This window comes from Medicago truncatula, chromosome 1, assembly GCF_003473485.1.
Source record: "Medicago truncatula cultivar Jemalong A17 chromosome 1, MtrunA17r5.0-ANR, whole genome shotgun sequence".
Taxonomy (NCBI): domain Eukaryota; kingdom Viridiplantae; phylum Streptophyta; class Magnoliopsida; order Fabales; family Fabaceae; genus Medicago; species Medicago truncatula.
In genome coordinates, this window is record NC_053042.1 from 27,252,538 (window position 1) to 27,324,626 (window position 72,089).

At 32.9% G+C, this 72,089-nt stretch overlaps 2 protein-coding genes and 2 non-coding genes across 4 annotated transcripts; 1 reads left to right on the plus strand and 3 right to left on the minus strand.

Moving 5' to 3' along the window:
* Window positions 1-12,011: 12,011 nt before the first annotated feature.
* Window positions 12,012-12,130, minus strand: LOC112417883 (5S ribosomal RNA). The gene has a single exon (XR_005643930.1). It is a non-coding gene; the product is annotated as a 5S ribosomal RNA (ribosomal RNA).
* An 11,558-nt stretch (window positions 12,131-23,688) lies between these two features.
* LOC25483556 (uncharacterized) lies at window positions 23,689-24,952 on the minus strand. Its single transcript, XM_024775378.2, has 2 exons — window positions 24,737-24,952; window positions 23,689-24,528 (listed from the first exon to the last, which is right to left on the minus strand). Exon 2 carries the CDS (start codon window positions 24,506-24,508, stop codon window positions 23,867-23,869), a length of 642 nt encoding a protein of 213 aa, XP_024631146.1. The 5' UTR covers window positions 24,509-24,528; window positions 24,737-24,952; the 3' UTR covers window positions 23,689-23,866.
* Window positions 24,953-53,810: 28,858 nt separating this feature from the next.
* Window positions 53,811-55,501, minus strand: LOC112418578 (uncharacterized). Its single transcript, XM_024774982.2, has 2 exons — window positions 54,681-55,501; window positions 53,811-54,591 (listed from the first exon to the last, which is right to left on the minus strand). Exons 1-2 carry the CDS (start codon window positions 55,499-55,501, stop codon window positions 53,811-53,813), a joined length of 1,602 nt encoding a protein of 533 aa, XP_024630750.1.
* Window positions 55,502-62,338: 6,837 nt separating this feature from the next.
* LOC112418749 (small nucleolar RNA R71) lies at window positions 62,339-62,445 on the plus strand. The gene has a single exon (XR_003008839.1). It is a non-coding gene; the product is annotated as a small nucleolar RNA R71 (small nucleolar RNA).
* Window positions 62,446-72,089: the final 9,644 nt, after the last annotated feature.

Consider the following 72,089-nt stretch of genomic DNA (forward strand, 5'->3'; position numbering starts at 1 on the left):
GCCCAGATGTTGATGTTGTATGTGCTTGTGGTCTTAGTGGTATGTGTCTTGCTCCATTATTTTCTTCAGAAATTGTGATGGATCCGATAGGTAAATTCATGGACGATAGCAAGTCCAGAGTCTCATGAAATTTAACCTCAATAGGCGGTGATGGCGCCGGAGGTGGGACTAAACCCATCATCATCTCGTGAAAATTGTGTGGTGGGGGAACTAACTCCATCATCATCCCCCCAACATTTGGTGAAAAGGGAAATTCATACGTTAGTTGAATCAGCTCGATCAGCTTCTCTCTTATTGATTTCATCTGTATGCTATGATTCAATGCCAAACAATGGTGATAGTGAATATCTTCCTTAGAGTTGAATTGATTATAACAATAGGGGCATATGAAAGTTCCAATACCACCATTGTTTGCCATTTTGTAAACGGGTGTGTAAGATGAAAAAAATATCTAATCTTAATAGATTGATATCTTTCAGATAAACACAAAAGGAGAGAATATATGAAGAAAATTGCTAGGTAAAATGTTATATTTATAGTGTAGTTCCAAGTTCAAGATGGGATGGATCTCAAATTATCTTTATTTAATTATGAATTTACGAGGAAACTTCTTTCTTTGTAATATTAGGAAATAAGTGGAGGTATATCCACATGATTTGAATTCTTTTAAATAAAATACTTTTTCCTGTCTATATACATTGAACTCTTTTGAAAAGTATTTTTATTTTTTATAAGATCGTTTTTAAATTACAAGATACATTATCTATCTTTTCGCAAAAATACCCCTATTAAAAATCGAGAATTCAAACACTAATCTCATAATAAATGAAAGATAATTTTCGAAAGTGAATGTATATTATTCAAAAATTTAACATACAACTATTTTTGTTTATTTCTCTGCAATGACCAATGTAAATAAATTTGTAATGTTCTTTAAAAGATATAGATGTAAATACTTTGTAAGTGCTCTTTGAACCTTAAAATGATCCTTGTATTGGACATGGGCACCATTCCCTCTTCCTAAATTTACATACATAAAAAAATGTCTTACATTGAGAGAACAACGTAGTATATTTTATGGACTGAAAACAATATCAACTCTTTTTGATATCCCCTTTCATATTTCCTAAAAATAAAATAAGTATTTAAATAATCAAATATGTAAAGGTGGTTCGACAAATCATATTACATACATTTTGTATGACTCTTTTCTCAAGACGATGGTACTTCGAGTGCTAGAATTCTATAAGAGATTTGCAACCAATTTTTTTATATGAAAAACTATTATTTATACATAGTGAAAATAACTGTAAAAAGCTAACTGCCACGAACTGCACTTCTTCTAACGAAAACTGCATGTCCCCCACGTCTTCAATAAGAAAACTGATGATTTTTTAATTCAAATTATTTCCCTTCGACAACAACTGCTTGGCTTTGACTAAGCTTTGACTAATCTTCTTTCGGCGTTGACTAGGCTTTGCTGAAGATAATAATTTTTACTCTTTGAAAGGACAAAAGTCAAATCTCATTGACTCTATTAAATGGGCCTGTCGAAATTACAGGCTAACACACCTTTTGTGCGTCCGAATTTAACCATACACCACAAGGAAAGACGTTCAAGATTGCGCTGACGCAATTCTTCATTCGATAAAGTCGATTGATGTCTCTTTCATTTCTTCTATTGAAGGACACACAATCATGGTCCTTAATTGAGATCATCAACCTTGTGCAACTAAACCACAACCATCTTTGTCAATGAGTCTTTCTGTAAAATTCTTTAAGCATTCTCAAGCCTCGTTCGAACCTTCTATCCTAAATGATAAGTCAACGAACATCGTCGATCAAATCCATCATCGATGCGCGTAAGAAAAACATCACAAAAATTTATGTCTCTATTATATTTAGAATAAATTTAATGTAAAAGATCTAAATCATATATAAAATACTTTACATACGGTTTTATATTAGAAAGAAAAAAATCATAACAAAAATTTGTATACCCTTTGTATATTGTATAAATGGATGAATTGATTGATTTTGTGATAAAAATGAAAATACTCTTAAAAAAGGAATAAAGTTTGTCAAATGTTTTAAAATATTATAAATAACATAATGTGTTAAGCAACACCCCATTAGAAGAAAAAATAAAGTAAAATGTCATATGTATTTAGTTCAAATTTCATATATAATACATTTTACTTTTTTTTTTTATTCCTTAAATCCTCATTTCCATATATATATATATATATATATATATCATTCTAGACTGGATAATTGTAATTAATAACTTTAAAATTAATATTTTTTTATCTTATATTATATCAAACATTGACCATATAACATCAAAATTTAATATTTAGTAAAAAATTAAACCAAATAAAACAAGAACATTAAAATGAATATATGAAATTAAACAAAAAAAAAAACATATGCAAGATCAGACTGGACACGATCAACAACAAAATTTGATTATGCTTTGCAGCTTTTTCTTATGAAAGTAAAACAAACACATAATCTTAAGACGCACATGAAATACTCATATTAAAAGGTAAATCCAAAATACAATTAAATTTAAATCCTTTTTTAAACACTTTAGAGGTTTAACTTTAGGTTCAACTCCATTGGATCGTTGGCATCTGAAACTGTTGTTGGAGAAGACTCGAGTGGTGCAAGTGACAAAGTTGTTGATGTTTGCCCAGATGTTGATGTTGTATGTGCTTGTGGTCTTAGTGGTATGTGTCTTGCTCCATTATTTTCTTCAGAAATTGTGATGGATCCGATAGGTAAATTCATGGACGATAGCAAGTCCAGAGTCTCATGAAATTTAACCTCAATAGGCGGTGATGGCGCCGGAGGTGGGACTAAACCCATCATCATCTCGTGAAAATTGTGTGGTGGGGGAACTAACTCCATCATCATCCCCCCAACATTTGGTGAAAAGGGAAATTCATACGTTAGTTGAATCAGCTCGATCAGCTTCTCTCTTATTGATTTCATCTGTATGCTATGATTCAATGCCAAACAATGGTGATAGTGAATATCTTCCTTAGAGTTGAATTGATTATAACAATAGGGGCATATGAAAGTTCTAATACCACCATTGTTTGCCATTTTGTAAACGGGTGTGTAAGATGAAAAAAATATCTAATCTTAATAGATTGATATCTTTCAGATAAACACAAAAGGAGAGAATATATGAAGAAAATTGCTAGGTAAAATGTTATATTTATAGTGTAGTTCCAAGTTCAAGATGGGATGGATCTCAAATTATCTTTATTTAATTATGAATTTACGAGGAAACTTCTTTCTTTGTAATATTAGGAAATAAGTGGAGGTATATCCACATGATTTGAATTCTTTTAAATAAAATACTTTTTCCTGTCTATATACATTGAACTCTTTTGAAAAGTATTTTTATTTTTTATAAGATCGTTTTTAAATTACAAGATACATTATCTATCTTTTCGCAAAAATACCCCTATTAAAAATCGAGAATTCAAACACTAATCTCTTAATAAATGAAAGATAATTTTCGAAAGTGAATGTATATTATTCAAAAATTTAACATAGAACTATTTTTGTTTATTTCTCTGCAATGACCAATGTAAATAAATTTGTAATGTTCTTTAAAAGATATAGATGTAAATACTTTGTAAGTGCTCTTTGAACCTTAAAATGATCCTTGTATTGGACATGGGCACCATTCCCTCTTCCTAAATTTACATACATAAAAAAATGTCTTACATTGAGAGAACAACGTAGTATATTTTATGGACTGAAAACAATATCAACTCTTTTTGATATCCCCTTTCATATTTCCTAAAAATAAAATAAGTATTTAAATAATCAAATATGTAAAGGTGGTTCGACAAATCATATTACATACATTTTGTATGACTCTTTTCTCAAGACGATGGTACTTCGAGTGCTAGAATTCTATAAGAGATTTGCAACCAATTTTTTTATATGAAAAACTATTATTTATACATAGTGAAAATAACTGTAAAAAGCTAACTGCCACGAACTGCACTTCTTCTAACGAAAACTGCATGTCCCCCACGTCTTCAATAAGAAAACTGATGATTTTTTAAGTCAAATTATTTCCCTTCGACAACAACTGCTTGGCTTTGACTAAGCTTTGACTAATCTTCTTTCGGGGTTGACTAGGCTTTGCTGAAGATAATAATTTTTACTCTTTGAAAGGACAAAAGTCAAATCTCATTGACTCTATTAAATGGGCCTGTCGAAATTACAGGCTAACACACCTTTTGTGCGTCCAAATTTAACCATACACCACAAGGAAAGACGTTCAAGATTGCGCTGACGCGATTCTTCATTCGATAAAGTCGATTGATGTCTCTTTCATTTCTTCTATTGAAGGACACACAATCATGGTCCTTAATTGAGATCATCAACCTTGTGCAACTAAACCACAACCATCTTTGTCAATGAGTCTTTCTGTAAAATTCTTTAAGCATTCTCAAGCCTCGTTCGAACCTTCTATCCTTAATGACAAGTCAAAGAACATCGTCGATCAAATCCATCATCGATGCGCGTAAGAAAAACATCACAAAAATTTATGTCTCTATTATATTTAGAATAAATTTAATATAAAAGATCTAAATCATAAATAAAATAGTTTACATACGGTTTTATATTAGAAAGAAAAAAATCATAACAAAAATTTGTATCCCCTTTGTATATTGTATAAATGGATGAATTGATTGATTTTGTGATAAAAATGAAAATACTCTTAAAAAAGGAATAAAGTTTGTCAAATGTTTTAAAATATTATAAATAACATAATGTGTTAAGCAACACCCCATTAGAAGAAAAAATAAAGTAAAATGTCATATGTATTTAGTTCAAATTTCATATATAATACATTTTACTTTTTTTTTTATTTCTTAAATCCTGATTTCCATATATATATATATCATTCTAGACTGGATAATTGTAATTAATAACTTTAAAATTAATATTTTTTTTATCTTATATTATATCAAACATTGACCATATAACATCAAAATTTAATATTTAGTAAAAAATTAAACCAAATAAAACAAGAACATTAAAATGAATATATGAAATTAAACAAAAAAAAAAACATATGCAAGATCAGACTGGACACGATCAACAACAAAATTTGATTATGCTTTGCAGCTTTTTCTTATGAAAGTAAAACAAACACATAATCTTAAGACGCACATGAAATACTCATATTAAAAGGTAAATCCAAAATACAATTAAATTTAAATCCTTTTTTAAACACTTTAGAGGTTTAACTTTAGGTTCAACTCCATTGGATCGTTGGCATCTGAAACTGTTGTTGGAGAAGACTCGAGTGGTGCAAGTGACAAAGTTGTTGATGTTTGCCCAGATGTTGATGTTGTATGTGCTTGTGGTCTTAGTGGTATGTGTCTTGCTCCATTATTTTCTTCAGAAATTGTGATGGATCCGATAGGTAAATTCATGGACGATAGCAAGTCCAGAGTCTCATGAAATTTAACCTCAATAGGCGGTGATGGCGCCGGAGGTGGGACTAAACCCATCATCATCTCGTGAAAATTGTGTGGTGGGGGAACTAACTCCATCATCATCCCCCCAACATTTGGTGAAAAGGGAAATTCATACGTTAGTTGAATCAGCTCGATCAGCTTCTCTCTTATTGATTTCATCTGTATGCTATGATTCAATGCCAAACAATGGTGATAGTGAATATCTTCCTTAGAGTTGAATTGATTATAACAATAGGGGCATATGAAAGTTCCAATACCACCATTGTTTGCCATTTTGTAAACGGGTGTGTAAGATGAAAAAAATATCTAATCTTAATAGATTGATATCTTTCAGATAAACACAAAAGGAGAGAATATATGAAGAAAATTGCTAGGTAAAATGTTATATTTATAGTGTAGTTTCAAGTTCAAGATGGGATGGATCTCAAATTATCTTTATTTAATTATGAATTTACGAGGAAACTTCTTTCTTTGTAATATTAGGAAATAAGTGGAGGTATATCCACATGATTTGAATTCTTTTAAATAAAATACTTTTTCCTGTCTATATACATTGAACTCTTTTGAAAAGTATTTTTATTTTTTATAAGATCGTTTTTAAATTACAAGATACATTATCTATCTTTTCGCAAAAATACCCCTATTAAAAATGGAGAATTCAAACACTAATCTCATAATAAATGAAAGATAATTTTCGAAAGTGAATGTATATTATTCAAAAATTTAACATAGAACTATTTTTGTTTATTTCTCTGCAATGACCAATGTAAATAAATTTGTAATGTTCTTTAAAAGATATAGATGTAAATACTTTGTAAGTGCTCTTTGAACCTTAAAATGATCCTTGTATTGGACATGGGCACCATTCCCTCTTCCTAAATTTACATACATAAAAAAATGTCTTACAGTGAGAGAACAACGTAGTATATTTTATGGACTGAAAACAATATCAACTCTTTTTGATATCCCCTTTCATACTTCCTAAAAATAAAATAAGTATTTAAATAATCAAATATGTAAAGGTGGTTCGACAAATCATATTAAATATATTTTGTATGACTCTTTTCTCAAGACGATGGTACTTCGAGTGCTAGAATTCTATGAGAGATTTGCAACCAATTTTTTATATGAAAAACTATTATTTATACATAGTGAAAATAACTGTAAAAAGCTAACTGCCACGAATTGCACTTCTTCTAACGAAAACTGCATGTCCCCCACGTCTTCAATAAGAAAACTGATGATTTTTTTAATTCAAATTATTTCCCTTCGACAACAACTGCTTGGCTTTGACTAAGCTTTGACAAATCTTCTTTCGGGGTTGACTAGGCTTTGCTGAAGATAATAATTTTTACTCTTTGAAAGGACAAAAGTCAAATCTCATTGACTGTATTAAATGGGCCTGTCGAAATTACAGGCTAACACACCTTTTGTGCGTCCGAATTTAACCATACACCACAAGGAAAGACGTTCAAGATTGCGCTGACGCGATTCTTCATTCGATAAAGTCGATTGATGTCTCTTTCATTTCTTCTATTGAAGGACACACAATCATGGTCCTTAATTGAGATCATCAACCTTGTGCAACTAAACCACAACCATCTTTGTCAATGAGTCTTTCTGTAAAATTCTTTAAGCATTCTCAAGCCTCGTTCGAACCTTCTATCCTTAATGACAAGTCAATGAACATTGTCGATCAAATCCATCATCGATGCGCGAAAGAAAAACATCACAAAAATTTATGTCTCTATTATATTTTGAATAAATTTAATATAAAAGATCTAAATCATAAATAAAATAGTTTACATACGGTTTTATATTTGAAAGAAAAAAATCATAACAAAAATTTGTATCCCCTTTGTATATTGTATAAATGGATGAATTGATTGATTTTGTGATAAAAATGAAAATACTCTTAAAAAAGGAATAAAGTTTGTCAAATGTTTTAAAATATTATAAATAACATAATGTGTTAAGGAACACCCCATTAGAAGAAAAAATAAAGTAAAATGTCATATGTATTTAGTTCAAATTTCATATATAATACATTTTACTTTTTTTTTATTTCTTAAATCCTAATTTCCATATATATATCATTCTAGACTGGATAATTGTAATTAATAACTTTAAAATTAATATTTTTTTCTATCTTATATTATATCAAACATTGACGATATAACATCAAAATCGAATATTGAGTAAAAAATTAAACCAAATAAAATAAGAACATTAGAATGAATATATGAAATTAAACAACAAAAATACATATGGAAGATCAGATTGGACACGATCAACAACAAAATTTGATTATGCTTTGCAGCTTTTTCATATGAAAGTAAAACAAACAAATAATCTTAAGACGCACATGAAATACTCATATTAAAAGGTAAATCCAAAATACAATTAAATTTAAATCCTTTTTTAAACACTTTAGAGGTTTAACTTTAGGTTCAACTCCATTGGATCGTTGGCATCTGAAACTGTTGTTGGAGAAGACTCGAGTGGTGCAAGTGACAAAGTTGTTGATGTTTGCCCAGATGTTGATGTTGTATGTGCTTGTGGTCTTAGTGGTATGTGTCTTGCTCCATTATTTTCTTCAGAAATTGTGATGGATCCGATAGGTAAATTCAGGGACGATAGCAAGTCCAGAGTCTCACGAAATTTAACCTCAATAGGCGGTGATGGCGCCGGAGGTGGGACTAAACCCATCATCATCTCGTGAAAATTGTGTGGTGGGGAACTAACTCCATCATCATCCCCCCAACATTTGGTGAAAAGGGAAATTCATACGTTAGTTGAATCAGCTCGATCAGCTTCTCTCTTATTGATTCCATCTGTAAGCTATGATTCAATGCCAAACAATGGTGATAGTGAATATCTTCCTTAGAGTTGAATTGATTATAACAATAGGGGCATATGAAAGTTCCAATATCACCATTGTTTGCCATTTTGTAAACGGGTGTGTAAGATGAAAAAATATCTAATCTTAATAGATTGATATCTTTCAGATAAACACAAAAGGAGAGAATATATGAAGAAAATTGCTAGGTAAAATGTTATATTTATATTGTAGTTCCAAGTTCAAGATGGGATGGATCTCAAATTATCTTTATTTAATTATGAATTTACGAGGAAACTTCTTTCTTTGTAATATTAGGAAATAAGTGGAGGTATATCCACATGATTTGAATTCTTTTAAATAAAATACTTTTTCCTTGTCTATATACATTGAACTCTTTTGAAAAGTATTTTTATTTTTTATAAGATCGTTTTTAAATTACAAGATACATTATCTATCTTTTCGCAAAAATACCCCTATTAAAAATGGAGAATTCAAACACTAATCTCATAATAAATGAAAGATAATTTTCGAAAGTGAATGTATATTATTCAAAAATTTAACATAGAACTATTTTTGTTTATTTCTCTGCAATGAACAATGTAAATAAATTTGTAATGTTCTTTAAAAGATATAGATGTAAATACTTTGTAAGTGCTCTTTGAACCTTAAAATGATCCTTGTATTGGACATGGGCACCATTCCCTCTACCTAAATTTACATACATAAAAAAATGTCTTACATTGAGAGAACAACGTAGTATATTTTATGGACTGAAAACAATACCAACTCTTTTTGATATCCCCTTTCATATTTCCTAAAAATAAAATAAGTATTTAAATAATCAAATATGTAAAGGTGGTTTGACAAATCATATTACATACATTTTGTATGACTCTTTTCTCTAGACGATGGTACTTCGAGTGCTAGAATTCTATAAGAGATTTGCAACCAATTTTTTATATGAAAAACTATTATTTATACATAGTGAAAATAACTGTAAAAAGCTAACTGCCACGAACTGCACTTCTTCTAACGAAAATTGCATGTCCCCCACGTCTTCAATAAGAAAACTAATGATTTTTTAATTCAAATTATTTCCCTTCGACAACAATTGCTTGGCTTTGACTAAGCTTTGATTAATCTTCTTTCGGCGTTGACTAGGCTTTGCTGAAGATAATATTTTTTACTCTTTGAAAGGACAAAAGTCAAATCTCATTGACTGTATTAAATGGGCCTGTCGAAATTACAGGCTAACACACCTTTTGTGCGTCCGAATTTAACCATACACCACAAGGAAAGACGTTCAAGATTGCTCTGACGCGATTCTTCATTCGATAAAGTCGATTGATGTCTCTTTCATTTCTTCTATTGAAGGACACACAATCATGGTCCTTAATTGAGATCATCAACCTTGTGCAACTAAACCACAACCATCTTTGTCAATGAGTCTTTCTGTAAAATTCTTTAAGCATTCTCAAGCCTCGTTCGAACCTTCTATCCTTAATGACAAGTCAACGAACATCGTCGATCAAATCCATCATCGATGCGCGTAAGGAAAACATCACAAAAATTTATGTCTCTATTACATTTAGAATTTTTTTTTGATAGGCAAAATAGAGAGGTTAGGCATTAGGGAGAAGCTGAAACATCCCAACTAGGTTGGCACGCAACAACACCTCCCATCCTTTGTCGCCTCCCTAATACGTAATAATATTATTAAAGAAAGGAAAAATCTGTACAAAAGAGGGGGGACTAGGCCAATACCCTCAAAAAAGGAAACGGAAAACAAAGCAGAAAAAAAAAAAGACTAGAAATGGCTAAGAGAATCTAAAATTAGGAAGCCCATTTCTGTCTCTAGTAAAATCATCTGACAATGAAGCTGGCATGGTTCAGAACCAAGTAGTATCAGGCATGTCATGCCCCAATGTAGCCAAAGCGTCTACACAACAGTTGCCTCCCATATAAATATGAGAACATATAATCTTCATTTAGATGATGGAAGAGGACCCTGAGAACGGGTTTGATAACCAACCTTATTCTTATTCAATTTTTTCTTCTGTGACTTAGAAATCACTTGGGAAAAAGGTACATCAGTCTCAGCCGCTCTATTCAACCAATCTTGCATAAAATTCATTTCCTTCCGTAATGTGGGATCTATAGTTGCACCAGGGGTTGCTGCTATAGAACTAACATCTAAAGGTTGGACGGGCGTTAAAATTGGCTCATGATAAATAGTTTCAGTGCGAACTATATCATCTGTAACATTAAAAAGCTGCATACTGTAAGAATTAGCATTAGTGGGGATTACCGTGTCTACCTCGGAAGGAGTTGTGGTGCCTGCAATCTGGTCCGAATTTTCATCCACTAAGATATTCATATTTGTGCCAATGTCATGTTGTGGAGTGGTGTTTTCTTCAACATGAATCTGGTGTTGCGGCTCTGCAATATCTTTCTCAAGAATATTGTTGATGCAAATGTCATGACTCGAGCCCGCCAAGGTGACCGTAATATCTTGCAGAATGGTAATATCCGTATCTGCCTGTTGCACTGTCTGAACTTGAGGATCTATTAGTTTAGGAGCTAGGACTGTGGCAGGAGCTGGGACTGCCTCCTTTTGTGGACTTGTGAACGCCATAGAAGATCCTATGCCTAAAGGATTATCAGCGATTGGAATCCATTGTTGCTTCTTGGTCGGAGCCGGCTTCTTACCCTGAGCCACCATTTCTTTATGCGCATTACTTTCCTGGCGGGGATAAAGCCATCGACACACGGAAACATCATGACCAATGTTTTGGCAGTGTGTACAAAAATCCGGGAGCCACTCGTATACGACCTCAATATTAAATGCGTATCCTTCCCTCTCAACAGTGATTTTTCATGAAATAATTTCCGTGAAAAATCCATATCCACTAAAATGCGAGCATAGTGTCCAAAAATGCGTTTGGTGGTCGCATTATCAATAAGCAGTGGTGTGCCCACGGCACTAGCAATTTCCCTGAGAGTCCTGTCCATCCAATACTCCTGTGGGAGTTCCATCAATCGAATCCACACCTGGGTTTGTGTATTACGTTGTTTATGCATGTTGAAATCCTTGGTCCATTCAAACAATCGTAAAACCCCTGGCTTAAGGTTCACCGTTCCCAACGCCCATACTATGCGCATGTCATGTGCTGATGCAAAAGTGAATTCATAATACCCCCTTCCAAGTGGCCTCATTCTCCACTCGGCTTGAATTTTCCATTGGTGTTGGAGCTTCAATTGAATGTCCCTGGTAGTGTAGGGTTTGTCGCCCTTATTCAAGACCAACCTGCCCCTAAGGTTTCGCTTGCAGACTCCCAAACCTTTCTCGTACATATCTTGAGTAATTTTGATGCTAACATAATCCCCTCGAATCAATGGTTGCGGTAGGTTTTCATTAGAGGAGACCGTTGATGATGCCGTTAGTGCCTGAACAAACGAAATTTTGCTTGTTGTTTTCTGTGGAGGAGGCACCTTTGCAGCAGATGCTAAAGGAGGAGCAACCGGAGCGGCCAGCTCGGCCTGCCAATCAAACGGCATGGCCACAACTGAAGATGGAAACCGCAACCCCTAGTTACTGTAATTACCAAAATCACGTAATATTGTGCTTTCTCCCACCAAAACAATTTAAAGAGGTGCAACACACGGACTTCCCAGGAGGTCACCCATCCTAGTACTACTCTCGCCCAAGCACGCTTAACTGCGGAGTTCTGATGGGATCCGGTGCATTAGTGCTGGTATGATCGCACCTTATTATATTTAGAATAAATTTAATATAAAAGATCTAAATCATAAATAAAATAGTTTACATACGGTTTTATATTAGAAAGAAAAAAATCATAACAAAAATTTGTATCCCCTTTATATATTGTATAAATGGATGAATTGATTGATTTTGTGATAAAAATGAAAATACTCTTAAAAAAGGAATAAAGTTTGTCAAATGTTTTAAAATATTATAAATAACATAATGTGTTAAGCAACACCCCATTAGAAGAAAAAATAAAGTAAAATGTCATATGTATTTAGTTCAAATTTCGATTATAATACATTTTACTTTTTTTTTATTTCTTAAATCCTAATTTCCATATATATATCATTCTAGACTGGATAATTGTAATTAATAACTTTAAAATTAATATTTTTTTTATCTTATATTATATCAAACATTGACGATATAACATGAAAATCGAATATTGAGTAAAAAATTAAACCAAATAAAATAAGAACATTAGAATGAATATATGAAATTAAACAACAAAAATACATATGCAAGATTAGACTGGACACGATCAACAACAAAATTTGATTATGCTTTGCAGCTTTTTCTTATGAAAGTAAAACAAACACATAATCTTAAGACGCACATGAAATACTCATATTAAAAGCTAAATCCAAAATACAATTAAATTTAAATCCTTTTTTAAACACTTTAGAGGTTTAACTTTAGGTTCAACTCCATTGGATCGTTGGCATCTGAAACTGTTGTTGGAGAAGACTCGAGTGGTGCAAGTGACAAAATTGTTGATGTTTGCCCAGATGTTGATGTTGTATGTGCTTGTGGTCTTAGTGGTATGTGTCTTGCTCCATTATTTTCTTCATAAATTGTGATGGATCCGATAGGTAAATTCAGGGACGATAGCAAGTCCAGAGTCTCACGAAATTTAACCTCAATAGGCGGTGATGGCGCAGGAGGTGGGACTAAACCCATCATCATCTCGTGAAAATGGTGTGGTGGGGGAACTAACTCCATCATCATCCCCCCAACATTTGGTGAAAAGGGAAATTCATACGTTAGTTGAATCAGCTCGATCAGCTTCTCTCTTATTGATTCCATCTGTAAGCTATGATTCAATGCCAAACAATGGTGATAGTGAATATCTTCCTTAGAGTTGAATTGATTATAACAATAGGGGCATATGAAAGTTCCAATACCACCATTGTTTGCCATTTTGTAAACGGGTGTGTAAGATGAAAAAATATCTAATCTTAATAGATTGATATCTTTCAGATAAACACAAAAGGAGAGAATATATGAAGAAAATTGCTAGCTAAAATGTTATATTTATAGTGTAGTTCCAAGTTCAAGATGGGATGGATCTCAAATTATCTTTATTTAATTATGAATTTACGAGGAAACTTCTTTCTTTGTAATATTAGGAAATAAGTGGAGGTATATCCACATGATTTGAATTCTTTTAAATAAAATACTTTTTCCTGTCTATATACATTGAACTCTTTTGAAAAGTATTTTTATTTTTTATAAGATCGTTTTTAAATTACAAGATACATTATCTATCTTTTCGCAAAAATACCCCTATTAAAAATCGAGAATTCAAACACTAATCTCATAATAAATGAAAGATAATTTTCGAAAGTGAATGTATATTATTCAAAAATTTAACATAGAACTATTTTTGTTTATTTCTCTGCAATGACCAATGTAAATAAATTTGTAATGTTCTTTAAAAGATATAGATGTAAATACTTTGTAAGTGCTCTTTGAACCTTAAAATGATCCTTGTATTGGACATGGGCACCATTCCCTCTTCCTAAATTTACATACATAAAAAAATGTCTTACAGTGAGAGAACAACGTAGTATATTTTATGGACTGAAAACAATATCAACTCTTTTTGATATCCCCTTTCATACTTCCTAAAAATAAAATAAGTATTTAAATAATCAAATATGTAAAGGTGGTTCGACAAATCATATTACATACATTTTGTAAGACTCTTTTCTCTAGATGATGGTACTTCGAGTGCTAGAATTCTATAAGAGATTTGCAACCAATTTTTTATATGAAAAACTATTATTTATACATAGTGAAAATAACTGCAAAAAGTTAACTGCCACGCACTGCACTTCTTCTAACGAAAACTGCATGTCCCCCACGTCTTCAATAAGAAAACTGATGATTTTTTAATTCAAATTATTTCCCTTCGACAACAACTGCTTGGCTTTGACTAAGCTTTGACTAATCTTCTTTCGGCGTTGACTAGGCTTTGCTGAAGATAATAATTTTTACTCTTTGAAAGGACAAAAGTCAAATCTCATTGACTGTATTAAATGGGCCTGTCGAAATTACAGGCTAACACACCTTTTGTGCGTCCGAATTTAACCATACACCACAAGGAAAGACGATCAAGATTGCTCTGACGCGATTCTTCATTCGATAAAGTCGATTGATGTCTCTTTCATTTCTTCTATTGAAGGACACACAATCATGGTCCTTAATTGAGATCATCAACCTTGTGCAACTAAACCACAACCATCTTTGTCAATGAGTCTTTCTGGTAAAATTCTTTAAGCATTCTCAAGCCTCGTTCGAACCTTCTATCCTTAATGACAAGTCAATGAACATTGTCGATCAAATCCATCATCGATGCGCGAAAGAAAAACATCACAAAAATTTATGTCTCTATTATATTTAGAATAAATTTAATATAAAAGATCTAAATCATAAATAAAATAGTTTACATACGGTTTTATATTTGAAAGAAAAAAATCATAACAAAAATTTGTATCCCCTTTGTATATTGTATAAATGGATGAATTGATTGATTTTGTGATAAAAATGAAAATACTCTTAAAAAAGGAATAAAGTTTGTCAAATGTTTTAAAATATTATAAATAACAGAATGTGTTAAGCAACACCCCATTAGAAGAAAAAATAAAGTAAAATGTCATATGTATTTAGTTCAAATTTCATATATAATACATTTTACTTTTTTTTTATTTCTTAAATCCTAATTTCCATATATATATCATTCTAGACTGGATAATTGTAATTAATAACTTTAAAATTAATATTTTTTTTTATCTTATATTATATCAAACATTGACGATATAACATCAAAATCGAATATTGAGTAAAAAATTAAACCAAATAAAATAAGAACATTAGAATGAATATATGAAATTAAACAACAAAAATACATATGGAAGATCAGACTGGACACGATCAACAACAAAATTTGATTATGCTTTGCAGCTTTTTCTTATGAAAGTAAAACAAACACATAATCTTAAGACGCACATGAAATACTCATATTAAAAGGTAAATCCAAAATACAATTAAATTTAAATCCTTTTTTAAACACTTTAGAGGTTTAACTTTAGGTTCAACTTCATTGGATCGTTGGCATCTGAAACTGTTGTTGCAGAAGACTCGAGTGGTGCAAGTGACAAAGTTGTTGATGTTTGCCCAGATGTTGATGTTGTATGTGCTTGTGGTCTTAGTGGTATGTGTCTTGCTCCATTATTTTCTTCATAAATTGTGATGGATCCGATAGGTAAATTCAGGGACGATAGCAAGTCCAGAGTCTCACGAAATTTAACCTCAATAGGCGGTGATGGCGCTGGAGGTGGGACTAAACCCATCATCATCTCGTGAAAATTGTGTGGTGGGGGAACTAACTCCATCATCATCCCCCCAACATTTGGTGAAAAGGGAAATTCATACGTTAGTTGAATCAGCTCGATCAGCTTCTCTCTTATTGATTCCATCTGTAAGCTATGATTCAATGCCAAACAATGGTGATAGTGAATATCTTCCTTAGAGTTGAATTGATTATAACAATAGGGGCATATGAAAGTTCCAATACCACCATTGTTTGCCATTTTGTAAACGGGTGTGTAAGATGAAAAAATATCTAATCTTAATAGATTGATATCTTTCAGATAAACACAAAAGGAGAGAATATATGAAGAAAATTGCTAGCTAAAATGTTATATTTATAGTGTAGTTCCAAGTTCAAGATGGGATGGATCTCAAATTATCTTTATTTAATTATGAATTTACGAGGAAACTTCTTTCTTTGTAATATTAGGAAATAAGTGGAGGTATATCCACATGATTTGAATTCTTTTAAATAAAATACTTTTTCCTGTCTATATACATTGAACTCTTTTGAAAAGTATTTTTATTTTTTATAAGATCGTTTTTAAATTACAAGATACATTATCTATCTTTTCGCAAAAATACCCCTATTAAAAATCGAGAATTCAAACACTAATCTCATAATAAATGAAAGATAATTTTCGAAAGTGAATGTATATTATTCAAAAATTTAACATAGAACTATTTTTGTTTATTTCTCTGCAATGACCAATGTAAATAAATTTGTAATGTTCTTTAAAAGATATAGATGTAAATACTTTGTAAGTGCTCTTTGAACCTTAAAATGATCCTTGTATTGGACATGGGCACCATTCCCTCTTCCTAAATTTACATACATAAAAAAATGTCTTATAGTGAGAGAACAACGTAGTATATTTTATGGACTGAAAACAATATCAACTCTTTTTGATATCCCCTTTCATACTTCCTAAAAATAAAATTAGTATTTAAATAATCAAATATGTAAAGGTGGTTCGACAAATCATATTACATACATTTTGTATGACTCTTTTCTCTAGATGATGGTACTTCGAGTGCTAGAATTCTATAAGAGATTTGCAACCAATTTTTTATATGAAAAACTATTATTTATACATAGTGAAAATAACTGCAAAAAGCTAACTGCCACGAACTGCACTTCTTCTAACGAAAACTGCATGTCCCCCACGTCTTCAATAAGAAAACTGATGATTTTTTAATTCAAATTATTTCCCTTCGACAACAACTGCTTGGCTTTGACTAAGCTTTGACTAATCTTCTTTCGGCGTTGACTAGACTTTGCTGAAGATAATAATTTTTACTCTTTGAAAGGACAAAAGTCAAATCTCATTGACTGTATTAAATGGGCCTGTCGAAATTACAGGCTAACACACCTTTTGTGCGTCCGAATTTAACCATACACCACAAGGAAAGACGATCAAGATTGCTCTGACGCGATTCTTCATTCGATAAAGTCGATTGATGTCTCTTTCATTTCTTCTATTGAAGGACACACAATCATGGTCCTTAATTGAGATCATCAACCTTGTGCAACTAAACCACAACCATCTTTGTCAATGAGTCTTTCTGTAAAATTCTTTAAGCATTCTCAAGCCTCGTTCGAACCTTCTATCCTTAATGACAAGTCAAAGAACATTGTCGATCAAATCCATCATCGATGCGCGAAAGAAAAACATCACAAAAATTTATGTCTCTATTATATTTAGAATAAATTTAATATAAAAGATCTAAATCATAAATAAAATAGTTTACATACGGTTTTATATTTGAAAGAAAAAAATCATAACAAAAATTTGTATCCCCTTTGTATATTGTATAAATGGATGAATTGATTGATTTTGTGATAAAAATGAAAATACTCTTAAAAAAGGAATAAAGTTTGTCAAATGTTTTAAAATATTATAAATAACATAATGTGTTAAGCAACACCCCATTAGAAGAAAAAATAAAGTAAAATGTCATATGTATTTAGTTCAAATTTCATATATAATACATTTTACTTTTTTTTTATTTCTTAAATCCTAATTTCCATATATATATCATTCTAGACTGGATAATTGTAATTAATAACTTTAAAATTAATATTTTTTTTTATCTTATATTATATCAAACATTGACGATATAACATCAAAATCGAATATTGAGTAAAAAATTAAACCAAATAAAACAAGAACATTAGAATGAATATATGAAATTAAACAACAAAAATACATATGCAAGATCAGACTGGACACGATCAACAACAAAATTAGATTATGCTTTGCAGCTTTTTCTTATGAAAGTAAAACAAACACATAATCTTAAGACGCACATGAAATACTCATAAATCCAAAATACAATTAAATTTAAATCTTTTTTTAAACAATTTAGAGGTTTAACTTTAGGTTCAACTCCATTGGATCGTTGGCATCTGAAACTGTTGTTGGAGAAGACTCGAGTGGTGCAAGTGACAAAGTTGTTGATGTTTGCCCAGATGTTGATGTTGTATGTGCTTGTGGTCTTAGTGGTATGTGTCTTGCTCCATTATTTTCTTCAGAAATTGTGATGGATCCGATAGGTAAATTCATGGACGATAGCAAGTCCACAGTCTCATAAAATTTAACCTCAATAGGCGGTGATGGCGCCGGAGGTGGGACTAAACCCATCATCATCTCGTGAAAATTATGTGGTGGGGGAACTAACTCCCAATAGTACACACAATCATGACGCGATTCGTCATTCGATAAAGTCGATTGATGTCTCTTTCATTTCTTCTATTGAAGGACACACAATCATGGTCCTTAATTGAGTAACTCCCAATAGTACTTTCGTAGGGTTTTACATACTTCTCAAACGTCGTGCCTTGTTAGAAAATAATGATACTTGTCCTGTCGTTTTGTTTCAAGAAACTTTAAACATTAGTATATGGGTCCTTGGAACGAATAGGTGCATAGTCTTTTAAAAGAATATCCTAAAACTGAGTCCATAACGGCGCCGTAGAACCACAGGACGAGTCACTACATTTTGAAAAGTTGTACAACTCGCCCCAAGCTCGCCAATGACGAGTTGGCTCTGAATTAAGTTTGCACGTCTTAAGTGAGCTTGCTCGCTTACAACGTGTTTCATGGGTTTCGGAATTATAAAAAATATCATGTTTTAAAATAAACTTCTTTTCCAAGTCCCACAATACACATCTTGACTCTAGGAGTTATAAAAATCATGGTTTGACATTATCATTATTACTTACAAGCATGTCACAAGATGTATGAATCATGTCGCGTAAAACTTAATATCCGTGTCCACCATCTGGGAAACACTCTTAACTTCAAAGGTGGATTCTCTCAGTTTCCTCTTTGTACAAAATTGGTTATCATACTTGATGGCTTGATCATTACTCTGAGTTGAAAAGGAAAACCTTCTGGATCTTACATGCGCTTCTGTTATCCGGCGCACATTCCCTTCTTAATTAATTGACAATTCTTACGTGTACTTGACATCGCCAACCAAGCAATCCGATTATCACACTGGAGGTGACTTCAGTTTCTCTCGATTCACTTGAGGAAGGACACATTCATCATAATTTTTCCACGCCTTTCATCGATTATCCGAGCTTTGCTACCTTGAATTTGATGCTTCAAACTTCTTACTCTTCCCGTAGCGAGTCTTATTTCACTACTAAAAAAACAAAAATTAGTGAGGGAAATTTTGTGAGGGAAAACGTGAAATCCCTCTCTAATTCCGTCACTAAATTTTGCGACCATGAAATTTGTGAGGAATTTCATTTTTTCCGTCAATAATTTTCCTCGCTAATTTTACTTTTTCTAGTAGTGTTTCAATGTTCAAGACTTGGAAATTAATCTTAAAAAGTTCGCAGCTAACAACTTCAGCTGCATGCATCTACAGCTAAATATCTAACACTAGCAAGCTTCAGTTAACAACAATTTGGTGTCACTATTTGCTAACCATACAAACAATAATTGAACAAGAGTTTGAAAATATAATTAGATAAACATACTAAATAGGAGTTCATAGATACGATATATAATCCCAAATCTAAAAACAAAACACAAAGGATCCCAAAATGAAACCCATACAAGTTCACAAAGAGTTCAAAAGGCTTCAACTACAAAAATTTAAGGCGTTAATCCATTGCAGTACCTTTCATCAAGGTAAACTTTCTATCCAAAACATAGATGAATAATTTTCTCCGATCCAATTAAAATGGTCATGGTTTAATTTCAGATATAGAAACTGAAACTTTCTTTAGGGCTTTATCAAACCCAGCTTTGTGGTGCATTGGAATTTCATCCCTCGATTCTTCAATTTTAGCCTTCAACTCTTCAATTTCAGCCGTCAAATCTTTAGTTTCAAGCTCCTTCTTTTCGACAATGTCTTCTTTGATGTTTAGTTTTATTTTAATCTTGGTATTTTCCTCCATCAAACCTTCTACTCTTTCCACTAACTCACTCTTTTGCAAGAATAATTCAGACAACTTATTTTTCAATTCAGCGTTCTCTTCAATGTAAGTCTTACATTTCTTTTTCAAATCACCAAAACTTTGTTCTAGACAACGAACAAGTGCCACAGATTGAATCGGCGCTGATAGCAAAACATGGAAAATTTCTGATTCCCACTTCGCAAATTCTTTATGATACTTTTCTGTAATGAAATGCTTATCAACGAAGTCTTCATATGGAAAATTGTCATCCCCGATTGACTTGCCGTTACCATTCTCTGCTGATGAAACATTGGTTAGAGTTTCCTGCGGAGAATTTTCTACAATGTCAACCTTCCTCTTTCTATTAGAATGCCTTTTAGGCAACTCTTTCGCGGACTTTGGGTCCATACTTCCTGAAAAATTCTGTCCTCCCCTCCAACTATCCTTCGCACCTAATACTCTAATTTATCAGAATGAGAAATTATTTTCTAAAAAGGTAACGACACAAAATCATAACTATAGCGACTTTTTCTTCCAAAACCACATAAACATTTATAGGTTAAAAATGTTATCTTTTGAAATGCGATGAAAATAAGAACACATAAACATAAAAAGACATTTAGGATGATAAGAGTAATTTAAACAGCAAGCAAAAATGGTACATACCGATGAAAATGCGATGGAAGAAAGAAGCCTTGGATGATAAAAGAATGAAGATAGGGTTAAAGTGAAGTGAAGTGAAAATGAAGGAAACACAGTTTTTAAGACATTGGGGAAGGGTTATGTAAACGACGTGACTGCTCAAATTCTCTTTATTTATTTTTTTTTTTCTTGAAAATACAAGTAAAACACATGTTAAAGTTATAACGGTACAATTTTCAATGCAAGAATTACTACTTTTAAAGGGGACTTCTATGGTACACCCGTAAATTACGGTGTACCAGTACTCTCGCTTATAATTTTTATAAATTAACTATCATTTTTTATGAAGAAAATAGGTGTTTGTTGACATATATATTTTAGAAAATATCATTTTTTTATATGAAAAAAAAAACATCATTTCATTTTTTTATAAAAATCATACTAATTTTTTTACATTTTATTGTAAAAAATACTCAAAATTCTCTATTATGAGTAATAAGAATTCAGAAAAATCAAATTTTATTGCGTTGACGTTTTTGGTAAATAAGATTTAGTTATTATAATTATAGGTGATAGAAAATAATTTTTTCCTACAAAAAATAACTCATTTTTAACTATTAATTTAAGGGTTTGATATACCAATACACTCAAATTGTTGGGTGTATCATAGAACCTGCCACTTTTAAATGCTTAAACAATGCATTTAGGGTACTTGTCAGTTTTCATATATTTTTTTTTTTTTTTTGTCAAAAGTGACTGCTCAAATTCTACTAATAGAGATGAATCCACACAGTTTAATTCATCTCGAAATTTATAACACAATAATCCTATGGTTCTAAATTTAACATTGTTTTTAATGGCTGAAACACGATTTTTTTTCTTTTCTTTTCACAAAGGCCGTAAAACAAGTCATAAATCTAAGATAAAGAAGTATTTATTTATTTTTATTTTTTTTTGGTACAGGATAAAGGAGTATTTTATTCCGGTAACTAACGGTAAAAAAGGTGTGTATCTTGCACAAAATAACTTTTTTTCTCTCTCATTGTTCCGTTAACTATTCGTTAAAAAAAAGACTATTTTAAAAAGTTATTTTTCATGTTATGGAAAGATAAATTAAAGAAACAAGAAACAATTATTTTATTTTATTTTAAATAGTTTATCGTATAATGAAAAAAGTAACATTGATATTAGTGAGTTTAGCTAAGTTGGTAGAATAATGCATAAAATATGCAAGGTTTGAGGTTCGAATTCCGACCACCATCAAAAAAGAAAAAAATAACATTGATATTTCATTGTTTTTTTTTTTAGCGAATTGATATTTCATTTTTATTACATAGTGACTTGAAATTTTGCTTTCTCAAACAAAATTAATTAATTACATTTTTTAGATTGTGTAAAATAGTTAAAATGACTTGCAATTTAAGATATGGAATATCTTCATTTTTTTTTTTTGATAACAAGAGGGCCGAAGCCCGAATGAAAGTAACTACCGCTTCATAAGACGCGGAGTTGAAATACCAACAAAGTCTGTTAAATAAATAGAACTAATATGAGCTGGACATTGTTCATATAAAATCAAAGAAAACCCACTTTCACAAGCCATATTCGCCATCACATCGGCACAAGCATTGACTTCTCTAAAGGAGTGACGAACTTGAACTTCCCAATCTTGGTCGATCAACCGTCGAATATTATGCAGAAGAGTCAGACCACCCAAAATACCACCTTGATCACGGGATATGGAAGAGACCACACTCGAAGAATCTATGTGAAGCTCCACTTTACGGTAACCATGAGAACGAGCCAACTTCAAGCCTTCAAACACACCCCGCAACTCTGCCACATAAGCACTACAAGAGCCCAACCCTTTTGAAAAACCACAAATCCATTCTCCCTTATCACCTCTCAACATCCCTCCACAACCTGCATTTTGGCCACCTTTAGAAGCACCATCTGTGTTAAGTCGAATTCAGCCAAAATCCGAAGGCCACCATCGAATTTCTTTCAACTCTCTACTAACTGTTACAATTGCAGCATTTATACTAGAATGAGCACCATAATTCAGGATTCTTTGATTAATCACCTGCCAAGGAGAAGAAGGCATCACAAATTCATCATCATGAACCTAGCTTGTTCCTCCAATACCAAAGAGGAATATCTTCATTTTAATTGAGGAATAGAGATAATAAGTTTACATATAAGTTTTTTTGTTAATCCTCCGATTCTCAAGGGAAAACACCCCTAATAATTTGTAGTTTAGTCGTGAGATAAAAATAGCTTGAGAAAAAAAAATCATCTAAGAATTGAATTTGGGTTCTCTCTAGCGACTCATCATTTGTGGAGCTCATTAACCACTTGATCTCAATTTTTGGTTAGTTTAGATATGATTTTGATAGTTGCAAATATACTATATTCCTTTCAGTTCTTGAAGTAAAAGTTTCCGTCGATCCTCTTTTTTTTTTTATCCTTCTAAAATTTGGAACATGCCCTTGTCACTTCCTGCTTTGTTCTTTGTACTTTGTTTTTCTTTCAATGAAAGTAAGTGGGTAGAGCACTTTACTCTACTCTTGTTTTTTTTTTTTTTAAAAAAAAACATTAATTCTTTGATTCCAATGTTTTAAATACTTTTTCGAGCGGTATGAATTGATTTTAGAATCTAAATTGGTAGTTAACCCATCAAATAGATACAATTTTCCACATAAAGTTAAGTCATTTAAAAATGATCATGTTTGACTGATATAATCGTGAACTAACTATACATGCACATTATAAATTTTACGAGCCTTCAATTCACAATTCTTGCAAATTAAAAATGATCATGTTTGACACCATTCATTCCCTTGTTCTTGCGTTCTATAATTCAAGATATTAAAGTGGGCTTGCTTCTTCTTAAACAGTGGCGTAGCCAAGACCTTGGTTAAGCCAATACATAAATTTAAGAGGGCATTATCTTACAATAAACTTCATTAAGCTAAACTTTCGATCCAAAGTAAATATGAATAATTTTAGAGAATCCAACTTGGTCAATGTTTAAGTTCAGATATTGAAACTAAAATTTGCTTGACTGCCTTATCAAACCCAGCATTGTACTGCACTGGAATTTCAGCCTTCACCTCTTCAATTTCAGCTTTCAAATCTTCAATTACGCCTTTCAACTTGTCAATCATATCTTCTTTGATGAGTAATTTTATTTTCATCTTAGAATTTTCCTCTGCCAAATCTTCTTCTTTTACCATTGATCGACTTTTTTCCAAGCTTAATTCTTCCAAATTTTTCTCCAACTTATCTACGTTCTTCTCCGATTCAGACAACTTATTTCTTAATTCGGTATTCTCTTCAACGTAAGCCTTGTTTTTCTTTTCCAAATCACAAACCTTTTTCCCCATACAACGGACAAAGACGACCGATTGAACAGAATTTTCTAGCATAACTTGAGCACAATTTTCTAACTCCCACGCCTCAAATGCTGAATAGTCCGTTTTCATGTTGAAATGCTTATCAACAAAGTCTCCAAATGGAAAATTGTCATCCCAGATTGATGTGCCATCGCCAGTCTTGGCGGGTGTAGCCGATGAAGTTTCTTGCAAAGATTTCCCTACATAGCCAGCCTTCCTCTTCCTATAGCTAGGTCTTTCAGGCAAATCTTTCACAGACTTTGAATCCATTCTTCCTGAAAAAGTTAACACTATAGAAGACAAATAAATGAAATAGTGTAGAATTCAGACAATGTAAGGAGAAATTATTTTCTAAATAGGTAGTAACACATAATCATCAACATACCCATCAGCAAAAACAAATAATGAGTCCAAAAACTTGAACAATATAGCCAAAATAACACAAAACTGTAATATTATGGCATACACTAATTTAATTGCAAGCTTAGATTTTTTTACCTTTTAGAATCCACAAGCAAGAACTATTCGTACCAATGGAAATGAAGAAGTGAAATGAAAATGAAGATAACTTGCTGGGAAGGATTATGTAAATGAAGTGTAATATAGAAAACCAAAAGTACAAAAATAAAATCCCTACAAAATAAAAGTTTGTTATAACTTGTGGGAGGAAGTACACTACTACAGTACAGTAACAAACAAACAGTCATGTGCCAGTGAGAGAGATATACATACATGCATATGGCTTTGCAGTTTTGTTACAACTTTTTCAAATATTTGTATTATTTTTTATCTCGGGTTTTGCAATATTAATGAAGTAGTATTATATATATATATTTTTTTATATATTATGGTATTAATTTAATTTTTTTTCTAGTATACTTCTAAGTTCTAACAATGTTAAAAAAAAATTGAGAAATTATTTCATCTATCATAGTTTTAATAAAAGTTTATTTTGTAAAGTAAGTTTCAATATTGAGAAATTATTGTTGTATGCCCAAAACTAATTCAACAATATACAAATATAGAAATTGAGAGAGTGATGCGAAAGATATGAGAGAGAAAAAAAAAACAGAGAAATACTAGGTTCCTAGTCTGAAACACACTCTTTTAACACACTCTAATTATAATTAGTCATCTCATCCATTCTTTTATATTTCTTGTACTTTCTACCAGTTTCATTTTGGGAGGTATTCTTCTATGATCACAAGACCGGATAAATAGTTTTTGGTCGTACACGTATAAATATCATCCTTAAAATATTCATTCAATTTTTTTTTTTGGTCAGGTATCCGAGCGGCTAGAATTCACCTTATAAAGTGAACAAGTGGGGTGTCCGGGGTTCGAACCCCGGCCCCTGCATATAATAATGCATTGTCCTACCAACTGAACTATGCTCATGGGACAATCAATTTTTTTTTATTATTAAAAAAACTTGATAGAGGTCTTTCTAATGTTGATTGGCGCATTTCTTTCCCGAAAAGATTTGTGGAGGTGCTTTGTAGATTGTACTCAAATCATAATCCTCTTCTTCTCCATTTTGGTGGCCTTCCTCTAGCTAGAGGCCCTAGACCGTTCCGCTTTGAAGCTGCCTGGATTGGCCACAAAGATTATGAGAACTTGGTAAGAAATTCTTGGAACTCTTCCAATCATAACACTATCACAAATTTAAATATCGTCAAAGAAAATTCTATTACTTTTAATCATGAAGTCTTTGGCAATATTTTTAAAAGAAAAAAGCATGTGGAGAGTAGGCTTAAAGGCATCCAAAATTATCTTGAAAGATTGGATTCTGTTAGACACACTCTTTTAGAAAAAGAACTTCATTAGGAATATAATCATATTCTTTTTCAAGAAGAGATGCTTTGGTTCCAAAAATCAAGAGATATGTGGGTTAAATTTGGTGACAAAAACAGTTCATTCTTCCACACCCAAACCATTATCCGTAGAAAATAAAATAAAATTCACACCCTTCAGCTCCCCAATGGCATCTGGACCACATATATTGACATCCTTCAAGATGAAGCCCACAAATATTTCAAAAACTTCTTTTCCAACAACCAACCTCACCATAGCCATAAATTCAACCTTGGTAGCCACCCTCTCATAGATGATCTAGGCGCCACTTCCGTAACTAAGCCGATAACCAAAAATGAAGTCCTTGCTATCCTTAACTCTATGAAACCTTACAAAGCACCAGGACCAGATGGCTTCCAATGCATTTTTTTCAAACAATACTGGCACATTACTGGAGATGATATTTTCAATATGGTGCATTTGGCTTTCCAAACAGGTGCCTTTGATCCTGAAATTTTTGACACCCTCATTTCTCTCATTCCTAAAACCGACCCTCCCAATACCTACAAAGACTTTAGACCCATCAGCCTTTGCAATGTTGTTTACAAGCTTATCACCAAAGTCTTGGTTCACCGTCTCAGGCCGCTTCTTAATATTATTATTGGTCCCTATCAGAGCAGTTTTCTGCCTGGTAGGGGCACTACTGACAACTCATTTTTTTTTGGAGGAAATTGTTCATTTCATGAAAAGATAAAAAATAAAAAATAAAAAAAAAGGTTATGTGGCTTTTAAGCTAGACCTTGAAAAAGCTTTTGATAATGTCAACAGGGATTTTCTTCATAAGTGTCTGCATGATTTTGGATTCCCAAACATTACTATCAAACTTATTATGCACTGTATTTCTTCTTCCACTTTCTCTGTTTTATGGAATGGTAACAAATTGCCGCATTTCAAGCCTACTCATGGTCTTCGACAAGGTGATCCTCTTTCACACCTTATCTCTTCATCTTGTGTATGGAAAAACTCTCAGTAGCCATCAACAATGTTGTCAATCAAAGGAAGTGGGAACCTATCAGAATCAATAACAGAGGACCACATCTTTCCCTTATCCTTTTTGCGGATTACGTACTTCTTTTTATCAAAGCCAAAAGCTCCCAATTCAAGGTTGTTTTAGAGATTTTTGATGAGTTCAGCAAAGCTTTAGGTTTGAAAATAAATATATCAAAATCTAGAGCTTTCTTCTCTTCAAGTACTCCGCAAGCAAAAATTCACAAGCTCACCGCAATCTCAGGAATCCGCAGCACTACCTCTCTTGATAAATATCTTGGCTTCCCTATCCTTAAGGGGCGGCCAAAGAGAAGTGATTTTCTATTCATTATTGAGAAAATGCATAATAGGTTGGCATCTTGGAAAGGGAAACTTCTCAACAAAGCAGGAAGGCTGACTCTTGCTTCATCAGTATTATCTTCCTTTCCAACCTACTACATGCAGCTTAATTGGCTCCCTCAAAATATTTGCGACAACATTGATCAAACTACTCGTAATTTTATTTGGAAAGGGAGTAATAATAAAGGGGTTCATCTTGTTAATTGGAAAAAGATTGCTAGTCCGAAGAATTTAGGGGGGTCTTGGCATTAGAGCAGCCAGAGAAGCGAACATCTGTCTTCTAGGGAAGCTAGTTTGGAATATGGTGCAAAAAACGGATAAACTTTGGGTGAATCTTCTTTCCAGCAATTATTCTAATGGCTCTAATTTCCTTTTTAACGCTTCATCCCATATAATCCGTGCTAAAAATGTCCTTAAAATCGATTATGTTTGAAGAACAGGTTCAGGTAACTCTTCTTTTTGGTATAACAATTGGAGCCCTCTTGGTGTTATTGGCACTCAGGTACCTTTTGTGGACATTCATGATATTCACCTCACTGTTCATGATGTTATCACAAATAATGGTCAGCACTCTCAATCTCTCTACACCATCCTTCCCACAGACATAGTAGAAACCATCAACAACACCCGGTTAAATTTCAATCCATCTCTTATGGATGCTTATATTTGGCCTCATCAAAAAAAGGGTATTTACTCTACTAAAAGAGGATACGATTGACTAATCTCTCATCACAATCCTGATACTCAAATTACTGATTCATGGAGCTGGATTTGGAGATTAAAAGTACCTGAAAAATTCAAATTCTTGATTTGGTTGGCATGTCACAATGTTGTCCCCACTTTATCATTGCTCCATAACCGGAACATGGTAAATTCTGAAATTTGCTCTAGATGCGGTGTCCACGAAGAAACTTTATTTCATTGTTTAAGGGACTGTAATTTTTCTGCTGCAATTTGGAACAAAATCGGTTTCTCTTACCAGCCTTTCTTCTCCTCCATTTCGATGTCAGATTGGTTTAGGGAAGGATCCAGCTGCACGCGTTCAATGGTTTTTCTTGCTAGTTTATGGTGGATTTGGCGGCACCGTAACAACATGTGTCTCGGCAATACAACCATGTCAGAATTCCTAAGCAATAACATCTTCAATTGACAAATCATTTCATGATTATGTTTAACCCCTTAACCTAAATATCTTTGGTCATTTATAATGTAATTTTGTTTTAATATCTTAGGTATCTACACCGTTGTTGTCTTGAATTAGGCAAAAGTGGCATGTACGATATCTTATCCATTTTACAATCTTAGTCAAAATGACCAAATTAGTGTTCAAACCTACATACAAAACACGATGGACCATAATAAAAAAGATTTGTACCTAACTGCTTACTTTAACAAGTAATCTCCCTTCCTCTCTCTCTATATATATATATATATATATATATATATATATATATATATATATATATATATATATATATATATCCAATCACTTGTAATAGAGAGATTTGAATTTCACAAATAATTTAATTGTTTTTTATCCTTGTAGTCATCATTGGCAGTTGCTAATAATTAATCCAAGAAGTGTGAGGTAACCTTTCTATGTTCGTTAGGAAAGAAGCCGACAAATAAAAAAATATCAGGAATTGTTTATTCGTAAGTATTTAATTTATTTATTCTACATGAACTGTGATATGTTTAATGATACAAGTTTAACGATTAAGTAGTAATTATTGTAGAACTTTGTAAGGTTATGTAAGCTACAACAGGTGAAAAAGCATAATAAAGTAGTATGGTTCTATCCCACTATAAGTTGTTTACACATGCTACTACTTTATCTATCATCTTTGTGGTGTTTTTGTATTATACAACAACCTTTTAATAGTATTTACTGACTAAACAGTCACATTTGATCATATTCAATTTCAAAGTCGAAAGCAATCGGTTTGTTACGAGTGCGGCTACTTTTTCATGCTACATATGTTGAAAATTGTATCCGATGGTGTTGTGGATTCATGGATGCAAGTACGTAATAGGATATTTTTTAACAACTTGTATAAATTAATTAATTTTATTTTTACAAGTTTATATCATAAAATAATATCATGTCAACATTTTTTTATTCAAATATTTGCGGATTGAACTCCCTTTCATAAGTATGAAGTTAAAAATGTTCAAGAACACTGCATAAATATGATTATAGAACTTATTGAAGCAAATGTGTATTCATCTTAGGGTGAGACTGATTTTTGGAGGAGGTGGGAATTCAACTTTAGTGTGAGATTTTTTTTTTCTTTCGTGTAGTTGGCGATTTAGCCAAGTGTTGACCCTGTTTTGACTTTTTTTGTTATTTATCTATTTGCATTTTGGTCATAACATGTGCTTTACACTGCTGGTGCAGTGGCTATGTTTACTTTCGTATGACATTGTAGTTCTATTACTTTGTTTAATTAGTGAATGTGGATTTTGGTACTTTTAGCTTTTAATTAGTACTTGTATTTTTGGTCCAGCTCTTCAATGTATCTTTCTACTAGTACAAGTTAATGGTATGGGATATTCTGCATGTATGTTATGGAAAAAAAAAAAAAAAAACGGGTTGTTGGAAAGAAAAAAAAAGGATGCTAAACAAAGAAAAAAAAGGATGCATATTTAGCATGTATTTTGTGGGAAAACAAACTGAACTTTATAAGTCGGTTAAATTTGGACGACTTAAGAAGTAAATTTCTTAGGTCGGGTTAATCGGTTGCTTGGTTCATTGAGGCCTATACTTCCTAAGTCGGCTTCCAGATGCTTAAACAATATTAATGAAGTCGGTTTCAAAATCTGACTTAACCAGCCAAAACTTCTTACGACGGCTAATATTAGGTCGGACACATGCCCGACTTTTAAAGCCCTTTTTAATTGATTTAAAAAGTTTTTTTTTGTACTAGTGGATATACATGTTATAGCAAAAAAGGGGGAGATAGTTTAGAGAAGTGAAAGAGAGAGTCTGGAACGATACCCATGAGGGTTTTTCATCATTTTTATGTAAGTTATTGGATGGGCATTCCAAGTCCACAATGTGAGATGTAAGGCCCAAAGTTCATATTTTGCTTCAATAAAGTCAAGGAATTTCAATTAATCCCAACAAACTGGATATACTCAATAAAGTCAAGTTTTCATCACCTTTTGGATGCCATGTGAACAATTTATAGCTGCTCACATCGCATCTTAGCAAAAATATATTGCCAACAATATGGTTTTGCTTCATTACATTTGGCTGCTTGATTAAGTGTAAATTATCAAAGAGAGTTGACTTTATGATCTGGCTTGCAGTTGTGTTATGTTTGAATGCTAGAAATAATATCATATTCAAAGGTGCTAAATTTTATGGTTCTAACTTAGGGTTGTTTATAAATAGGATGGAGGAAAATTCTTGTTTTAAATTGCATTATTTTGTGATTTAACCCCATTTGTTGTGTTCAATTAGTTTGAAATATTCAACATCCGGTATTGACGGATAAGAGTAGCTCTTGTATCAGAAATTTATTTTACTCAACGAAAAAAAAAAAAAAAAAAATTTGAATTCCATTGCTAATATTTTTCAGGTGTAGCTCATAAATGCCACTTAAACATGGCTGAAATATGGACCCATTACTATTTTTAATTAATTATGAATTTTATAATAATGTATGAAGTACATATATTTTAAAACAGTAAAATGATTTGGTCTCTTTGAACATTTATAAAATCAAAACATTAGTACTAATTAATGTCAGGGACATAAATATAGTTCACTTTATAAAATGGAGAGGATGGCTCCTTAGTCCTTAGTCAGGAATTAACGACTAATGTCTCAAAACAATGAAATTTAGCTAGAAAAATATTTTTGCAAATAAAATAAAACAATGAAATTTTATTTTAATTGCAAAATTACTTTTTCTGTTTTTTAAAAATGTTTATTAAATTAGTTAATTGAAATAAATGCCACGTGGATGCCAAGTGGGCAAAGTGACACAGTCAGCTAATGCCACATATGCAAAAATGCGCCAAATCATCAATGAAGTGGGGCTAGGGACTATTTTAAAAAACAAAAAATTTTGCAAGGATGGATTTAAAAAAAAAAATTTACCAGGGATCAAAACCGAAACTCGCTATATTTGCAGGGACCAAAAACATATTTTAGCCATTTTTTTATTTAGTTTTTCAAATTTGAAAACGAACTTTTACACAAACACATCTATATACATATGAGTGAGGACAGAATATAAGTTTAAGTAGTTATGATGGTGTTCCTGGTTTGTACTCTATTTAGCTTTAAAGTTTTGGATTTTGGTTGTATAGGGCATATATATGTTATCTTTCTAGCAGAGGTTGAAGCTTTTATTTTTCACCAATATCACATCAAATGACCCTACATTATTAAAACCTTTGAGATAAAAGGTCGAGTAAGTTAATGTGTGGATGAAACTTTAGAGACTGCTTGTTTTGAAGGACCACTTTGGTTTTTGCCAGAAAGCAGTAAAAAGAGTATTCACTGGTTTTCAATTAACCCTAGTACTACTGTTTTGGCTCATACAAAAAGTACATGCATCTCTCATCTTTTGTTCAGTCACATATTTATGTGTGTATAGAGAAATGTCAATTTCAGGTACACAATTTGTTACTTGTATATGTGTTAAATTAAGGAAAGGAACAGAAAACAACATATGAAATTTTTCTTTTAATTTGGATGGCTACATGCAGATTTTAATTCTTTTTGGTTAACAAAAACATCATCTGCGTGGAACCGTAAATATTAATCATCATGAGAAAATTAAGATTCATTTAAGAGGTTGACCTCTTCCTACAAATATTTTTGCATGCGACCGGCCAAGGATGGATATCCAAACTTTCGACAAAATATAGTTAAAAGAACTTATTTAAGAATTGTGGTTATAGAATTTCTAGTATTTTCTAATTACATATGCAAAACCAACGTGTTTCATGATAGTTTACTTTGAACAAATAACTAAATGAGTTTTTATTTAATAAAAAGTGTTTCATATCTCTTTAAAAAGTTTTAATAACTAAATGTCTTTTAATTTTATTTGAAGGAACTAAATGTCTTTTAATATAGTTTACCAAAATGTTCAGCAAATAATATTTTAAAATTTTAGTGATTTTTTTTAGGGATAACTTTTAGTAATTGTTTTTTTTTTTTTTGAAGAAGCTAAATTAGCCAACTCAAATTGACACCGGAGAGAATCGAACCTGAGACAGAGTACATTCCCAAGTTCCAAACCAATATCAGGAGGCCAACTCAAGTGACTTTTAGTGATTGTTAATATTTAATATGTTATACGAAAAAATATAGAAAGTAGAAAGTTTGTATGTTTATGAGGCGTTAGATAGTAATAAAAGTTTAGTCTTGAAACTTCAATAAAATAGTTCAAATCTCATAAGAAAGAGGTAGAAAAAATGACGATTAGGGTCGGTTATTAATATAAAAAAATAAATCTTACTGCCCTTTTTTTCTTAAATAAAAAAAGCATAATATTTATAGACAACAAATATTTACGCAACTTATTTTTTTAAGAGTAATGTAGGAAAAATACCTTGAAGGTAAAGTGAGACCGGTTTGGTTTGCTTGTGTTTAGTTAATCACTCTAAGGAATTCTCTCCTTACCTATAAACAGTTACTCACTCTTGTGGTCATGGTAAATTTTGTCTGCATCCATGAACTAAAATCAATAATAAATTAAAACAACAAATAAGAATATATAACCATCAATAAGAAGTCATGTATAAGACATTTCTTTTACTTTTAAAATATTCATCACCACAAATTTTGATTTAAAACATAAAAAACAAGTTTTAAGTTGATTAAACGCAAGTAGAAACACTTCCATTGATAATCTATATTTTTATCTATTACTTTTATATGTTTTAAATAATAATACAACACTAACCACAGAGTTGCTGCTAGTGTTTTCGTAGCAGGCTATTATTTACAAAATTGGTAGCAGAAAATAGAATTGCATGAATTAATAGATGTACAAATTTGTAGCAGAAAGTAGGCAGATTTGCCATATCCTCCAAAAGATAAGTTTGAATGCACTTTTCACCTCTCAAGTATTGTGTTTGTGCAATTTGGTCCCTCCCTTTTTTTTAGCAGCTCTATTCTCTTTGGTTTTCTTTTTAGAAGTCTATTATTTTGTGGTTTAATGATATTTTAACGATATTATCAATTAGATGTCATCATAGAAAGTAGTTTGAAAAACGAAGGAGAAATGATATTTGTACAACTATTTTTATACAAATTTTGAATAATTGTTTCTTTCATATTCACCCTGTATTCTTATTTTCTCTCTTACTTTTTCTCTTTATTGTTTCTAACCAATAACAAGAGAGTAAAGCAAGGTTGTCCTAAAAGTTGTAAAAAGTATTTGTTCAAATATCATTACTCAAAACTTATTGTATGTATATTTAGAGTGATTAAAAACATGTACAACCCACTAAATAAAGAATAGAGAACAAATATAACATTTTATTAAATTTATTAAAAATAGTACTATCCAATTTTGGATAATGTCCATATAAAAATAGTACTATTGTTCCGATTCGTCTTCGTCACCGTTGGCACAATTGTTTTCATTCAGGTCTTCAGGTTGTTTGCCTCATATTTTTCGAGAAGGCAATGCTTGCGCTGATAAGCTAGCTAATTATGGTCACTCGGTTCACGGTGTCTGATGGTCGGATTCTTTACCGGAGATTATACGTGAGCCCTTCTTTCGAGACCGTTTTGGTTTGCCTTCTTTTAGATTTCCATAATCTTTTCTTTCTTTTTCTTTTCTCTTGCTTTTTCGAGGGTCGGGTCTAGCCCTCTTCTTTTGTACATATTTATTCTATTTTTTAATTATATTTCTTATGGGGTCGGTGGCATAGGATAAGAGGCTCTCAGGGGGACTAACCTAGTTAGGATGTCTGCGAATTTTCTTGATTCTTGTCCACCCCTTGGTTCATCTAAAAAAAAGATTCTGGTATCTAATTTTCTTGATTCTTGTCCACCCCTTGGTTCATCTAAAAAAAAGATTCTGGTATCTAATTAAACTTCAAAATACTTGTACTTAAGATTATATCGAATTTAAACTCACTTTATGTTATGCTAATGCTATTATAGAGAACGAGAACACTCTCAAGTGTCAACATCTTGATTTATGAATGTGGACCAATGTTCAGTGATTGAAGTAAATGAAGGGAACATTATTCATGTGAACGTCGTTAACATACAACTACCAAATTCAGATGCTGTTTTGTACTACTTTTAATGTCAAACTCAAACAATGTACAAATGTGAAATGAATATCAAACTCTCTGTGTCTCTTCCTCTCCCTCATATGATTATTGTCTGTCAGCAATAGTGACAAGTTAATGAAAGCTACTACTTTCTTAAACAATTCAGTAAATATAATTTATTGGAAAATAGAAGAAAAACCCTTTTGAGAAGTTATTACTCTACATTCCCTAATTATAAGCATTCATTCATTGAAAGAAAAAAAAAATCTAAATATAAGTCTCTTTTCAAATTTTTGAGCTCATTTATTAACTTTTTCACAAAGATAAACCTAACTTAACTAATATGGGTCCTGCTAACCGGTACCCTCGGAGCACAGGTTAAGCATATTATAAAAAGAAATTATTACCATAAAAGGAAACTGCTTTAAACTTTATTATAAATTAATTATACAATTTCAATACATTAACTGCTATATAATCTCCTTTTTCATATCCTTAACCAATGCCCCAGGGGCATCAGTTAGCATTTCTCAACTAGTATATTACTAATTTACTTTTACATTATGAAAAGTTATAATTGTATACATACATACACTAAGACTTTGTTTGGATTGACGGATTTAGATGGAATGGAATGGTATAGACAAGAATTCCATTGTTTGGATGTGTAAAAATTGAATGGAATGGAATGGAACATGATGGAATCCATTCCATCCCATACCATCATCTACTCTTGTTTTTCATTCCCTCCAATTTGTGAGGTATACAATGGAATGATACAACTTAATTAATTAATTACTTTTTTTCCCTATTTTCGTATTCCATCACATATCATGTCTTCTTGTCCTCCTTCATGCATTGTGTCTTGCTTCTCGAGGTTTTTTCTTCTCTTTGGCGTCCCTCTCGTGTGTCTTGCTTCTTCCATTTCAGTTTTTTATTTATTTTTTATTTTAAGAGGTAATTTAGTTTTTAGATTTTGTTTCATATTAAAATAGGAAAAAAGTCTCAATTGAAAAGAAAAAATTCACAACTCGACCTGTTTCTTCTATTTCTATTGTTTTGTGCTGTGATTTCTCTGTTATCGCCTGTACTGATAAAAAAAATTATTTTCATTTCCCCACTTTCAAAATCATGCGTACTGTGTCTTCATGTTTTGTTTTTTTTTTTCCTTTTTTCACTTTCATGAACACTTTTTTTTTCTCAGTAAACCATGAACTCATCGCTCCCTTTTTTTCTATCTTTTATTATTTTATTTTTCATTTGATGCATATTATAAGTTTTTAGTTTTGTTCATTTTTCTAACCTAACATTGTTATTTTAAGTAAGGGCAAGAATGGAATAACAAAAAATTATAATCATTCCGTTCCGTCCACTTTCCAAACAATGAAATGGAATTTTTACTCCATTCGGCTCCGTTCGGTTCCATTAATCCAAACATAGCCTAAGGGTGTTCAAAAACGATCCAATCCAAAAGAAAAACCCTAAATCAAACCAAACCGAAACCGCAAAAAACCACATTTAGTTCGGATGTATTCAGATCATTTTTTACCCAACCTCATGGTTTGGTTCGATTTGCGGTTTTTATTTTACCAACCAAACCAAACCGCAACATAAGAAAAACTCATATGTCGCCTAGACCAATACTCATAGAAATTCAATGGAAACTTTTTATAAAATGACATATTTTTTCTCTTGTTAATTTTCTTCTTTGATTTTTATTTTAAAATGTATTTATGTGTTACTTGAGATTTTAGAAATGATAAAATCTTAGTTTTTTTTTTCATTTCTTACAAAATAGGATTAGTTTTTGTCCACGTTTTTAATTTGGTCTATATAGTTTGGAACATTGTTGAATGAAAATGAATCTCTAATGTTGGATGAAATTTGAAACATTGTTGGAGATATGTTGTTTTTAGCTTTTTAACTTAATTTTAATGTTGGAAACAAAAAATTGTATTGCCTCGAAGAAACTGCACCCACCGATTCAATCCAAACCGCATTAGTTTGGTTTGGTTTTGTTCAAATTTTATTTTAAAAATCAACCGAACCAAACCATGTATCAGCCCATTTTTCGCTAGAATTATTTTAATTATTTATTATGTGTGATTATATGTGCTTGTATGTGATTAATTGTCTCTGTGTGTATTTTACTTAGGATTAGTGAATTTTGTCCTAAGAAGGGTATTTTAGTCATTTTAGACTCAGGGTATTTTGGTCATTTGAAGAGTAAGGGTAAAATAGTCATTTTATTTATAAGTTTATTTTTGGTGTTGGGATAATTACTTAGAAACGGTAATTATTCGTTATTTTGGCGGTTGAAGTGTTTAGTAACTTTGGTGAATTAGTTCGTAAGAATATTCAGCACTTTAAGACAATTAGAGACTTAGCCCACTTATGTCGTGACTATATAAACACAATCTTTGTGAGAAAATTAAGTCATTACATTCATTCACTCATTTTACAAACATTTTGAGAGAGAGGTAGAGAGAGAAAGTGAATCAAGAGGAGATAGAAGAGGAGCTAGAGAGAGAGCTTGGGATTGGAGGCTAGGAGCTAAAGTGAAGCTAGGGTTTGGATTCTTGAAGATTAGAGGTAAGGGGGATGGTTTCTTTTCTTCAGTTAAGTCATAATCTATTACTTTCAATTATGGGTTTAAGTGTTTTTGTGATAATTATGACTTTTGTGGTTTTGAATGATGAAATTCGTGCTCTCATTTCATGTGAAATTGTGGGTATGATAAAATTCATGAAATTGTTGTGTTAAGAGCCTAAACTTCATAGTTGTTGTTGAAGCCTTTAGCTATAGTTTTGATGAGGTTAGCCTTGATTCTCTAAATTAGTGTTATTTATATTGTATGTTGTTAGTCTAGCTTTTCCTTTAGATTTTGTTAAAGCACCCTAGCTTGTGTGTCTTCCTAAGAAAAACAATTGGTATCTGTCAAAATGTGTCTATTCTCTGCATGAATCGATTCATCCTTGTTTGAACCGTATCATATAAGTCTCTGACTTGATGAGAATCGATTTATGATATTTATGAATCGATTCATGTTTGAATCATTTCAGTCATCCGTGAGTCGTATCACTAAACTCTCTGACTCTCTCCGAATCAATTCAAACCAACTCTGAATCGATTCAAACCTTCATATGGGCAGCTTGAATCGTTTAAAATATCACATGACACTCATAGTCTGTTGCTTTTGTGCGATTCACTAGTTTAATGAATGGCTTAATTACTTTTTTGGTCCTCTAACTATTTAATTGGTATTAGATTGGTCCTCTAACTAAAAATTGATTTATTTCGGTCCACTAAGTTTCTCACCGTTACTACATTTAGTCCTTTCTGTTAGTTTTATTCAAATAAACGTTAGAATCTGTGTTATGTGGGTACCTGACCTCCTGTTTCACACATACATATGAACCATAACAATTATCAATAATATCAATCACTATTTAATCATAATACCTTAACAAGACATAGGACCAAAATGATACTAATAAATAAAGTTAGAGGACTCACATAACACAAACATTAACGTTTATTTGAATAAAACTAACAGAAAGGACTAAATGTAGTAACAGTGAGAAACTTAGAGGACCGAAATAAATCAATTTTTAGTTAGAGGACCAATCCGATACCAATTAAATAGTTAGAGGACCAAAAATGTAATTTAGCCTTTAATGAATCGATTCACTCTGTTGCTTTTGTGCGAAAATTTGTGCCTTGTTACTCCTCATTATATAAAGCCTTCACCTCATAACTCAAAAATTACTGAATCATTTGCAACTATTCTCTCTAGGTCTCAAAAACTAATTCTTCATAAATTCTTCAAGATTAAATACTTTTTCTTAGAATCACTTTGTACAATGAGTCACATTGATTTGCTAGGGTGCTAGTAGGGATTGTAAGTTGGTTCTCTCAAGAAGATTGATTGGGCTTAATCAAGGCTTCAAAGTAAAGTGAATAATCTCATTCCACCTCCAAAGGTCTTGGGGGGGTCTTTCTAACCGTTCTTGAAGTCGAAGGGGATTCATTTACCAGACGTTGCATCGAAGGCTTGAGTGAAGAGTTTGTCGGGTATTTGTATTGGCTGCATTGTTGCTAAAACAAATATTCATATATGTGTTGTTGGATACTATGTTCCAACATGTTTCAGGCATCTTTGTATAATGTTGAATACAATGTTCCAACATCTTGGCACGGTTCAATGTGCCTGGTTGTATGCCTATTTGTACGCCGCCTAATATTATTTAAGGAAACCACATTTCCTTATCTTATTGACCAAGCAACGTGCATATCTTTACAGGATCAATTGTGGAATATTCCTAAAGTTGTGATTATATTTTAGGAAATATTTGAAGTTGATTTGGACGTTCCTAAAGATGTTTCTACATTGTAGGACTTTCCATATTTGTCTATGATTCCTGTTTTATAGATCGGCTGGACGATCTTTTTTTGTTCTGAAGCCCAACAAGAATATTTGACCTGTGTTGCTTCAGTATAAAAGGAAGCCATCAAGACCTAATGTATTATTCAAGCCGTCATTCTAAAAAGTTTATCTTTTAGGGTTTTGAGTCTTCATGTGTTCTATTCTTGTATCATGTGATGCAAGTTTAGTACCTTTTATTGTGATCCTTTCTTGTATCTTTTGTGATTCATGTTTAGAATTGTGTGTTGAGTTGTAAACTCTTGTGTGCTACGCCAAAGCTGTTAAGTTAGGTTGTAGTTGTTTATTTGAAGGTAACTTCATCTTTGTGTTTGTGTTTAAGTTTGATAGATCACAGGGGCTATGATTGACTAGAGGATTCTGAGATGGGATCTCAGATCTAGGAGTTCCTAGGTTGAAATCAATACGGGTAGGTTCTAGGTCTTTATTGTAAACAAGTTGTTTGCTGAGAGCTATAGAATAAGGACTACACTAGTGGATTTCCTTCCTGGCTTGGTAGCCCCCAGAGTAGGTGTGTTTGTCACTGAACTAGGTCAACAAACTCACTGTGCCATTTACTTTCTTGTCATTTATTTTTCTTGTTTTTATTCTGTTTACTGTATGATGTTGGAACATTAAACGGAACATCATCTGTCTGTGCATATAACGTTGAAACGTTGCATCAAACATCTTAAAACAATTGCACTAGAATTTCAGAGTTCGAAGGGGTGCATGGGTAATCAATAATTTAAGGAGCACCAAATTCAAGGGTTACTTGGAGTTTGGGGGAGTGTTTGCATAGGGAATGAATAATTAGGTTTAATTTCAAGGAACTTTTGTAAACACATTGGATTCAAGGAACTTTTAACTATTGCATGTGATTAATTGAATAATTGTTAGGATAATTGCTAGTGTTGATCTAAGTTGTTTTTCACTGAAAAATAATCTAGTTCATTGAATTAGGTTTCAGATAATTTGCCTAGATCAATTGATTGCAAAATCTATTCACTTCTTCAATTTCACATGTATTGTGTTTTGATTTGATAGCTTAGTAATTTTGTTCATATAGGTTTGGTTTGAAATTGTCTAAAAGTTTTGTACATTGTTCAAGGTTAATTAAAGTTTGATTTGTAATAAGATTTGTATCGTGAATCTCTCAATTCTAAGATTAAATCTGATTGCACATATATTTATCTTTTTGTACATTGCTAGTGTTAAAATTGATCAACCCCCCCGATAGCTTGGAAACTAATTAGCCATGCAGACCAACAAGTGCTATCAGAGCACTTGGTCTCTTCTTAACGGCTAACTACCGGAAGAGTGATCCATATGGCTAATAAGGAGCCCAAAGAGGCGTATAATAGAGCACCTATTTTCGACGGAGAAAATTACGACTATTGGAAAGAATGCATGAGTGTTCACATCCAATCGGTGAATATGGATGTGTGGGACGCCGTTGTCAATGGGCGGTTTCAACCGCAAATTGTCGCCAAAGGCGAAAACGGTGTAGTTCTAAACAATCCAAAAGCCGATTGGAGCGATGATGACAAAAAGAAGGTCCAATACGATTTGAAGGCACGAAATATCCTCATCTCCTCTCTTGGAGTTAATGAGTATCATTTTGTATCTCATTGTAAGACCGCTAAAGATATGTGGGATGCATTGGAAACCCTTCACGAAGGAACCGATGATGTTAAACAATAAAAAATTAATACCCTTGTGCAACAATATGAGCTTTTTCGTAAGGAAGATGGTGAAACCATCTCCTCCATGCAAATGAGATTTACTCATATTGTAAACAAGTTGCAAAACCTTGGTAAAACAATTTCAAACCAAGATTGCACTAATAAAATTTTGAGATGTATGACAAAGGAATGGCAACCCAAGGTTACCACTATCAAGGAATCACAAAATCTCAATGCTCTTAGTATGATCACACTCTTTGGCAAATTAAAGGAACATGAGCATTAGATCAATCGCTTCAAATCAAGTGAGGATGACTCTAAGAAAAAGGAAAGAAAGTCCATTGCTTTAAACACCACATTCTATCTGTGCCTAAATTGTGCCACAATCTCATTCTCACGTGCCACTGCTTTTCCAGAACTTCAACATCCAATTTTGATCCAAATATCAACAAATTTATGTAATGGATCAATCAATGTGAAAGTAACTAAGTCCGTCGTTCTAACCAAAAAAAAAAAAAACTAAGCCCGTTAGCGACACACGATTATATATAAAATTGCATAACAGATACTTCATTTTTTATTGAACCCTAATACACTAAAGTTTTTAATAATCAATAAACTAAATTATTTTTTGTGCATGTCCTGCTTGCGTAGTCTTCTTGATACGTAGAGTGCTAGCTAATTTTTCTCTTGCTTTTTCCTTTCTTTATTGTAATATAAAAAATAGGCTTAATAACAGTTTTAGTCCTCTACGAAAAAAAAACTACAAAACCGTCTCCTCAACTGGGGTAGTTTTGATTCCCAAAGCCAATTTTTGGTTAAAAAAAATAACACGTGACACCTCATTTGGGTGCCACATCAGCGTAGACCGAGTCAAAATTGGCCTTGGGGGCCATACCATAGATGCAAAACTTAGGGGACGGTATTATAGTTTTTTTCTTGGGAAAATTAGGAGACTAAAACTGCTATTAAGCTTAAAAAATAATAGTTATCTTGATTGTTTTGTAAGAGTGTTGTTGAGTTATGTCTTCCTTTACTAGTTTACTTTATTTTCTTTTGAGTTAAATATGTTTAGTTCTTATAAAATTACCAAGTTTTAATATTTCCACCCCATAAAAAATTTCTCTTTTTAGTCCTTAACTAAAGAAAGATGCCATATCACACCCTAACCACCAAAACACACCATACCACGCCCCACTAAAGAAAGGACATGGTACAAATTAAGGTGGAAAGTCGACTCTGATGAATTAATACATAGGTTGTTGAAGGCCGTTCCGGGATATCTTAGAACTTGTTTAGCCAAGGGATTAACAATGTCAAAGGTATTTACATATGAATCAAATCAAAATGCGTTTAATGTATATATGAATGATCTCCCAAAAAAATGATTCAAGGTGGGCACATTTACCGTTTTAGTAAATTTTAGTAAAACTAGATTGTTGACCAGTGTGTCGCACGGGTTTATTGTTAACTGATTGACATACGAATAATAAAATACAATATATAATTGGTAACGGTGAAAAAAAGAACAGGTGATAATATATAGTAGACAAAATAAAACACTTCATAAAATGTATAAAATCTGAAAATGTTATAAAAGAAAATTCGGTAACCCAATAATTCGGTAAAAGAAATATGAAAATTTTAGTACATTGGCACGTAGTTTCATCACACATTGCGAAATACTTCCTCATATACGACGCTAGACGTCACATTGGTATCTTCACCATCTTCATCAGTGATCAATATCTTTAGTCCTTCTCTGGATGTAACTCTTGAAATAGCAACATACAACTGTCCTTGAGAAAATACAGGTGTTGGTAGATATACACCAACATGTTTAAGCGACTGCCCTTGACTTTTGTTAATTGTCATTGCAAATGATACAATCAAAGGAATTTGTCTTCGTTGAAACTTAAAGGGGATCCTGACATCTGAAGGCGGTAGAGATAGCCTGGATACAAAAACCGGATCACCAACATTACTTCCGGAAATGTCCCTCCCCTCAATGATGTATCTTCCCATCCTAGTGATAACTAATATAGTTCCATTGCATAATCCATATCGTGTATCTATATTTCAATTGAAGTTTGGTGACAGTCTTGTCCATCTCAGTAACATGATGAGCCATCAAAGAACCTGCCAAACCAATGGGAAACAACATGTTACAAAAAGTATGACAAAAAAGTTGTAGGGTGACAACATGTTATGCAAGCACTTGAGCAATATGGTGTTCATAAGTTGCAAATCGAAAGAGTGGCGCCAAAGGATAATTAGCAAAAGACAATGGGACTTAAATTGTACAATTCAAAAACACTACTGATATATGCTTCAGTAAGTTATATGCTTCAAAAAACACTACTAATAACAATCCAAAAACCATTACTTAAGTTATATGCTTCGGAAAACATGTTTTTTTAGGTGTATATCTAATAAAACAACACATGCATACACATTTTGTTCCATAATTAATTCTTTTTGAGCAGCTGTTCGATAATTATTAATACAATTAAATTGATGATGATATTATTTAAAAACAATGACCACCAGTAAAATAAATGACTGCTTATTTAACAAAACAAAAAACCACCAAGTATTGTTGCAGAATCACTTTCCCCTTCCTCTATATGCAATCCGATCCAAGGAAAGGTGATTCTCACCTCAAAATTCATTCACAGTTGCACAACTTTGCTTGAAAAGAAAGAAATAATAAAAGTATGCATAGGAAATAAAGGATAACAACAGAATAAGGTTTTGAACGAAAGAAAATTCAGATTAAGTTCAAAAAATATGACATTACACGACACAGTCTGAATCCTTAGATAATAGACCATGAAATTGCGACAAAATTAAATAGGAAGACTGCCAGAATTAGTGTAAACATCTCAAACTAAAAGCAAAAAAAGCAAAAAGGATATTCCAATTCTCAAAAAAATATGCATGTTGATGAAATGCATGTTAAATTAGAATACCAGGTAAGCAGTGGTATGAGAGGAAGGTTGTAAGGTTACGTCATTCCATTTGCAAAAATAAAAATATCAAAATATGTATGAAAGGAAGGTTGTAAGGTCACGTCATTCCAATTGCAAAAATCAAAATATATGATTCTCATGCTGTCTGTGTAATTTACCACGGTTTAGAGTTTTTTTTTTTTTTTTAGAGAAAAACAATTTAGGGTTTGCAATATATAGCTGAGTTTGTATGGAAATTAGGGTAGTCGAATTTGCATGGAAATTAGGGTATTCTGTTTGTAAACGTATTAAATAAGTGTACAACAACTTGTCAAAAAAAATGTCTACAGAAACAATAGATAAATACAAACGATGACACGACATGATAGGAATGAAAAACTCATCAGTGAGGAGAAATATTAGAGATTGCTGCATTTTAGAGGAAATTTGTTATTAAATTGGTGCTGCATTTTAGATAGAATTTATTAGGTTAAATTGCTGCTAACGTAATGCTGCATTTTAGAGGTAAACTAGACTTTCCACCCGTGCTGCCGCACGAGTCATATACATTGTAGATGTAGTAGACAAATACAAATCTCAATGCATATCAAAGAGCATGAAATATGTGGTCCCAAATATATGCAGATGTTGGAATTCGAACCTCATACACCACACTTATTCACCTGAAAAATATTAATTTTTATCAATCGTGTGTTACTTCATTCTTTTGTTAAAATTATATGTCAACGTTATATTATTGGTATGTTACTTCATCTTTTATTTTTTTGACAAAATGTTACTTCATTCTTTTGTAAAAATTATATGTTAATGTTATATTATGTACCAAAAAATAGCTCATTCTTAACCTTAACATGTAAAATGTTTTATTTAAATAATTTTCCTTTTATCGAATATTTGGCCTTTACCATAAATGATACCCTTTAACTGTTTGTTGAAATGTTTCTTCCACCTGTTTATATAGATTGCAAAATTCTGGTGCATTTTGTGGTAGATATTTAACAAAGAGAGTTCAGTTCTAATTTGGATGAAAAGTGTAATATTAACAAAAAAAATATTGCTATAATCTTTCAAAACCCTTATATTCCAATAGGGCGATTTGTTTTGTTGAAGAAATAGGGCGATTTGTTTTGAAGAAATAGGGGAAATAAAGCGATGCTGATTTGCTTTGTTCATGAAAATAGGAGATTAGGTGTGAGCATTAGGGTTTAAACAGTAAAATTATGCAATAGGGTTTAGGTTAAAATTAGGGCTTACGGGTTAACTTTAATATATAAGAAGATTAGGTGAGAGCATTAGGGTTGTTCATGAAAATAGGAGATTAGGTGTGAACATTAGGGTTAAAACAGTAAAATTATGCAATAGGGTTTAGGTTAAAATTAGGGCTTACGGGTTAACTTTAATATATAAGAAGATTAGGTGAGAGCATTAGGGTTGTTCATGAAAATAGGAGATTAGGTGTGAGCATTAGGGTTAAAACAGTAAAATTATGCAATAGGGTTTAGGTTAAAATTAGGGCTTACATGTTAACTTTAAAATATAAGAAGATTAGGTGAGAGCATTAGGGTTGTTCATGAAAATAGGAGATTAGGTGTGAGCATTAGGGTTAAAACAGTAAAATTATGCAATAGGGTTTAGGTTAAAATTAGAGCTTACATTTTAACTTTAATATATAAGAAGATTAGGTGAGAGCATTAGGGTTGTTCATGAAAATAGGAGATTAGGTGTGAGCATTAGGGTTAAAACAGTAAAATTATGCAATAGGGTTTAGGTTAAAATTAGGGCTTACATGTTAACTTTAATATATAAGAAGATTAGGTGAGAGCATTAGGGTTGTTCATGAAAATAGGAGATTAGGTGTGAGCATTAGGGTTAAAACAGTAAAATTATGCAATAGGGTTTAGGTTAAAATTAGGGCTTACATGTTAACTTTAATATATAAGAAGATTATTAGGTTAAGTAGCTGCAGACCTAACAAAATTAATAAATAAGGATATACATCTCTTCACTTTATTTTATTATTTTTATTATTAATATTATTATTTTTATTATAAAATCTACTACTTAAGGGCCCACCTTTGATTTTTTTTAAGGTCTATACTCTATACTAATTTTGGAAAAACCTTAAATTAAAAATAAATGAATAATGTATAAAAAAATTGAAAATGTATAAACATTAAAGTATACACATGCATATAATGCTTACTCATCTACTAATTACCAAATGCTAAACTATATCCATGGATATGCAATTTGAAGACTTGTCCTTTTCTAAGATTCATGAAATGTCGCTCTTGATGTTGCCAAATCAAGATGCAAAGCAAACTAGCAACTACTCATAATAATGTTCACATCTGCTAGTTTTCTACTTTATTAAGACATGATCAAAGTGGCGCAATTAAATTGAGACCCATATGTAACTTGGTCCCCTCTCATGAGTGTGACCTTATTGGCAAAGAATTTTTGCATGAACCAATGGTTGTTGTTGGAATCAAGGGAGAGACTGCGATTTTTAAGACTTCATAAGAAAGAGACATTAAGCAATCAACTGATTTTAATAATGGTGCAAATCTATCTAAATATCAATGAAAGGAACTTGAGATAATGACTTAATGGAAACAAGAAAAAAAAAAACAAAATTGTAGCTATATATACTCCCATTTTGAAAATGATGAAAAACTCACGCCAACAAAATGAATAAATTAAGTGTTTGTTCCAAACAAGGTTTATTCGCAAATTAATACTACTTCACTCTATTTATTCGCAAATTAATATTAATTTACTCTGTTGTTCATATATGTAAGAGTTGGAGATTCGAATCCAAACACCTCTCTTATATTCACTTTAATAGGTGAATTTTTAATCAATAGACTGCTTGACAAAAAATAATAATAATAACATACTCTCGGTCTGTTTATATCTAAGAGCTTTTTATAACATAGTTTTCCCTAATCCTCTTTCAAAATTCCATGATATATAATTTTTTTTAGGGTTAATGGTGTTTTACCCCTCTGTAATATAGGTCATTTTCGGTTTTCCCCTCTATAAATATTTATTTTTTTATTTACCCTAGTTGTTTTGGAATACCACCCTAATAGGTCATTCATAAAAGAAAATTTCTGCAAAAAAAAAAAAATAAATTCCAAAACATATTTTTTTACTGGAGTAAATAAAAAAAAATTACAGGGAGAAAATCAGAGATGACCTATATTACAGGAGATAAAACACTAATAACCTTTTATTTTATTACAAAAATGTTTCTTATTAATTAAAGAGAATTAAAGAGTTTTATCTATTACCTTAATAATTTATGGATAATTGTACAATGAGAATATATATTGTTTACAAATTAAATATAAAAACAGCATTTCTTAATTTTTGTGCATTGATGAAGAAGACCTTATATATAGAGAAACAGATGCATTATTATTAAATATATGGATGGGAAATGAAAGGTGTATAAAACAAGAAAAATGGAAGTGTGTACTTAGTTACTGAGGGGAGGATGATTGCAAACTCTTATCACCCATTCGTGCCGTCTGATTGAATTTAACATGGTAGAGGACCACTCACTGCAGACTCCTGCAACAGATATAAAAACAGCCAACAAAGAAATAAAGAACCGACACCAACTAGTACTACTATATATGGTCATTTCTTTTTCATTCTAAAGTTACAATTCAGTTACTTGGTGGTGAATGCATACACGTAGATCAAATAATATTTAACGTTAGAAAGAGTAAACGTTTACAGAGAGTAATTAATTTGTAAAGGAGGAGTAGTGTAAAATATCAAAGTGTTAATGGGATTTTTTTTTTAAGGAACACCAACCAAATTTAAAACACAAATAAATGTTTAATAAGTTCGACTGCATGTGTCCGAATAAATTAATAACAATATACTTACTTGTGAAGATAAATTTTAAAATCTCTCTAAAATAAATCTTTGGGTTGAATAAGTAAATAGTCTCCCTAAATATATTAATATTTGATTTTAGTCCATTTAAAATGCTTTTTAAATTTTTGGTCCCTCTAAAATTTTTCATTTATGAAATTGGTTTCTGCTCTAATGCGTAATACTCAATGTAGAGCGGAGACTAAATTCATAAATGAAATTTGTTAGAGAAACTAAATACCTAAAGAATATTTTAGAGGAATTAAAATCAAATTTTGGTATGTTTAGGAGGATCATTTACTTATTTAATCATAAATCTTTAATAAATCTGATCGGACGATCCTACACGTGTCGGTGGAATTAGTTGAAAATAGTTTGAGTGAAAATTATACTTTGTAATCAAAATAATGGAATATAAAAATGACGAGAATTTTAAAGACAATTGAAAACTATACATTTTATTTTTGATGGAAAAAATTTTAGGGTGAAGGGATGGTGCCCCTTTGCACTTTCAAACAATTTTAACTATAATCACTAAGATTACAAATTCCCCTCACACAAGCAAGAAAATTCATTTTCTCAATCACAAAAGAAAGACTCTTATTACAATATAACTTTATCAAATAAAAGATTGTTTGATTTACACTTAATATACAATTAGAGGTGTAATACAATAAAGTTCGAATGAACTATGAGACTTCAGAATTTCTAAGATATGAAAGTTTATAAGAAATTATTGAAGTGTTTGTGCACTATTGATTTTGATAGAGTAATGACATTTATAAAAATTTAGACAGTTGTATTTTCAACCCGTAGAAGTGGGGAGGTTGCATCAGACATCACGGGAGGTGTTGGAGAACCCCAAGATGATTGACGTTACTAATCCGCTTCTGGATAGTGTGGATCATAATCTTGTGAGCCCGACGGAGCTGGTGGAGAGTCCTAAGGGTTCTAATGAGCGTGATACACACTCATCCCCTCTTGGGCGTGAGGACATACGACCCGACAGAGTGGCAAAGACAAATCAAACATCGCGGGAGGTGTTGGAGAACCCCAAGGTCGATGATTTTTCTAAACCACTTCAGGATGGTGTGGTACATGATCATGTGAGCCCACGGGAGCTGGTGGAGAGTCCCGAGGGTGCTCGTGAGAGTGTTGCACGACCATCCCCTGTTGAGCATGATGACATGCATGAGGTATATGTTGGTTTCCAAGACCATCACGATATTTCTCTCATTGATCCTCCAATTGTTACACTTGAGAACTCTGATGGGTCTCTGGATGGTATAAATGATGTTCTTGCTGTTTCACAAGCCTTGAAATCACCTATGGTTACCGAAGCATCAAGTGTGGTTGATGGGGGTATGCCCACGGCAAAGGAACAGAATGTGGTCATTTTGCAAAGACAAGAGGTTCATCCTAACAAGAATATCCAACATGGTTTAGATTTGTGGGAACGAGTCCGTGCTTAAGATGCAAGATCAGCAGCTGAAGCAACTGATGGTTTCATGCCTATTCTTACACGAAGTCAGAAACAGAAGCTTAAGGTACAACACATCTTATCAAAGCAGCCATCCAAATCCCGTGCACGGGGTGACACTCAACCGTCTTCTCAATGAATTTTCTCTCGAACTCTTCTTCCAGATGAGGTGAAGATTGGTTTTTTTTAGAGACAGACGTGGGTTACCTAATTATAGATTCCTTTAATTTATTTTTGGGTTGTTTTGTTGTATTTCTGTTTCTTTTTCTGTTTTTAGCGGTTTTTTCGGAGGGTTTTGGTATAATCCCCCCTCCTTTTGTATATATCTTTTCCCCCTTTTTTAATAAATTTTTCGAGCTTGGCGGCATAGGATGGAGGTATCTCGGGGTACCAATCTAGTTGGAATGTCGATGATGCCTCCTGATGCCTGTCCTCTCTCCTTGCTTATCAAAAAAATTTCAAGTCTTCAGCTTCTTATATAGGAGAAATAGAGATGTTGGAGAGTGGGCAAGCGCATAAATTCGAGTCCTTGAGAAGTTTGATCCAAAATGTTTGTTTCAAATCTTCAACTTCTCACTTGATTCAAATGCTCTTATATGTGCTCATTATCTTGTTATTTCAGAACCACAAGTTGATTTAACAGTGTGAATTTAATTGTATGACCATGCGCACACTTGAACACATATATACTGGGATATCCAAGTATTCTTTTAAGGTTTAATATGTTTTTAGTCCTTATAAATATACCAACTTTTTGTTTGAGTTTCTGTAAAAATAAAATCTTCAACTTTAGTTCTTATAAAATTTTCAATTACTACTTTTGGTCCCTATTTTTTAAGTTTAATTTTGTATTTTTTTTAATGAAATTGTGCATGAATTTGAAGAATATTGTAAAAATTTCTCAAAAAAAAAAATTAGAACTTTTTAATAAAACATAAATTAAATATGAATTTTTACCTGTCAAAATTATAAAAATTCATACTTAATTCATGTTTTGTTAAAAGATCTTTTTTTTTTTTGGAGAGATTTTTATAATATTATAAATATATCTAGAAAATTTTAAAAATATGAGTTTACTTTAAAGTAGGGATCAAAAGTGAAGATGGGGAACTTTTGTGGGACTAAAAGTTGAAGAAAATTTTAAAGGGACTACAATGAAAAGTTGACATATTTATAAGGACCAAAAACATATTTAACCATTCTTTTAATACTTTGTTGTCATCAAAACTACAAAAGCATTATACAAAACTCATTTTAGTTCAACATAATTTACATCATAAAAAAGATATAAATCTACCGGATTTTGAATCATCACCTACGAACTAATTAACATAATCCTAGGACACTGGTCTAACCATGAAAATACCTAGTGATCCCAAAAGAAAATGTCATCGAGTCAAGTCATTGTACAAGTCTCTAAAAAAAAAAAGTCATTGTACAAGTCAAGTCTATTTATTTATAAAAGTTTAAAATGAGAAATCGAACCTAAATAGTTTATAAACCTTTTTTTTATTAACAATTTCTCAAGTTTATGAGGATTTTTTGACATCAGATCTCTATATAATGTACCTGAGGATCATGGACAAGTGGTGAACTCATATGGTCTGGGACAGGTAGTCTCGACAAGATCTCGTTAATTTGGTCACCATTTTCCAACATAAGCGGTACCTATTTTTTGAAATATGAAAAATGTTTGATGGACGCCCCATATAAATGTATGCATACATAGGGGCAGATCAAGCCCCCACAATAAAACTAAGAGTTTCTACGATAATACTATTATATATTCTTATTGTAAAAAAATAAAAATAAAACTAAGACTCATATACTCCCCACAAGTTCACCTTTTGATTTTCCAACTTTTCATTCCCTCCATCTCTTTTCTAGTTTGTTTTTGTTGGAACATGAAGTGTGTGAATTGAAAATAAAAACTCTAGAGTACCATATTGGATAATAGAGTATACTAGTGAGTGTCATTTGAAGAACACTCAAGTCTCACATTGCTTAGTTTATAAACTTGGTTAGTTTCCAACATTATATAAGGACACCTCGTGACCCTTTCCAAAGTGCACCAAAGTTTTAGACATTTCAAAGCTTTCTCTTTTCTATCTTCTACTCTCGAGGCACTTCCGAATCACTTCTTCCATTTCTTTTATGTCCTTTAGTAATTTTCTCTTACGGTAAACTTTGTCCCTGTAGGAAATTTTGTCTCTTAAGAATCGTCATGTTACCAATTTAGAGTGGTCATAGCATCATTATCATTTTTGTTGATGAGTGGTCAAAGTACGATATAATTATCCTAGTACATTATTTGAGTTGTCATAGTACCATTCTAGAGTAATCTTAATATCATATTTGAGGTTGTGTTTCTAGAATGGATTCCAGAGTACAGTAGGACTTCAATACAGTTGTAGTTGAGTTGTTTTATCTTGAGGACGTCGTGATTGATTGTCTACTTGCATAATGTTGGACGATCCCACAAAACTTTTTAAAGAGATTGCATTAGTCCGCGACTCATGACAATTATTAATCTATTCGATGGCTGAAAAATAATTTTTTAAATATTTTTAAATATTGTTAAAATAATTTTTGTAGGGAGATTCCCCAATCTCTCTCTCTCTTCTTATCTAGACTCTCCTCCTTGGGGCGGAGGGTAGTGTTGAATTGGGGTGGCCTTGGCTAGCTTTTTTTATAATTAAATTTAAGATTAGTTTTGTTGGCCAAAGAAACCAACCATCATCTAAAAATATATTCTGATTGGTTGTAAATCTTTCTAGCCTTCACTAAAGAAAACTTTTAGATTCGCCATGCATTATGTATATATCTTGAGAGAGAAAGAGATATAGAGTATATGATAAGGTTGATTCAGTTTTCAACGAGTTGATTCACCTGTAAGATTGTGAGTTCAACTTCCACTGTAAATGTGAGGATAGTGTCAACAATAGAGGTAATCTTTCCCCCAACCTCTGGTGTTTTTGCTCCATAAACCTGAACCCTGTTATCATTCATATTGATGATCAGCTTGTCTCTTTTCAAATTGTCCAAAATAGTAAAACATTTGTTGTTGCTGCCATATATGCTTCTACATGTCACATTAAAAGAAGAACCCTATGGGACACCCTCACCCAACTCCTTACCAGCCATCCCATCCCTTGGTGCATGATAGGGGACTTCAATACCATATTAGGCACTCATGAACAAAGAAGAAACTTTAGGCCCCTTGCAACCCCCATCAATGACTTTCAAACTTGGTCTGATTTAAACAATCTCATCCATATCCAAAGTCAAATGGCATAGTGAAGGTGACCGTAATACATCCTACTTCCATAGGGTAGCCAAGATAAAAAATGCTTCCAACCTTATTACCTCCATTTCCAATGGCGATACTGTGTTAACTGACCCTAAAGATATCTCTGAGCATATTGTCAATCACTTCTCTTCCATATTCAACAACAATACAAATACTATAGATAACGATTTAGTGGATGAAGTGATTCCTACTTTGATCACTGATAGAATAAATTATTTGCTTATTCTTATTCCCTTGGATGAGGAAATTCATCAAGAAGTTTTTTCTTTAAATTAGGCATGGCAACAAAACCCATACTCATAGTTACCCGCCCGAACCAAATCCAATTTGACGGGTTTTTCCTGTTTTGACTGGGTTTGGGTATGGGTATGGGTTTTCCCCGATCTCGAAACACGGGTATGGGACGGGTAACGGGTATATAGGTACCCACCCCGAACCCATACCAAAACCCGTCCCAAATGTAAAAAACTAATTTATGTGGATATGTTATGTTATTTTGTTTGATAATTGTCATCTTAACACTACAACATTTTTGAATTTAGGCCACACCTTAAAATTCGTAGCATGAACCAATAAAACCGTGGCCTGAAGCTTAGGCCACGATTTAGGTACACTTTTTGAAGTGTGGTATATGCGTCCGTGGCCTATTCTCTGTGCCCACGATTTTTTTACCTCAGGCCACGAAATTTGAAAATCCGTAGCTTAAGACACAACATTAGGGCACGGTCTTTTTGGTTTGTAGAGCCCACGGTTTTTCGGATTTGGTATAGGCTGCGATTTTTCAAATGTGGCCTAAACCTTAGACCATGGATTTAAAACACACTTTATGGCACGGTTTTGTGTGGATGTATAGGCTATTAATTTGTACCTGCTGCATGTAGCTCATGCCACGATTATACAATATTTATTTTTGTTGAACAACCTATTGTGATTTTCTCTTGGAAATAATAGCCAATACAATTCAATATAAGGCTATATATTTGTAGGCATTGCATTTGCTAATATTGCATAAAATAAATAAACAATAATTAAAATAACGGATAAATCAAAAAAATAATATCTAAAATATGTCCTTAATGAAGGATTGACAAATTCGTCTTATCTAAATCCTATAACATCCACACAAAAAAAAAAACCAATTCATAGTTCATCGATCAATCATAAATAACCAAACAACCAAGTCTAAAAACCAACTAAGTTTTGCATTCCAAAAAATAAAATACAACCGAGTCTTGCATTTCACTAGCCTTATTCCGCTTGATGATAATCATTAGGTCCAAACTGTAACAAAAAAAAACTTATGTTAGTAAAAATAAAAGAAAATAAAAATAAAGACATAATAAAGGCACAAATGTTTTTAAATCTTACAAAGGGTAGTCAATTCATGTAGTCAAACAAAGTATCATCAAAATCATAATCATCGTTGTCTTCTTCAGTTTCCTTCATAACAAGTGGAGGTTTTTCAACTATTGTTGCAGGAATATCTTCCCTAACCCAATTCAATTCATTGTCATTAACTGATGCATTTAGATATTGATTATCATCAAATAGATCACTATGATATCCTTCTTGAGTTGATTGGTCACCCATGTTAAACAAATCTCTCGGCACAGTCTTCATAACATAATGTTTATTTTCATTGTAGGGATCTTGGACATAAAAACATTGGTGGACTTGAGAAGCTAGGACAAATGGCTCATTTTGGCAACATTTTTTATTGAAATTTACAATAGTAAGTGCATATTTCTCATCTTTAGCCTCAAACCAATCACACTTAAACAAAACAAACTTGAGTTGGCTATAATAGTCTAACTCAATTATGTCATTAATTCTTCCATAGTAAGTGACAAGACCTGTCTTAGGATTTTCATCCTTAGAGCTTGCAAAACTTTCAGTTAAAGAAACCAAAGTTACACCCGAATTTTGAGTTTTTCGTCTTGCATCACGTTTCATAGTGTGAAATCTATAACCATTGATAACATAACCTGAAAACCTCTTTGCAACAGTATTTGGACCTCTAGATAATGCTTTGAGGTGAAACGACACATCATCTTTTAAGGCTCGGATTTTGAACCACTCACTAAAATCTCTACTTTGTCTTTTGGCCTTGATATACTTTCCTTGTTTATTGCGGCTACTAACACAATGATCGTGCTCTCTACAAAGGTAACAATAGTCTTTGTTAAAATAACTCTAAAATATGTTTTGTAGACAAATAAAGGAACAAACAATAAATTATTACGGTACCTTATGTATGCATCAATTCCATCAGAATTGAACAAAATGTATTGATGAGCTTGGGCTTTTGATGTCGAGTCAATTGAAAATGATTTACCATTTTGCTTCCCACCTAAAGGACGACCAATTCTTGAAAAGAAATCATTTGAGACAACTTCGCAAGAGTCATTATTATCATAATTTCTACATGTTCTATTCAGCCCTGTCTCTACATTTTTAGGCAAATATCTTGAGCAATAATTCAAAGCTTCTTGAGCCACATATCCCTCAGCAATAGAACCTTCTGGATGAGCTCTATTACGAACATAACTCTTAAGCTTACACAAGTATCTCTCTATGGGATACATCCATCGGAACTGAACAGGACCACCCATTCTAACTTCATGGACAAGATGAATGGGCAAATGAACCATTATATCAAAAAAACTTGGAGGAAAAATCATCTCTAATTGACAAAGAATTTTTGTAATCTCTTCATCCAAGTAATCCAAATCATGCTCTTGGATAACCTTCTGACACAGAGAGCGGAAAAAGGACCCAAGACGAATTAGAGGTTCAGCCACTGCATCAGGCAATGTGTTTTTTATTGCAACTTGTAATAAGTAGTGTAACATGAAATGAGCATCATGACTCTTGTAACCAGATATCTTTTTATCGCCCATATGCACACATTTTGAAATGTTAGAAGCACTCTCATCTGGTAATTTGGCAGACTTTAAAACACCGCAAAGAGTAGACTTCTCTTGGGTATTCAGTGAGAATGATGCATTTGCAATCTTTGCTCGACCCCCACCGACCTCTACTGGATGAAGCTCCTTTCTGATTCCCATTTCTTGCAAATCATAACGAGCACTACCATTGATATTTAAAGGATCAACTAAATAATTTTGTCTAACAAATGTGGAAGTGAGCTTATTGTTGGATAATGTATTACAACGTTGCTCTCGGGGATGCAAAAAAACTTATATTTTTTATTAAAAAAATTATTCAATGCGGGGACGGGGATACCCGAACCCGTCAGGGACGGGGATGGGATTCAATTTCTCATCCCCGTTGAATATGGGTAGGGTAACGGGTAAGTATATGAGAATCGGGTATGGGGACGGGGAAGGTAAAACCCGTCCCCACCCCGCCCTATTGCCATGCCTGCTTTAAATAAAGATAGTGCCCCAGGTCCTGATGGATTTGGAGCACTATTTTGCAATTTTTTACAACTAGTTGGATTTTGCCAAATTATAATGCTAACAACATTGTGCTTATCCCTAAAACTAACAATGCAGCTTTTGTAGCTGACTATAAATCAATTGCAATAGCTAATTTCAAGTTCAAGATCATCTCTAAAATAGTAGCTGACAAACTTGCAAAGATTATGTCAGCAATCACTTCTATTCAACTGAGAGGATTCATCAAAGGAAGATCTATTAAAGATTGCATCTGCCTCACATCTGAAGCTATCAATTTTATTGAACAAAAAAGAGTTTGGAGGCAATATAGCTTTGAAGGTTGACATAGCTAAGGCATTTGACACTCTTGACTGGTGATGGGATAAAACAACAAGTGCACGGTCTTACCGAAGTAGTATGAAAAGAGTATCGTTCCGACAGGGAGTAGTTTAATTCAATTAACCTTTGATGATAATTAGAGGAGAATCGAGTTTGTAAATTGGGGTTTTCAAACGATTGAAAGATAATATAATAAAAGGAGCCTTGGGATCATTGGTTCATCTAAATGACAAGTCCTTCACAAACCAAACTATAAGCTTATAACTTTATGTTAGACCTAATTTCTCAAGACAGTTTCTCTTTTGTTCCTCTAGCAACCAAGCCTATTTCGCTGACTTTATTACTATTAGATTTTGGTTCCTCTAACAACCAAGTCTATTTCGCTGACTTGATCATTATTAGTTCCCTTGAAGATCGAAACTATATGTCTCAAAGATTGCAAAGACTATTTCGCTGCCTTTGCAATCCTTGTCTAAATTTACTTGTTCGAATATCAAAGCTCCACTTTCGTTTTATGAATTGATATTTGAGATAATGGATAAACAATTATCAAACCCTCCACTTTCGTTTCCACAGTTTGATAATGGTTGATCCATGTTAAAGCGGTGAATTTAGATAAGAAATTAGGGTTACATAAGATTAAGGCTTAGAGCTTGGCTTGATTAGGATTATGTCATTTAGACTTATCCAACAATCCCAAGACAACGAGAAGTCTACTCACTCATGTTCATCGTAGACATGGAGAAGAAGAGAGAAAGCATAAAGTAAATAACAAGAAAATAAAGGAAAAGAAAAGAACTTTTATTAGAAAGACAATTGTCACTTATTGAATTCCAAGAAAAGATGAATATTTGTGATGGCTAGCTACTCTATTTATAGTTTACATTCGACTTAAAATCTAAGCAATCACTAGAATGTTCCACAAGTAGACTAAAACAGAGTAGCTTAAAATCTAAGCAAAAGCAGCAAAAGTAGTTCTGGAGGGTGGCACGGCCGTTCCAAGCCTAGCACGGGTCGTGCCAAGTTTTTGACTTGAGGGAGATATATTTTTGTCTCCGAATCTTCGTATTTTCGTACCGAATCAGCTCCAAAACCCCTTTCTTTTGCTTCAAGACTCAATCCATCAAATATTCGTTCCTGAAATATAACAATATGCAATTGTAATAAAATAGCTCAAAAAGAAAATAATATTAAAATAAAATAAACTTAAATCTAATTAAAACAAAACTAAATAACATATTAAAATAGATAATAAATGACTCATCAACTAGCACTTTCTTTTAAAAGTTCTCAACAAGTTTGGTTTTAGTGAAAGATTCTGCAACTGGATTCATTCTATACTTTTGTCTACAAAGCTTTCAGTTTCTATTAATGGTAAATTACATGGTTATTTCTCTTGCTTTAGAGGAGTGAGACAGGGAGATCCTTTATCCCCTCTTCTCTTTTGCCTTGTTGAGGAAGTTATTAGTAGAATCTTGACTAGATAGGTGGTGAATGGAAATCTAAAGCTGATTCAAGGCACTAGAGACTTTGCAATTCCTTCCCACATTCTATATGCTGATGACATGATGATTTTTTGTAAAGGTACAACATCAAACTTTAATTGCCTGAAGAATATATTTCTTGCTTATGCTGAAACATCTGGCCAAATGGTTAACCCTCAGAAATCCTCAATTTATGCTGGCTCTATATCCAATCATAGGCAGAATCAGTTACCTAATCTCAGTGGTTTTAAAATTGGCTCCTTCCCATTTACATATTTAAGAGTTCCAATCTTCAAAGGAAACCTAAAAAGTCATATTTTCAACCTATTGGGGATAAAGTAAAACTGAAGCTCGCAGCTTGGAAAGCCTCTCTTCTCACCATGGCAGGTAGAGTGCAACTTATAAAGAGTGTGGTTCAGAGCATGCTCCTTCATTGTCTCTCTATTTACTCCTGGCTAGTCAGTCTCATTTAGGAGTTGGAAAAATGGATGAGAAATTTTCTTTGGAGTGGTGACATCAATCAGAAAAAGTTAGTTACTATGGCTTGGCATAAAACTCTTAAACCTTTGAAGGCGGGAGGCCTTGGAATCAGAAATCTCTCAAACATCAATGAAGCAGGTAATCTCAAGCTTTGCTGGGAAATTGCCCAATCTGATTTACCTTGGGCTTCTTTTGTCAGAAGTAGGGTCATTAGAAACATGAAGCCGATCAAATATCATATTTCTTCTTCAATCTAGAGTAGTGCTAAACACAAGCTTCCCATCATTCTTGACAACACATCTTGGCAGCTAGGCACCGGGGAGATGATCAACTTTTGTGTGATACTTGGTGTGGAGATCCATTCACTTCTGCCTTCAACATTCCTACTCATCTTCACAACTCCCTAACTTCACCAGTTTCAGAATTCATCATTAACAACAAGTGGTGTGTTCCTCAAGATGTTCTTCAGGCTTTTCCTAATATGCAACAAAAATTGAATTTGGTCACTATTCCTTTGGTTCATAAAGAGGACAAGTTGATTTAGAAAAAATCACGATGGGAATTTATCTTTCAAAGATGCTTATCTTTTTCAAAGTCCTTCTCCTCATCAACATCCGAGCTGGTCCAAAATTATTTGGAATGCTGCTATACCTCCTTCAAAATCTCTCCTCACGAGGAGATTTCTTCATGAAAAGATGCCAACATATGAGCACCTCATTCAAAGAGGTTGTCAAATCACTTCTATATGCAACCTTTGCTCTATGGCTACTGAATCTTCTAGCCATCTCTTTTTGGAATGCAATTTTGCTCAACAAATTTGGAATTGGCTCCAATCCATTCTCAATAGCAATTTCAATATTGCTACCTTTCTGGATCCTCTAAAAATTATTGAGAGAAATTGGTCTCAACAGTGTAAGGTAGTTCTTCTTGCTGCTATAATTAATTGCTACAACACCATTTGGTTTTGCAGAAACAAAGAAGATTTCAGGACAAGACCATTAACTTTAGAACTGCAAAGAGTTTGATTATCTCCAGTACTAGCTTATCTGGTAATATCACCACTCTTACTTCTAGATCCTCCATCTCTGAATTTGTCATTTTAAAGCTCTTTGATGTTAAAATTAAACCGCCTAAGCCGCAAATTATCAAAGAAGTAATCTGGACACCCCCATTTGCAAACTGGGTGAAGTGTAACTCTGATGGTGCTTCTCTAGGTAATCCTGAAATGGCAACCTGTGGAGGGGTTTTTCGAAACTCCAAGTCAGATTTTTTGGGAGCCTTCGCTATTAATTTAGGTTTATCTAATGCTTTATGTTCTGAACTTATTGGGGCTATGGTGGCCATTGAGATTGCGTACAAGAAGAATTGGCGCTACTTTTGGTTAGAAATGGATTCGATGCTTGTTTCTTTGGCTTTCAAATCTCCCAAAGCTGTGCCATGGCATCTTCAAAATAGATGGAACAACTGCATTCATCTCACTGCTTCCATGAATTTCTTTGTTACACATATTTATAGGGAAGGAAACAAATGCGCTGACACTCTTGCAAACACTGGATTACACTTTGCTTCTCATGTTTGGTTTTCTCATCCTCCTAATAGTATTAGGGCAGACTTAGTGCACAACAAGCTAGGTTTACCTAATTTCGGAATTTCTTAACTTTGAGGGTTTTGGTTTTATATCCCCCTCTTTTTTTGCTTTGTACCTTTTTTATCTTTATATATATATATATATATATATATATATATATATATATATATATATATATATTATGGGATTACAGCTGAGGTTGTAATCTCATTTGCTTAAAAATAAAAAAAATGACAATATAGTTTTCAATATGCTTTGCCCACTTATAGAAGGTGGGGTTCTGAGCAAGCTGAACGGTAGGTTTATTGTCGCAGTATAGGGAAACACTCATGGGAACTTGATGTAAATCATGAAGAAAATAAAGTTGTCATTGAATCTCACAACTCAGCTTATGCTGTTGTTAGAGACATTGAGTTTTCCTTGAAATGAGTGAGAACCAAGAAACACAAACTAAAATGTTGTTGTTAATTATTAAATTTGATAGGCTTACACTTTTGCAACGTATAACTAACGTTTTAATATTGGTTGCCAGAGAAACTCATATTTAGTGGACAATTTTCACGTTTATAAAAAGGGATAGAAAATAGTAAAACAATATCAAAGGTTAAAAATGAAGGGAAATGTAAAATTCTATAAGCTATAAGCTTAAACTTTAGTTAAAATAGCATATGAAGATAATGAATATAGAGTATGGCCCTGTTTGAATTGGCTTATTTTAAGCTTATGTGGGCTTATCTACTTCCACAAGCCTTTTTCAAGGTGTTTGGGTAAATAAATAAAAATAGTTCATCATAGTTTCATAAGTTGCTTATATCATATTTTAATAAGCCTAAATTTTCAGCTTACCCTCCGACTTAACAAGGAGCTTATGAATTTATGTAACCTCTTTCGATTCTCTCTGGATCCACTTTTTCAAAACATATATTTTAATTATAATGTTAGTTATCTTTTACGGTGCATAAGTAACAAAATTGCTAGTTACTTTCTTTAAAAAAAAAATTGCTAGTACTTATCTTACTAAAGTAACACATTTAACTAAGACTTTTATTATTATTATTTTTTTAAGGAAGATTTTTATTATTTTTTTGTTACGTTACAAAATTAAACTGAATAGAAAAAATAAACTTAACTTGTCTTTTTTGGTAACAAAGTGTACACTAATATCTATATATACGGTAAGTTTATTTACACCTCTAATGTTAATTTTGTCTTATATAAATATTGATTTTTTTTAAGGACACTTATTGATTTTATATATATAATTATAATTAATATATTATAATTTTTTTTTTTACATCTTGATTAATTTTATAAAAAAAATCTTGATAATTGTGGTTCGATTCTTTGATTTTTTTGTTAAATTAAAAATATTTAAAATTTCTATAATTGCTTATGTAATGTCACATCCAAACATTTCAATTTATCTAAGTACTTTTTAGTGTACATATCCAAACATAAATAGTTTATCAAGTATATATAAGCTCTTAGTTATAAGCTCTAATGTTATAAGCATCTATATAAACTGTTTATCCAAACGAGGCATGTTGCGGAAGATACTCATGAGAATAACCATTTCTTTTCTCTGTAGCATAGTAGGAAAATATTTTCCACTTTTTACAATATTTCGTTTGCATTTGAGTGTCCATGTTTGAATGTTATGTTCCTGAAACATGCATTGCTTCTCTCCAGACTATTGGTCATAATTTTAATCATACAAGGCCCGTTTTTGGTACTCTGAGCCTTTTGAAGTTACTCTTATTATTATGTTATCCTTTGTTAACCTACTTTGAGACTGCAAACAATATTCTTTGTTGTTTTGGTGACGAACAATGTCGTATGTTTTCAACCTAAAGTGTTATATCTATTTGATTTATTTGGAGTTAGATAGAATTATAAATTACTTGGTATTAGTTTGAAACAAAGTTTGAACTTGTTCTTTGGAATTAACAATACTTGGTGTTATGTTATCTTATGATACATGTGCTCCATGTGGGCTGAAGTAGGGGATAAAAAAAAGCTTTTTTTGTTACTTTTGGTCCATGCGCCCCCCGAAGTAAAGGTGCATAAGCCTCCTGCATGCATGCCCCATGCAAAAAAAAATCTATTTAAAGTCCATTTTTACCAAGAAATATTCATTCAGAAACCTGACGGCTCAGAGGCAAATAAGTACGATTGTAGTGTCAAAGATGTGTGTTTTTCAACTCCCTTCCACTTGTTCTAGTGTATGTTTCTTATTCTTTTCCCTTTGATTATGTATTCAGTTACCAAGAGTAACTAAACAATTTAGATTAGGGTTCAAAGATAAACCTCTATTATTTTGTGGTATTTTTTACAAGTGTATGACAATTTTATATATGTAGTCAATACTATTTGAATTATGCTTATTTTAAACATATCTTTCTGATTTTTTTGATTTCCTTTGATATTGAATTGATCCAATGTTGGAATTTCAAGATTCATTTCGTTCTTTCTAATCAAAATAGCTACATATAATTTACTCGAGCCATTCATAAAGAGATTGGAAACTATTTGTATGACTAGGTGTAACGTTCTCAACTGTTCGTGGTATAGGACAAACCATTATAAAATGTGTGGACTATAAGCCACTTTTCTAAGCCATGGTGGGGACAAAGTCTGAGCATTTCCTTGAAACGTTCCCACGCTTCATAGAGAGACTCCCCATCCTTTTGATTGAACCGCGTGATTTGATCTCTAAGTTTAGCGGTTTTAGATGGGGGAAAAATCGGGCAAGGAATGCTCGCCTCATATCGTCCCATGAAGTGATGGAACCGACTTCTAGGGAATGGAACCAAGCGCTAACTCTATCCCTTAAGGAAAAGGGAAAGAGATGAAGTCTTACGGCTTCTTGGTTCTCTTTTATGGTGCCACTGAGTCTAAGGAAGGAAGAAATATGGAGATTTGGATCCTTAGTGGGTGATCCAGAAAACTGATTTTGCTGCACCAAATTAAGTAGTGCAGGCTTGATTTCGAAGTTATTACCCTCAACCGTTGGGTAAACGATAATAGCTTGTGACTCTTCCGTTGAAGGAGTAGCATACTCTTTGAGAGTGCGTTCAGCCATAGCAGTATTATTTGTGCCTCTCTCTTTTTCTTATGCAAATATCTTTCGATCTCAGGAATAAATTCTCCGAGATTTTTACTTCTTCGCATAAGAAATCGAGAACCCAAGAAGTTAATTGGTAATACAAAGAAAGAAGTAGAAGAAAAGAGGAAGAGAAAAGAGTTCTAATCACAAAGAAAGAGTTAATCAAATTAGTTTACTCCCCGGCAGCGGCGCCAAAAACTTGATGAGATAAAATCGCAAGTGCACGGTCTTACCGAAGTAGTATGAAAAGAGTATTGTTCTGACATGGAGTAGTTCAATTTAATTAACCTTTAGAGATGATTAGAAGAGAAGAGAATTGTAAGTTGGGGGTTTTCAAACGGTTGAAAATTAATATAATAAAAGGAGCCTTGGGATCGTTGGTTTCATCTAAATAACAAGTCCTTCTCAAACCAAAACTACAAGCTTATAATGTTATGTTAGACCTAATTTCTCAAGACAGTTTCTCTTATGTTCCTCTAGCAACCAAGCCTATTTCGCTGACTTGATTACTATCAGATTTTGGTTTCTCTAACAACCAAGCCTATTTCGCTGACTTGATTGTTATTAGTTCCCTTGAAGATCGAAACTATATGTCTCAAAGATTGCAAAGCCTATTTCGCTGACTTTGCAATCCTTGTCTGAATTCACTTGTTCGAATATCAAAGCTCCACTTTCGTTTTATGAATTGATATTTGGAATAATGGATAAACAATTATCAAACCCTCCACTTTCGTTTCCACAGCTTGATAATGGTTGATCCATGTTAAGACAGTGAATTCAGATAAGAAATTAGAGTTACATAAGATTAAGGCTTAGAGCTTGGTTTGATTAGGATTATGTCATTTAGACTTATCCAATAATCCCAAGACAAGGAGAAGTCTACTCACTCATGTTCATCGTAGACATGGGGGAGAAGAGAGAAAGCATAAAGGTAAATGACAAGAAAATAAAGGAAAAGAAAAGAACTTTAATTAGAAAAGCAATTGTCACTTATTGAATTCCAAGTAAAGATGAATATTTGTGATGGATGGCTACTCTATTTATAGCATTTGTTCAACTTAAAATCTAAGCTATTACATTCGGGCTAAAAATAGAGTAGCTTAAAATCTAAGCAAAAGCAGCAAAAGTGACTCTGGAGGGTGGCACGGCCGTGCCAAGGTTAGCACGGGCCGTGCCAAGCTTCTGGCATGGGGGAGACATATTTTTGTCTCTCAATCTTCATATTTTTGCATCCAATCGGCTCCAAGTCCCTTTCTTTTGCTCCAAGACTCAATTCATCCAATATTCATTCCTGAAATAAAATAGAATGCAATTTAAAGTAAACTATCCTAAAAAGGAAATAATACTAACATAAAATAAAATAAAATCTAAATAAAACTAAACTAAAAAGCATATTAAAATAGTCAATAAATGACTCATCACTAGTGCATACTTTGTTTGACTTAAGAAGATTTCGTCACGAGTTTGCTTTATTTGAAGACCAAGGAAGAAGGTGAGCTCTCCCATGAGAGACATTTCAAACTCCCTCTGCATCATCTTAGAAAATTCTTGACACATAATGCATTAGTAGAACCAAAAATAATATCATAAACATATACTTAAACAAGTATAATATCTTTACTTTTACATTTACTAAATAAGGTGTTGTCTACATTTCCACGAAAGAACCCTTTTTCTAACAAAAACTTGCTCAAACGTTCATTCCAAGCTCTAGGAGCTTGTTTGAGTCCGTATAAAGCTCTTTTTAATTTGTAAACATGATCTGGATATTCAATATCCTCAAATCCGGGCGGTTAGGTAACGTAGACCTCTTCATTTAGTAAACCATTTAAGAATGCAGATTTAACATCCATTTGAAACAATTTGAAATCAAGGCAAGACGCAAAAGCTAAAAGTAGTTGTATAGCTTCTAGTTAGGCTACGGGAACATAGGTTTCCTCATAGTCAATCCCTTCCTATTGGATATACCCTTTAGCAACTAGCCTTGCTTTATTTCTCGTGATAATCCCATTTTCGTCCAACTTGTTCCTAAAAACCCATTTGGTCCCAATAATTGATTTTCCTTTTGGGCAAGGGACAAGGTCCCAAACCTCATTTCTTTTAAATTGATTTAGCTCATCTTGCATAGAAAGAGTCCAAAACACGTCAACTATTGCTTCCTTAATGGTTTTAGGCTCAATTTGAGAAACGAAAGCGGTATAACCAAAAAAGTTACTTATTTGAGACCTTGTAAGGAGAAAACCAAATGTGATCTGAAAGTTAAAGATGAAGATGGGGTTTGGAGACAAGGTGAAGACCAAGTGGAGAGCATCGTTCTCAAAAGAATTGAAGATTTGTTCAACTCTTCTGACCCTATAGGGGCTGAACAGGTATGGCATGTGGTGCAAGGGAAATTGTCCGAGGAAAATATCAACTGGAGAAAAGGAATGTTTATGTGGGAAGAGGTGAAAGAAGCTCTCAATCAAATGCATCAGTTAAAAGCTCTAGGACCGGATGGACTTCCCGCTTTATTTTTTCAAAAGTATGATGTGCAATCCCTTGTTCTCAGTATCCTTAATGAGGGTAAATCTCTCAAAAGTATCAACAAAACCTTCATTGCCCTAATTCTGAAGTGCAAGAATCCAAACCCGCCAAAGCAGTTTCTACCTATAAGCCTTTGCAATGTTGTCATGAAGACTTATCACTGAAAATGCTTTAATAGCAATGCTTCCATTGGATAAATAAAAAAACAAAAGGTTAGAAGGGGATAATGGCCATGAAGCTAGACATGGAAAAGGCTTATGATAGATTGGAATGGTCTTTTGTTGAAACTATGCTTATATCCATGGGTTTTCCTATTCCTTTGGTGAACACTATTTTGAGTTACATTTCCACTGTCATGTACCAAGTGTTTATTAATGGGCATCCAAGTAGAGTTTTCTCCCCGAAAAGGGGCCGTTGTCAAGGAGACCCCCTATCTCCCTACCTCTTTATTTTATGTGCAAATGTGTTATATGGTTTTTTGAAATGTGAACGAAACAAGCAAAATCTCTGTGGCATCCAAGTGGCAAGGAGCGCCCCAAAAATTACCCACCTACTTTTTGCAGATGATAGCCTTTTGGTTGCAAGAGCAAACCTTACAGAGGCGGACACAATTATGCAAGTGTTACAATCTTATCAGTCCGCTTCGGGCTAAATCGTGAACTTTGAGAAATCAGAAGTTTCATATAGTCAAAATGTTCCAATCCAAGAGAAGATATGATCTGCTAGCATATAGCTATAAAGATTGTGGCATCCCACTCAAGTTATGTAGGCCTACTGGTAGTGCTTGGAAGATCTAAGAAGAATATATTTTCTTTTGTTCAGAAGAGAGTCTGGAAAAAGAATAAAGGTTAGAAAGAGAAATTATGATCTCGGGTCGGAAAGGAGACTGTAATAAAAGTCGTTGCACAAGCCATTCCAAATTACATCATGAGTTGCTACAAGTTACCAGAGGGTTAGTGCCATGTCATTGAAGGAATTCTCGCTAAGTTCTGGTGGGGTTCAGATGAAACTTGTAGAAAGGTGCATTGGATTAGTTGGAAAATAATGGGTGCTGTTAAAGGGAAGGGAGGATTAGGTTTCGGATCCTTTTCTGCTTTCAACAATGCTCTCCTAGGAAAACTATGTTGGAGGATCATACAAGATACATCATCACTAGTGACAAAAAAATTCAAAACCAAGATATGCATGGCGAACCTTGTTCTCAGCCAAAAGAGTAATAGAATTAGGAGCTAGATGGGAAGTGGGTAATGGCAGAAGCATCAAAATTTTAAAAGATAATTAGATCCCTTCCAAACGTTAATTTAAATTGCACCAGGTGGGTGGGAGTCTTAGTGACGAAGCTTTAGTGGAAAACTTGATTGACATGGACACAAATCAGTCGAATAAAGACCTTATTTACCGTATTTTCAACAATTATGCAGCGCGTCAAATTATCAAAATTCCCTTACCAATGAGACGTCCTGAGGATAAAATCATTTGACATTGGGATAAAGATGGGAACTTTTCTGTCAGGTCTTCACACCATGCCCTTTGCGATGAAAATTTCTCAAACCATAATGAGTCCTCTTCTGGAAACAACGTTTTGATTTGGAAGAAAATTTGGAGTACTTCGGCTCCTAGGAGTGTTCAAGATTTCTTATGGCTTCTAGCAAAGGACATTTTGCCTACCAAGAGAAATTTGGGTAAGGCATAAGCCTGGACATGAACTGCCATCTTTGTCATTTTGCAATAGAGAATATGGACAATTTATTCATGTGATGTCCAGCTGCTATGGCAGTTTGGTTTACATCAACTCTAGGGATGCATGTTCCTGAGCAGTAAAATTTATTCGGTTGGATGAAGAAGTGGTTGGTTGTTCCTAATCAGTGTGTGAAACAACTTTTTGGCACCTCCCTGTGGCTAATTTGGAAGTATATAAATTAAAAAGTCTTCAATATTGTCAATTTTGACCCGTTGTTGGTGTCTCATAAGGTGTCTGTGCTCTTGGAGAAATTTACTTATGCAAATCTTCCTCTCAAAAGCGTTCAGGTGCGTGTTGTCCCAAAATGGAAGCCTCCTATAATTGGCTCAATCAAGGTAAATGTTGATGCAGGGTGCTTCGGCGACGGAAATACAGGGTGGGGCTTTATTGCTCGAAACTCTACAGGCCTGACTCTATTCGCATAATCCAAGGTTGAAGGCATTTTTGTGTCTCCGTTGCTTGCTGAATGTATGGGGGTGAGATGGTGCCTCGCGTGGGTGTTGAAAAACAGTTTTTGAATGTCATTATTGAAACTAATGTTGAAACGGTGGTGAAGAGATTGAATGGTGGTTTTATTTTTGGCCGAAATTGAACCTTTGATTCTAGATTTTATAGAATACCTTTCTAAGTTAGTTAATGTTTCTGTTTGTAGCATTAGTAGAGATTGTAACAAAGTGGCTCATAGCCTTGTTCAATTATCAAAATATGTTGGTTCTAGGATGTGGAATGGATGTATTACATATTGGTGTTTATCAGACTATTGTAATGATTTTCCCTCTTTTCAAAGAAAAATGATATAATGATTGAAGATCAATGGTCTTGGAAGACATTTGAAGACAATACAAAGTGAAGAAAATTCATTTCAAGTTCCAAGACAATGCAAGACAGAATAACGCTGGAAAAAGGGTAAAAAAAAAAAATCATAATTCGCATAGAAGGGATTCCTCATGCCCCCCTACGCATGGAACACCATTCCTTTTTTTCTCATGCGCCCATGCACACCATTTCATGCGCCTTGCGCATGGCTGCAACCAATTATTTTTTTAGCTTGTTTTCCAAGAAGTTCTTGGTGGATAAAATCTATTTTCACTCTCTTGAGCCCTAAGTAATAATGCACTATAAATAGAGACCCTTGGACAGAATTCTATTCTTTCAGAAAGTTAGCAGTACAAGGCAAGTGTTTAGCATTAAGAGCTTCGAGGCATCGGATCTCCATCCTCCTCTTATTCTCTCTAGAGAATGTTTTTCTATTGTTTTGTAATGATGTTCGTAGTTATGTGCAACTAAACATCTTTTATTAGGGTTCCACAATGAACTCGTTTCTAAATTAATCGAATCTAAGTATGAATTTAGGGTTATAACTCATCTTAAGGGAACCCCGCAATTGTAAATGGCTGAATTGCAGGGATATTAAAAGAAATTGCACTGATTCATTATGCGGTTATGTTAGTTCTTAAATCCAAACACAAGGAAAGTTATAAACTAATGATTACTCGATTTAATTTCCAACAAAAATGAAGGAGGGATTCCTTGATCTTCGTTACAATTCTGAATCACAAAAACCTAATCTCATATTAGGGAGGACAATTAAAACAGTGCAACCACAATCACTCCTTTCTTTTATTTGCTTTTCTAATAAATTCTGCTAATTACCAAGTTGAACGACATTCACTGTAGAGACGATAACTTACTACTTTATTATTTAATACGATTTGGTGAACTTGCCAAAATTATACCATCAATAAGCTTCTATTGAGTCACCTAATGGAAATTCCTACTTTTTACGCATGTTGATATTGTTGGTGTAGGCCCTAAAGTAGCTAGTTCATTTAAATAGAAGATTAAATATGAGTTAATTGTGGGACACCATTAAACAGATGGAGAATATTCCTAAAACATTTGTAGTCATGATTTAGTGTGAAGTGGGATAGCATTAAAGTATATAGAATATAAGGTGGATAGACTGATGATCACATCTCACGGATCATGGATAAGGAGTTATCAAGTTTTCACATAGATATAAATAATAGGAGTAATATTTATATTGGATTAACCCACCATTAGAATGCTACAGAGAACGTTGTGTAAAAAGCATAAGTTATTCTCATAGTGATAAGTGGAGTATGTCATCCTTCGACCTGAAACCACTGTGTACCCTAGATGTAAGATTTGAGTACTTTGTTATCATACAAATACCGTCTGTAATAGGATGACTATAAATTCGATTTATGGGTACTCCATAAATCATGTCGAAGAAGATGAGTGACTTTTAGATGGAATTTTCCCATTCTACATAACAGGATAAATGTCTAAGGGACCAATATTAAACTAGACCAGGGTGACACGGTATGCCTTGTGTTCAATATAGACACGAAGGAAAAAGGGTAATTATACGAAAAATCATTATCAAGAAAAGGTTTCTTCATATCACATGACATTCATGTCACTTGTGTAGCAGTGATAGGTTGCTAGATACCTCTTATTGTTTAAATTATTAAATGTAATATTTCATGTTATTTGTAACACCCCGTTTTCCCAATATACAAATTTCTTAAACAATTATCAGAGTAAAAACCATAAACGGGATATCACATAGAAACGTAATCCAAAACAGTTAAATAATGATTTAACCTTCACAAATTATCTTTAACATAGCAGCGGAAAATCATAATCATAATTCGTAAAACGATTTTGGCACGCAGGCCCAATAAGTATCTCAAAAGAGTTTATCAAAACATAAGCAGTTCACGTAAAAGAATGAAGCATGTTATAGCATATAACCCCATCCCGTTACGTATCAGAGCGACCTAGACGACACAGTGAAGGCAAGGCCAACTCACGAAGCAACTGCACACTAAGCACGATCACCTGCAAGTTACCCATACGAAGGGCAACATTTTCAAGCAGAAGGGGTGAGATTTCATAATAAAATAACATTAATCAATGTAATTGCGAATCATAATTAACATCATAAACATTCCATTATTAACTTTGCATAAATGCTAAACAGTTATCACGTAATCATATATCCAATTCATTATGAACAACGAAACATAATCAAATAACACTTATCACATAATCACATATTCATTCATTATCAACAAGGCATCTTAATCATGACAATGTGACAATGCTCCTAGACTCCTTATATGCATGTGGTACCAATCGTCATCATAAGTATTAATATACTTTAATCGTGCGGAGGACAAAGCTCCTATAAATCGTGCGGAGGACAAAGCTCCTAATTTTCGTGGTGAGGACTAAGCTCAATGATATGCTATGCATGGACTCTTAACAACAAAACACGTAATCAACGTAATCAACATGCATCCAATAATTTGGAGCTAAACTTTATCATATACTTATGCACTTAGTTAAACAACGGAAGCAGCATAAACAAGTCACATATCAAGATGATATTATTATATCAATAGCACATAAATTGCATTATTATCAAACCTTCATATCTTGCATGAATATACAATACATTAATTCATATTCAATTAATATCAATATAACCTAAACAACTCTACAGGCTGCATTAAACGTCATCACTAGGTCTCATTACCAGTTAGGGGTTCACTCTTGATCAACAAGTGCGACACAGATCGCACAGACACTCAGGAAAACTACAATCTGGTTGTACTCGCGAGGCGAGAGTTCTTACTCGCCATGGCGAGCACCACTCAACTCCCAAACTAAGCTTGTTCTGGGTTCCCTCTGATCCTACATTCATTCCTAATCAATACTAGGTATGTTCAGGTACTCAAGGGTATACAAGGTTCAACTAAAAAGGTCGAAACACGAAACATGACATGCTCTCTGCCTGAGCTCGCGAGGCGAGGAAGGTTGCTCGCCATGGCGAGTTGAACCAAACAACTCGCTAGGCGAAGGAAAGGGGCTCGCGTGGCGAGCGATGAAGTTCATCACTCGCGAGGCGAGGATCATCACTCGCCGTGGCGAGCGATGAACAGAAGCACGGGCAGACTAGGGTTTTTCTCAAAAATCCATCACACAACATGGTTCAAAGCCTAATTTTGATTCCAGAATTCATCCTAAACATATTCTAAGGTTAAAGGACGGTTTCTACATCAATCTAAACAAGTTTTACGTTTGATCATCAATTTTTAGGGTTTTAACCTAATTCCAAAACTTTTCTAAATCAATCCTAACTTTGTCAATTAATCATCAGAATTACAACAATCAATGCTATTGAATTACTAGTCTCACCCTTACCTTGAATTAAGAAAATCGCAGCACTCTACCTTGATTCCTCTAGACTTGGCTTTTCTCCCTTCTTCCAAAAGTTTTCACGTACAATGAGTTTCTAAAATATTAGGTCTTCTCCTATTTATATCTTTTCCTAATTACTTATCTTATCTCACTTCCTCCCCCAAAACTATCTAAAATATCAAAACAGCCCTCAACTAAATATTTTATATTATTTTCAAATCTTTATTTTATTTAACAATAAAATAAATCTCATATCATAATCAAATCCTTCAATACTCATAACTTAACACGTCATCGATCAAATCATCAAAACATACCAAAATCATGCATATACTATATAATTATCATATAATTGCCTAAACTCGATTTAATAAACGATTAAACGAAAGTGGGCGTTACATTATTGCCAATGTGACATTAACCTACAGGTTCACACACAAAAGGACAGTTAAATTAGATATTAGTGAGGCTTATAACTTGGGGTGAAATTAGCATATAAAGCTAATTAGCTAGAAAAGTGCAGCGAATGGGTTATAGGACTTACTTAAATCCCAATAGTGACCGCTTGAATTGCAAATCACACAAGTGGTTCTATTAATAGAACCCTTGTGTTGAAGCACGAGTAACTAGCATTAATAGAACCCTAGATTTTTGAACCCTAAATCACCTCCTTCTCACTAATTTTCATTCGAAAGCAGCTAGCATTATGCATGAAGGAATTTGTTTGTGTGGATTGGGTAGATGTGCTTCCAAACGAGCGG

Bases quoted from the DNA above. Each gene is read 5' to 3' on its own strand.
- LOC112418578 (XM_024774982.2), bottom strand. From the start codon at position 55,501: ATGGGAATCAGAAAGGAGCTTCATCCAGTAGAGGTCGGTGGGGGTCGA. The intron at 54,592-54,680 runs GTACCGTAATAA...TTACCTTTGTAG, and splicing joins GGAATTGATGCATACATAAG to AGAGCACGATCATTGTGTTA.
- LOC25483556 (XM_024775378.2), bottom strand. From the start codon at position 24,508: ATGGATTCAAAGTCTGTGAAAGATTTGCCTGAAAGACCTAGCTATAGG.